We start from the raw sequence: 70,938 nt of genomic DNA, 5'->3' as shown, positions 1-70,938 counted from the left end.
ACATGATCGAGACACATCTCCGATCAATAACCAATAGCGGAACCTGGATGCTCATCTTGGCTCCTACATATTATACAAAGATCTTTATCGGTCAAACCGCATAACAACATACGTTGTTCCCTTTGTCATCTGTATGTTACTTGCCCAAGATTCGATTGTCGGTATCGTCATACCTAGTTCAATCTCGTTACCAGCAAGTCTCTTTACTCGTTCCGTAATGCATCATCCCGCAACTAACTCATTAGTCACATTGCTTGCAAGGCTTATAGTGATGTGCATTACCGAGAGGGCCCAGAGATACCTGTAGAGCATCTTTATAATCACCCAGTTACGTTGTGACGTTTGATAGCACACTAAGTGTTCTTCCGGTATTCGGGAGTTGCATAATCTCATAGTCATAGGTACATGTATAAGTCATGAAGAAAGCAATAGCAAATAAACTAAACGATCATAGTGCTAAGCTAACGGATGGGTCTTGTCCATCACATCATTAGAGAATGATGTGATCTCGTTCATCAAATGACAACACATGTCCATGTTGGAAATATGCCCTAGAGGCAATAATAAAATGGTTATTATTATATTTCCTTGTTCATGATAATTGTCTATTGTTCATGCTTTAATTGTGTTATCCGGAAATCGTAATACATGTGTGAATACATAGACCATAACATGTCCCTAGTGAGCCTCTAGTTGACTAGCTCGTTGATCAATAGATGGTTATGGTTTCCTGACCATGGACATTGGATGTCATTGATAACGGGATCACATCATTAGGAGAATGATGTGATGGACAAGACCCAATCCTAAGCATAGCACTAGATCGTGTAGTTCGTTTGCTAAAGCTTTTCTAATGTCAAGTATCATTTCCTTAGACCATGAGATCGTGCAACTCCCGGATACCCTAGGAATGCTTTGGGTGTACCAAACGTCACAACGTAACTGGGTGGCTATAAAGGTGCACTACAGGTATCTCCGAAAGTGTCTGTTGCGTTGGCTCGGATCGAGACTGGGATTTGTCACTCCGTATGACGAAGAGGTATCTCCGGGCCCACTCGGTATTGCATCATCATAATGAGCTCAATGTGAATAAGTAGTTAGTCACAGGATCATGCATTACGGAACGAGTAAAGTGACTTACCGGTAACGAGAATGAGGTATTGGGATACCGACGATCGAATCTCGGGCAAGTAAAGTACCGATTGACAAAGGGAATTATATACGGGATTGCTTGAATCCTCGACATCGTGGTTCATCTGACGAGATCATCGTGGAACATGTGGGAGCCAACATGGGTATCCAGATCCTGCTGTTGGTTATTGGCTAGAGAGGTGTCTCGGTCATGTCTGCATGATTCCCGAACCCGTAGGGTCTACACACTTAAGGTTCGATGACGCTAGGGTTATAAGGAAGGTTTGTATGTGATTACCGAATGTTGTTCGGAGTCCCGGATGAGATCCCGGACGTCACGAGGAGTTCCGGAATGGTCCGGAGGTAAAGATTTATATATGGGAAGTCACCATACGGTCACCGGAAATATTCGGGGGTATACCGGTATTGTACCGGGACCACCGGAGGGCTTCCAGGGTCCACCGGGAGGGTCCACCTGCCCCGGAGGGCCTTATGGCTGTAGGTGGAAGGTAACCAGCCCTTTGTGGGCTGGGCGCCAACCCCCCTAGGGCCCATGCGCCTAGGGTTTGGGGGGAACCCTAAAGGGGGGCGCCCCCCCCCCCCTTGCTTGGGGGCAAGCTCCCTCCCCCCTTGGCCGCCGCCCCCCCTCTAGATCCCATCTAGAGGGGCCACCCCCCTTCCCCCTTCTCCCTATAAATAGAGGGGTGAGGGGAGGGCTGCAGCACCACATCCAAGGCGCAGCCCCTCCCCTCCCCAACACCTCTCCTCCTCCGCGTGTGCTTGGCGAAGCCCTGCCGGAGAACTGTCACTCCACCACGACCACGCCGTCGTGCTGCTGTTGGAGCCTTCTTCCTCAACCTCTCCCTCCTCCTTGCTGGATCAAGGCGTGGGAGACGTCACCGCTCCGTACGTGTGTTGAATGCGGAGGTGTCGTCCGTTCGGCGCTTGGATCATCGGTGATTTGGATCACGACGAGTACGACTCCATCAACCCCGTTCTCTTGAACGCTTCCGCTCGCGATCTACAAGGGTATGTAGATGCACTCCTCCCCTCTCGTTGCTAGTAAACTCCATAAATTGATCTTGGTGATGCGTAGAAAAATTTAATTTCTGCTACGATCGCCAGCAGTGGCATCATGAGCTAGGTCTATGCGTAGTTTCTATGCACGAGTAGAACACAAGTTGTTGTGGGCGTCGATTTTGTCAATTTACTTGCCGTTAATAGTCTTATCTTGATTCGGCGGCATCATGGGATGAAGCGGCCCGGACGGACCTTACACGTACGCTTACGTGAGACAGGTTCCACCGACTGACATGCACTAGTTGCATAAGGTGGCTAGCGGGTGTCTGTCTCTCCCACTTTAGTCGGATCGGATTCGATGAAAAGGGTCCTTATGAAGGGTAAATAGAAATTGGCATATCACGTTGTGGTTTTGTCGTAGGTAAGAATCGTTCTTGCTAGAAACCTATAGCAGCCACGTAAAAGTTTGCAACAACAATTAGAGGACGTCTAACTTGTTTTTGCAGCAAGTGTCATGTGATGTGATATGGCCAGAAGGATGTGATGAATGATATATGTGATGTATGAGATTGATCATGTTCTTGTAATAGGAATCACGACTTGCATGTCGATGAGTATGACAACCGGCAGGAGCCATAGGAGTTGTCTTAATTTATTTATGACCTGTGTGTCAACTGGAACGTCATGTAATTACTTTACTTTATTGCTAACCGTTAGCCATAGTAGTAGAAGTAATAGTTGGCGAGACAACTTCAAGAAGACATGATGATGGAGATCATGGTGTCATGCCGGTGACGATGATGAACATGGCGCCCTGAAGATGGAGATCAAAAGGAGCAAAAATGATATTGGCCATATCATGTCACCATTTGATTGCATGTGATGTTTATCATGTTTTACATCTTATTAGCTTAGAACGACGGTAGCATAAATAAGATGATCCCTGACTAAAATTTCAAGAAAGTGTTCCCCCTAACGGTGCACCGTTGCGAAGATTCGTTGTTCCGAAGCACCACGTGATGATCGGGTGTGATAGGTTCTAACGTTCGCATACAACGGGTGTAAGCCAGATTTATGCACGCAATACACTTAGGTTGACTTGACGAGCCTAGCATGTACAGGCCTGGCCTCGGAACACAAGAGACCGAAAGGTCGAACATGAGTCGTATAGCAGATACGATCAACATGAAGATGTTCACCGATGATGACTAGTCCGTCTCACGTGATGATCGGACACGGCCTAGTTGATTCGGATCATGTATCACTTAGATGACAAGAGGGATGTCTGTCTGAGTGGGAGTTCGTTAATAATTTGATTAGATGAACTTAATTATCATGAACTTAGTGTAAAAAAACCTTTACAATATGTCTTGTAGATCAAATGGCCCAGCTAATGTTTCCCTCAACTTCAACGCGTTCCTAGAGAAAACCAAGCTAAAAGACGATGGTAGCAACTACACGGACTGGGTCCGTAACCTGAGGATTATCCTCATAGCTGCCAAGAAAGCATATGTCCTTGAAGCACCGTCCTGGTTCAGTGCGGCATGCTTTACAGCTTAGAACCGGGGCTCCAAAAGCGTTTTGAGCAGCACAGACCATATGATATGTTCCAAGAGCTGAAAATGGTTTTCCAAGCTCATGCCCGGGTCGAGAGATATGAAGTCTCCGACAAGTTCTGAAGTTGTAAGATGGAGGAGAATAGTTCTGTCAGCGAACACATACTCAAAAGGTCTGGGTTGCACAACCGCTTGTCTCAGCTGGGAGTTAATCTCCCGGATGACGCGGTCGTTGACAGAATCCTTCAGTCGCTCCCACCTAGCTACAAGAGCTTTGTGATGAACTTCAATATGCAGGGGATGGAAAAGACCATTCCTGAGGTATATTCAATGCTGAAATCAGCAGAGGTGGAGATCAAAAAGGAACATCAAGTGTTGATGGTGAATAAAACCACTAAGTTCAAGAAAGGCAAGGGTAAGAAGAACTTCAAGAAAGACGGCAAGGGAGTTGCCGCACCCGGTAAGCAAGCTGCCGGGAAGAAGACAAAAAATGGACCCAAGCCTGAGACTGAGTGCTTTTATTGCAAGGGAAACGGTCACTGGAAGCGGAACTGCCCCAAGTACTTAGCGGATAAGAAGGCCGGCAATACCAAAGGTATATGTGATATACATGTTATAGATGTGTACCTAACCAGCGCTCGTAGGAGCTCCTGGGTATTTGATACCGGTGTGGTTGCTCATATTTGTAACTCAAAGCAGGAGCTGCGGAATAAGCGGAGACTGGTGAAGGACGAGGTGACGATGCGCGTCGGGAATGGTTCCAAGGTCGATGTGATCGCCATCGGCACGCTACCTCTACATTTACCTATGGGACTAGTTTTAAACCTCAATAATTGTTATTTAGTGCCAGCTTTGAGCATGAACATTGTATCTGGATCTCGTTTAATGCGAGATGGCTACTCATTTAAATCCGAGAATAATGGTTGTTCTATTTATATGAGAGATATGTTTTACGGTCATGCCCCGCTGGTCAATGGTTTATTCTTAATGAATCTCGAACGTGATGTTACACATATTTATAGTGTGAATGCCAAGAAATGTAAGGTTGATAATGATAGTCCCACATACTTGTGGCACTGCCGCCTTGGTCACATTGGTGTCAAACGCATGAAGAAACTCCATGCAGATGGACTTTTGGAGTCTCTTGATTATGAATCATTTGACACGTGCGAACCATGCCTCATGGGCAAAATGACCAAGACTCCGTTCTCCGGAACAGTGGAGTGAGCAACCAACTTATTGGAAATCATACATACTGATGTGTGCGGTCCAATGAGCGTTGAGGCTCGCGGTGGCTATCGTTATGTTCTCACCCTCACTGATGACTTGAGTAGATATGGGTATGTCTACTTAATGAAACACAAGTCTGAGACCTTTGAAAAGTTCAAGGAATTTCAGAGTGAGGTTGAGAATCAACGTGACAGGAAAATAAAGTTCTTACGATCAGATCGTGGAGGGGAATATTTGAGTCACGAATTTGGCACACACTTAAGGAAATGTGGAATTGTTTCACAACTCACGCCGCCTGGAACACCTCAGCGTAATGGTGTGTCCGAACGTCGTAATCGCACTCTATTGGATATGGTGCGATCTATGATGTCTCTTACTGATCTACCGCTATCATTCTGGGGTTATGCTTTAGAGACTGCCGCATTCACTTTAAATAGGGCTCCGTCGAAATCTGTTGAGACGACACCGTATGAATTATGGTTTGGAAAGAAACCTAAGCTGTCGTTTCTTAAATTTTGGGGATGCGATGCTTATGTCAAGAAACTTCAACCTGAAAATCTCGAACCCAAGTCAGAAAATGCGTCTTCATAGGATACCCTAAGGAAACCATTGGGTATACCTTCTACCTCAGATCCGAAGGCAAGATCTTCTTTGCCAAGAACGGGTCCTTTCTGGAGAAAGAGTTTCTCTCGAAAGAAGTAAGTGGGAGGAAAGTGGAACTTGATGAGATGACCCCTCTCGAACCAGAAAGTAGCGCAGCACAAGAAAATGTTTATGTGGTGCTTGCACCGACTAGAGAGGAATTTAATGATGACGATCATGATCAAGTTAGCACTGTACTTCGTAGGTCCACAAGGACACGTTCCGCACCAGAGTGGTATGGCAACCCTGTCATGGAAATCATGTTGTTGGACAACGGTGAACCTTCGAACTATGAAGAAGCAATGGCGGGCCCAGATTCCAACAAATGGCTTGAAGCCATAAAAATCCGAGATAGGATCCATGTATGAAAACAAAGTATGGACTTTGACAGACTTGCCCGATGATCGGCGAGCGATAGAAAATAAATGGATCTTTAAGAAGAAGACGGACGCGGATGGAAATGTTACCATCTATAAAGCTCGACTTGTCGCTAAGGGTTATCGACAAGTTCAAGGAGTTGACTACGATGAGACCTTCTCACCCGTAGCGAAGCTGAAGTCCGTCCGAATCATGTTAGCAATTGCCGCATTCTATGATTATCAAATATGGCAAATGGACGTCAAAACGGCATTCCTTAACGGCTTCCTTAAGGAAGAATTGTATATGATGCAGCCGGAAGGTTTTGTCGATCCTAAGAATGCTGACAAAGTATGCAAGCTCCAGCGCTCAATCTATGGGCTGGTGCAGGCATCTCGGAGTTGGAACATTCGCTTTGATGAGATGATCAAAGCGTTTGGGTTTATGCAGACTTATGGAGAAGCCTGTGTTTACAAGAAAGTGAGTGGGAGCTCTGTAGCATTTCTCTTATTATATGTGGATGACATACTATTGATGGGAAATGATATAGAATTCTTGGAAAGTATAAAGGCCTACTTGAATAAGTGTTTTTCAATGAAGGACCTTGGAGAAGCTGCTTACATATTAGGCATCAAGATCTATAGAGATAGATCGAGACGCCTCATAGGTCTTACACAAAGCACATACCTTGACAAGATATTGAAGAAGTTCAATATGGATCAGTCCAAGAAGGGTTCTTGCCTATATTGCAAGGTGTGAGATTGAGCACGGCTCAATGCCCGACCACAGCAGAAGATAGAGAAAAGATGAGTGTCGTCCCCTATGCCTCGACCATAGGGTCTATTATGTATGCCATGCTGTGTACCAGACCTGATGTAAACCTTGTCGTAAGTTTGGTAGGAAGGTACCAAAGTAATCCCGGCATGGAACACTGGACAGCGGTCAAGAACATCCTGAAGTACCTGAAAAGGACTAAGGATATGTTTCTCGTTTATGGAGGTGACGAAGAGCTCGTCGTAAAGGGTTATGTCGATGCTAGCTTCGACACAGATCTGGATGACTCTAAGTCACAAACCGGATACGTGTATATTTTGAATGGTGGGGCAGTCAGCTGGTGCAGTTGCAAGCAAAGCGTCGTGGCGGGATCTACATGTGAAGCGGAGTACATGGCAGCCTCGGAGGCAGCACATGAAGCAATCTGGATGAAGGAGTTCATTGCCGACCTAGGAGTTATTCCCAATGCATCAGGGCCGATGACTCTCTTCTGTGACAACACTGGAGCTATTGTCCTTGCCAAGGAGCACAGGTTTCACAAGAAGACCAGGAACATCAAGCGTCGCTTCAACTCCATTCGTGAAAATGTTCAAAATGGACACATAGATATTTGTAAAGTGCATACGGATTTGAATGTCGCAGATCCATTGACTAAACCTCTTCCACGAGCGAAACATGATCAACACTAGAACTCTATGGGTGTACGATTCATCACAATGTAACTAGATTATTGACTCTAGTGCAAGTGGGAGACTGTTGGAAATATGCCCTAGAGGCAATAATAAAATGGTTATTATTATATTTCCTTGTTCATGATAATTGTCTATTGTTCATGCTTTAATTGTGTTATCCAGAAATCGTAATACATGTGTGAATACATAGACCATAACATGTCCCTAGTGAGCCTCTAGTTGACTAGCTCGTTGATCAATAGATGGTTACGGTTTCCTGACCATGGACACTGGATGTCATTGATAACGGGATCACATCATTAGGAGAATGATGTGATGGACAAGACCCAATCCTAAGCATAGCACTAGATCGTGTAGTTCGTTTGCTAAAGCTTTTCTAATGTCAAGTATCATTTCCTTAGACCATGAGATCGTGCAACTCCTGGATACCGTAGGAATTCTTTGGGTGTACCAAACGTCACAACGTAACTGGGTGGCTATAAAGATGCACTACAGGTATCTCCGAAAGTGTCTGTTGGGTTGGCTCGGATCGAGACTGGGATTTGTCACTCCGTATGACGGAGAGGTATCTCTGGGCCCACTCGGTATTGCATCATCATAATGAGCTCAATGTGACTAAGTAGTTAGTCACGGGATCATGCATTACGGAACGAGTAAAGTGACTTGCCGGTAACGAGAATGAGGTATTGGGATACCGACGATCGAATCTCGGGCAAGTAAAGTACCGATTGACAAAGGGAATTGTATACGGGATTGCTTGAATCCTCGACATCGTGGTTCATCCGATGAGATCATCGTGGAACATGTGGGAGCCAACATGGGTATCCAGATCCCGCTGTTGGTTATTGGCTAGAGAGGTGTCTCGGTCATGTCTGCATGATTCCCGAACCCGTAGGGTCTACACACTTAAGGTTCGATGATGCTAGGGTTATAAGGAAGGTTTGTATGTGATTACCGAATGTTGTTCGGAGTCTCGGATGAGATCCCGGACGTCACGAGGAGTTCCGGAATGGTCCGGAGGTAAAGATTTATATATGGGAAGTCACCATACGGTCACCGGAAATATTCGGGGGTATACCGATATTGTACCGGGACCACCGGAGGGGTTCCGGGGGTCCACCGGGAGGGTCCACTTGCCCCGAAGGGCCTTATGGGCTGTAGGTGGAAGGGAACCAGCCCTTAGTGGGCTGGGCGCCAACCCCCCTAGGGCCCATGCGCCTAGGGTTTGGGGGGAACCCTAAAGGGGGGCGCCCCCCTTGCTTGGGGGGCAAGCTCCCTCCCCCTTGGCCGCCGCCCCCCTCTAGATCTCATCTAGAGGGGGCGGCCCCCTTCCCTCTTCTCCCTATAAATAGAGGGGTGAGGGGAGGGCTGCAGCACCACATCCAAGGCGCAGCCCCTCCCCTCCCCAACACCTCTCCTCCTCCGCGTGTGCTTGGCGAAGCCCTGCCGGAGAACTGTCACTCCACCACCACCACGCCGTCGTGCTGCTGTTGGAGCCTTCTTCCTCAACCTCTCCCTCCTCCTTGCTGGATCAAGGCGTGGGAGACGTCACCGCTCCGTACGTGTGTTGAACGCGGAGGTGCCGTCCGTTCGGCGCTTGGATCATCGGTGATTTGGATCACGACGAGTACGACTCCATCAACCCCGTTCTCTTGAACGCTTCCGCTCGCGATCTACAAGGGTATGTAGATGCACTCCTCCCCTCTCGTTGCTATTAAACTCCATAGATTGATCTTGGTGATGCGTAGAAAATTTTAATTTGTGCTACGATCCCCAACAGTCCATGGCTAGGAAACTTAACCATCTTTGATTAACGAGCTAGTCAAGTAGAGGCATACTAGGGACACTCTCTTTGTCTATGTATTCACACGTGTACTAGGTTTCCGGTTAATAAAATTCTAGCACGAATAATAAACATTTATCATGATATAAGGAAATATAAATAACAACTTTATTATTGCCTCTAGGGCATATTTCCGTCATCAAAAAGAGAGAAAGAAGCCATGTAGCTACTGCCTACAGACCCGTAGGTCTGTGGTAAACTACTCACGCATCATCGGAGGGGTACCAATGAGGATGATGAAACCCCTCCGTAATCGTTTCCCCCTCCGGCAAGGTGCCGGAATAGGGCTCTAGATTGGATCTCATGGTTCTGGAATTTGCGCGGCTGGAATTGTGTTTTGTCGACTCTCCTAGGGTTTCTGGAATATTTGAATATTTATAGAGCTATGAGGCGGTGGAGAAGCTTCCCATGGTGCACCTCCTGGGTTCCCTAGGTCTCTTCTAGGCAGAAAAACCAAAAGGTTTCACTGCATTTGGTCTTCGTTTGATATCAATATTCTGCGAAGTTAAAAACAAGCAAAAAACAGTAACTGGCACTGGGCACTATGTCAATAGGTTAGTCCCATAAAATGATATAAAGTTGCTATAAAATGAATATAAAACATCCAAGAATGATAATATAACAGCATGGAACAATAAAAAATTATAGATACGTTGGAGGCAGATCAATGTTCATTGGCACGTTTTCTGCCTGAGGATCAACTGCTTCATGATTTTCATCTGAATTCTTGATACGTCTCCAACGTATCTATAATTTTTGATTGCTCCATGCTATATTATCTTCTGTTTTGGACATTATTGGGCTTTATTATTCACTTTTATATTATTTTTGGGACTAACCAATTAACCGGAGGCCTAGCCCAGAATTGCTGTTTTTTGCCTATTTCAGAGTTTCGCAGAGAAAGAATATCAAATGGAGTCCAAATGGAATGAAACCTTCGGGAGCGTGATTTTTGGAACGAACAAGATCCAGGAGACTTGGACCCTACGTAAGAGAAGCTTCCAGGAGGCCACGAGGTAGGGGGCGCGCCTACCCCCCCCCCCCCAGGGCGTGCCCTCCACCCTCGTGGGCCCTCTGTTGCTCCACCGACATACTCCTTCCTCCTATATATACCTACGTACCCCCAAACGATCAGAACAGGAGCCAAAAACCTAATTCCACTGCCGCAACCTTCTGTACCCACGAGATCCCATCTTGGGGCCTGTTCCGGAGCTCCGCCGGAGGGAGCATTCATCACGGAGGGCTTCTACATCAACACCATAGCCTCTCCTATGAAGTGTGAGTAGTTTACTTCAGACCTTCGGGTCCATAGTTAGTAGCTAGATGGCTTCTTCTCTCTTTTTGGATCTCAATACAATGTTCTCCCCCTCTCTCGTGGAGATCTATTCGATGTAATCTTCTTTTGGCAGTGTGTTTGTTGAGACTGATGAATTGTGGGTTTATGATCAAGATTATCTATGAACAATATTTGAATATTCTCTGAATTCTTTTATGTATGATTGGTTATCTTTGCAAGTCTCTTCGAATTATCAGTTTGGTTTGGCCTACTAGATTGATCTTTCTTGCAGTGGGAGAAGTGCTTAGCTTTGGGTTCAATCTTGCGGTGTCCTTTCCCAGTGACAGTAGGGGCAGCAAGGCACGTATTGTATTGTTGCCATCGAGGATAACAAGATGGGGTTTTTATCATATTGCATGAATTTATCCCTCTACATCATGTCATCTTGCTTAAAGCGTTACTCTGTTTTCATGAACATAATACTCTAGATGCATGCTGGATAGCGGTCGATGAGTGGAGTAATAGTAGTAGATGCAGGCAGGAGTCGGTCTACTTGTCTCGGACGTGATGCCTATATACATGATCATACCTAGATATTCTCATAACTATGCTCAATTCTGTCAATTGCTCAACAGTAATTTGTTCATCCACCGTAAAATACTTACGCTCTCAAGAGAAGCCACTAGTGAAACCTATGGCCCCCGGGTCTATCTTCATCATATTAATCTTCCAACACTTATTTATTTCCTTTTCTTTTTACTTTTCTTTTATTTTACTTTGCATCTTATCATAAAATACCAAAAAAATACTATCCTATCATATCTATCAGATCTCACTCTCGTAAGTGACCGTGAAGGGATTGACAACCCCTTATCACGTTGGTTGCGAGGATTTATTTGTTTTGTGTAGGTACGAGGGACTCGCGCGTAGCCTCCTACTGGATTGATACCTTGGTTCTCAAAAACTGAGGGAAATACTTACGCTACTTTGCTGCATCACCCTTTCCTCTTCAAGGGAAAACCAACGCAGTGCTCAAGAGGTAGCAAGAAGGATTTCTGGCGCCGTTGCCGGGGAGGTCTACGCAAAAGTCAACATACCAAGTACCCATCACAAACCGTTATCTCCCGCATTACATTATTTGCCATTTGCCTCTCATTTTCCTCTCCCCCACTTCACCTTTGCCGTTTTATTTGCCCTTTTTCCGTTCGTCTTTTCGTTTGCCTTGATGTCTTACTTGGCTCGTTTGCTCGTTTGGTTGAAATAGTTGAGTATTTATTCCTAAACAGAGAAGCTAAGATCTATGGATCCTCATCCGCTTGCCAATCTTTTTAAGAGATCCAATTATGATGAACCAATTGCTAGTAAGTTTTGTGCACTAGATTATCTTTATGAAGTTTTGCTTGAAATTTGTGAATCTGGAAATTGTGATGAAGTACTTTATGAAGAGATTCACGATAGCTCCTTGAATAAAAAGCATGATTGCAATGATTTTATTATAAATTCTCTTGATGTCAATTGTGCTAATATTATGCAAAACCCTAAGCTTGGGGATGCTAGTTTTGCTATGTCCACTACCTGTTGCAATAATCATGATTGGGGAGATTCTTCTTATGATCTTGAAAATTTATTTAAGCCCCATGATGAATATAAGATTGATAATAGTGTTTGCAATAATATTGAAAGTGGGTTTGGAAGAGTGTCAACTTTAGATCCCACATATTTGGAGAATATTCAATCTTATGAAATTTTTGATAAAAGTGGGTTTGGAGAGGTCATGACTTTAGTTAATGTTAATCCCACTATTTCGGAAGAGTGTCAACTTTGCATGCATGTGGATCGTGTTGAAAGTATTTATTGTGATAGCTATTTTGTTGAATTTTCTTATGATCCTACATGTAATTATTATGAGAGAGGAAAATATGGTTATAGAAATTTTCATGTTACTAAATTACCCCTCGTTATGTTGAGATTGCTATTGTTCTTTTCCGCTTCCTTGCATATGCTAATTTTTTCTTGCTATGATAATTTGTTTGCCTATAAGATGCCCATGCATAGGAAGTATGTTAGACTTAGATGTGTTTGTCACGTGTTTCATGATGCTCTCTTTGCGCTTCATTTCTTGTCTTTCATGTGAGCATCATTAAAATTATCAATGCCTAGCTAAAAGGCTTTAAAGAAAAGCGCTTGTTGGGAGACAACCCAATATTTTTCCTTGCTGTTATTCAATAAATATTTGTTATAGTTTCTGGTTAGATGTATTTTTATGTTTTAATTAGTGTTTGTGCCAAGTTAAACCTATAGGATCTTCTTGGAAGATAGTTATTTGATCTTGCAGAAATTTCCAGAAACTTTCTGTTCACGAAAACAATTGTTAAAAATCACCAGAACGTGATCAAATATTTATTCCAATTGCTGCTGATCAATAAAAAAAATTCCTAGGTCGTCCTATTTTTGCTGATTTTTTGGAGTTCCAGAAGTTTGCGTTAGTTACAGATTACTACAGACTTTTCTGTTTTTGACAGATTCTATTTTTCGTGTGTTGTTTGCTTATTTTGATGAATCTATGGCTAGTAAAATAGTTTATAAACCATAGAGAAGTTGGAATACAGTAGGTTTAACACCAATATAAATAAAGAATGAGTTCGTTACAGTACCTTGAAGTGGTCTTTTTTTTTCTTTCGCTAACGGAGCTCACGAGATTTTCTGCTAAGTTTTGTGTTGTGAAGTTTTCAAGTTTTGGGTGAAAGATTCGATGGATTATGGAACAAGGAGTGGCAAGAGCCTAAGCTTGGGTATGCCCATGGCACCCCCAAGATAATCTAAGGACACCAAAAAGCCAAAGCTTGGGGATGCCCCGGAAGGCATCCCCTCTTTCGTCTACTTCCATCGGTAACTTTACTTGGAGCTATATTTTTATTCACCACATGATATGTGTTTTGCTTGGAGCGTCTTGTATGATTTGAGTCTTTGATTTTTAGTCCACCACAATCATCCTTGCTGTACACACCTTTTGAGAGAGCCATACATGATTTGGAAATTATTAGAATACTCTATGTGCTTCAGTTATATCTTTTGAGTTATATAGTTTTGCTCTAGTACTTCACTTATATCTTTTAGAGCATGGTGGTGGATTTGTTTTATAGAAACTATTGATCTCTCATGCTTCACTTAGATTATTTTGAGAGTCTTAAATAGCATGGTAATTTGCTTAAATAATCCTAATATGATAGGTATTCAAGTTTAGTAAAAACTTTCTTATGAGTGTGTTGAATACTAAGGGAAGTTTGATGCTTGATGATTGTTTTGAGATATGGAGGTAATAATATCAAAGTCGTGCTAGTTGAGCAGTTGTGAATTTGAGAAATGCTTGTGTTGAAGTTTGCATGTCCCGTAGCATGCACGTATGGTAAACGTTATGTAACAAATTTGAAACATGAGGTGTTCTTTGATTGTCCTCCTTATGAGTGGCGGTCGGGGACGAGCGATGGTCTTTTCCTACCAATCTATCCCCCTAGGAGCATGCACGTAGTGCTTGGTTTTTGATGACTTGTAGATTTTTTTCAATAAGTATGTGAGTTCTTTATGACTAATGTTGAGTCCATGGATTATACGCACTCTCACCCTTCCATCATTGCTAGCCTCTTCGGTACCATGCATTTCCCTTTCTCACATTGAGAGTTGGTGCAAACTTCGCCGGTGCATCCAAACCCCGTGATATGATATGCTCTTTCACACATAAACCTCCTTATATCTTCCTCAAAACAGCCACCATACCTACCTATTATGGTATTTCCATAGCCATTCCGAGATATATTTCCATGCAACTTTCCACCATTTTGTTTATCATGACACGTCCATCATTGTCATATTGCTTAGCATGATCATGTAGTTGACATAGTATTTGTGGCAAAGCCACCATTCATAATTCTTTCATACATGTCACTCTTGGTTCATTGCCTATCCCGGTACACCGCCGGAGGCATTCCTATAGAGTCATACTTTGTTCTAGTATCGAGTTGTAATCATTGAGTTGTAAATAAATAGAAGTGTGATGATCATCATTTTCTAGAGCATTGTCCCAAGTGAGGAATAAAAAAAGAGAAAGGCCATAAAAAAAGAGAAGGCCCAAAAAAATGAGAGAAAAAGAGAGAAGGGACAACGTTACTATCCTTTGCCACACTTGTGCTTCAAGGTAGCACCATAATCTTCATGATAGAGAGTCTCTTGTTTTGTCACTTTCATATACTAGTGGGAATTTTTCATTATAGAACTTGGCTTGTATATTCCAACAATGGGCCTCCTCAAGTGCCCTAGGTCTTCGGGAGCAAGCAAGTTGGATGCACACCCACTTAGTTTCTTTTGTTGAGCTTTCATACATTTATAGCTCTAGTGCATCCATTGCATGGCAATCCCTACTCCTTGCATTAACATCAATCGATGGGCATCTCCATAGCTCATTGATTAGCCTCGTTGATGTGAGACTTTCTCCTTTTTTGTCTTCTCCACATAACCCCCATCATCATATTCTATTACACCCATAGTGCTATGTCCATGGCTCGCGCTCATATATTGCGTGAAGGTTTATAAGTTTGAGATTACTAAAGTATGAAACAATTGCTTGGCTTGTCATCGGGGTTGTGCATGATGAGAGCATTCTTGTATGACGAAAATGGAGCATGACTAAACTATATGATTTTGTAGGGATGAACTTTCTTTGGCCATGTTATTTTGAGAAGACATAATTGCTTAGTTAGTATGCTTGAAGTATTACTATTTTTATGTCAATATGAACTTTTATCTTGAATCTTTCGAATCTGAATATTCATACCACGATTAAGAAGAATTACATTGAAATTATGCCTAGTAGCACTCCGCATCAAAAATTCTGTTTTTATCATTTACCTACTCGAGGACAAGCGGGAATTAAGCTTGGGGATGCTTGATACGTCTCCAACGTATCTATAATTTTTGATTGCTCCATGCTATATTATCTTCTATTTTGGACATTATTGGGCTTTATTATTCACTTTTATATTATTTTTGGGACTAACCTATTAACCGGAGGCCCAGCCCAGAATTGCTATTTTTTGCCTATTTCAGAGTTTCGCAGAAAAAGAATATCAAACGGAGTCCAAACGGAATGAAACCTTAGGAAGCGTGATTTTTGGAACGAACAAGATCCAGGAGACTTGGACCCTACGTAAGAGAAGCTTCCAGGAGGCCACGAGGTAGGGGGCGCGCCTACCCCCCCCCCCCCCAGGGCGCGCCCTCCACCCTCATGGGCCCCCTGTTGCTCCACCGACGTACTCCTTCCTCCTATATATACCTATGTACCCCCAAACGATCAGAACAGGAGCCAAAAACCTAATTCCACCGCCGCAACCTTTTGTACCCACGAGATCCCATCTTGGGGCCTGTTCCGGAGCTCCGCCGGAGGGGGCATTCATCACGGAGGGCTTCTATATCAACACCATAGCCTCTCCGATGAAGTGTGAGTAGTTTACTTCAGACCTTCGGGTCCATAGTTAGTAGCTAGATGGCTTCTTCTCTCTTTTTGGATCTCAATACAATGTTCTCCCCCTCTCTCGTGGAGATCTATTCGATGCAATCTTCTTTTTGCGGTGTGTTTGTTGAGACCGATGAATTGTGGGTTTATGATCAAGATTATCTATGAACAATATTTGAATCTTCTCTGAATTCTTTTATGTATGATTGGTTATCTTTGCAAGTCTCTTTGAATTATTAGTTTGGTTTGGCCTACTAGATTGATCTTTCTTGCAGTGGGAGAAGTGCTTAGCTTTGGGTTCAATCTTGCGGTGTCCTTTCCCAGTGACAGTAGGGGCAGCAAGGCACGTATTGTATTGTTGCCATCGAGGATAACAAGATGGGGTTTTTATCATATTGCATGAATTTATCCCGCTACATCATGTCATCTTGCTTAAAGCGTTACTCTGTTTTCATGAACTTAATACTCTAGATGCATGCTGGATAGCGGTCGATGAGTGGAGTAATAGTAGTAGATGCAGGCAGGAGTCGGTCTACTTGTCTCGGACGTGATGCCTATATACATGATCATACCTAGATATTCTCATAACTATGCTCAATTCTGTCAATTGCTCAACAGTAATTTGTTCACCCACCGTAAAATATGTATGCTCTCGAGAGAAGCCACTAGTGAAACCTATGGCCCCCGGGTCTATCTTCATCATATTAATCTTGCAACACTTATTTATTTCCTTTGCTTTTATTTTACTTTGCATCTTATCATAAAAATACCAAAAATACTATCCTATCATATCTATCAGATCTCACTTTCGTAAGTGACCGTGAAGGGATTGACAACCCCTTATCACGTTGGTTGCGAGGATTTATTTGTTTTGTGTAGGTACGAGGGACTCGCGCGTAGCCTCCTACTGGATTGATACCTTGGTTCTCAAAAACTGAGGGAAATACTTACGCTACTTTGCTGCATCACCCTTTCCTCTTCAAGGGAAAACCAACGCAGTGCTCAAGAGGTAGCAATTCTCAACAGGGAAATTGCTATTTCGAGAGGTCAGATTTTCTGCTGGCGTGAGCTGTAAATCTTGTGTCATGTCCTCGTCACCATGATGCGCATGCATCTGCGAATCATATAGGGCATCGTCTATGGTGCTCTAGATCTTGTACGTACTGGAGTTGGTCGAACAGTAGCGTCAGTTTGCTTCTCCTATTTTGTGATACGTCTCTGTCGTATCTATAATTTTTTATTGTTCCATGCCAATATTATTCAACTTTCATATACTTTTGCCAACTTTTATTATTATTTTTGGGACTAACCTATTGATCCAGTGCCCAGTGCCAATTCCTGTTTGTTGCATGTTTTATGTTTCGCAGAAACCCCATATCAAACGGAGTCCAAACGGGATAAAAACGGACGGAGAATATTTTTGGAATATTTGGAGACTATGGGAAGAAGAATCAACGCAAGACAGTGCCTGAGGGGGGCACGAGGCAGGGGGCGCGCCTGCCCCCCTCATGGGCCCCCCATAAGGCAGTTGCTGCTATTCGTTTGCTGCAAGAAAGCTAATTTTTGGAGAAAAATCTGGGCGAAGGTTTCAATCCAATCGGAGTTACGGATCTCCATATATATACGAAACGGTGAAAGGGCAGCAGACCAGAACGCAGAAACAGAGAGAGACAGAGAGACAGATCCAATCTCGGAGGGGCTCTCGCCCCTCCCACGCCATGGAGACCATGGACCAGAGGGGAAACCCTTCTCCCATCTAGGGAGAAGGTCAAGGAAGAAGAAGAAGGAGGGGGGCTCTCTCCCCCTCGCTTCCGGTGGTGCCCGAACGCCGCCGGGGGCCATCATCATCACCGCGATCTTCACCAACACCTCTGCCATCTTCACCAACATCTCCATCACCTTCCCCTCCCTATCTACAGCGGTCCACTCTCCCACAACCTGCTGTACCCTCTACTTGAACATGGTGCTTTATGCTTCATATTATTATCCAATGATGTGTTGCCATCCTATGATGTCTGAGTAGATTTCCGTTGTCCTATCGGTGGTTGATGAATTGCTATGATTGATTTAATTTGCTTGTGGCTATGTTGCTGTCCTTTGGTGCCCATCATATGAGCGTGTGCGTGGATCACACCATAGGGTTAGTTGTATGTTGATAGGACTATGTATTGGAGGGCAAGAGTGACAGAAGCTTCAACCTAGCATAGAAATTGATGCATACGGGATTGAAGGGGGACCAATATAACTTAATGCTATGGTTGGGTTTTACCTTAATGAACGTTAGTAGTTGCAAATGCTTGCTAATAGTTCCAATCAGAAGTGCATAGAATTCCAAGTCAGGGATGACATGCTAGCAGTGGCCTCTCCCACATAAAACTTGTTATCGGTCTAGTAAACTAGTCAATTGCTTAGGGACAATTTCGCAACTCCTACCACCACTTTTCCACACTCGCTATATTTACTTTATTGTGTCTTAATCTAAACAGCCCCTAGTTTTTATTTACGCGCTCTTTATCTTCTTGCAAACCTATCCAAAAACACCTACAAAGTACTTCTAGTTTCATACTTGTTTTAGGTAAAGCGAACGTCAAGCGTGCGTAGAGTTGTATCGGTGGTCGATAGAACTTGAGGGAATATTTGTTCTACCTTTAGCTCCTCGTTGGGTTCGACACTCTTACTTATCGAAAGAGGCTACAATTGATCCCCTATACTTGTGGGTTATCATGTTGCCTGAAAGAGAGGAGTGTACTCGAACGCAAATGTAATGCAGATACAAGATGATGCAAAATTAAAATGTACTAGAGATGTATATTTTGGTACCTCAACGGTTGGGGGCAGCTCTAGGGCGTCAGCACCTCCCTCTGAATTATTGTCACCTTCGTTGTCATCATTTTCTGGTTCTGAACCCCCTCGTTCATATATTCACTAAATCTTTCTCATGCTGCAAATCACATTTTTTTCTTCCGGGTCTGCCCTTTTTCTTGTGTCCTCTCAACAACGTTAGCAACACCATATACAAATTTGTGTGCAAGTTCAGAGATATCCCCTATAACTGAGTTTGAAGCCATTCCCTTCTCTTCATTTTTTTCGACGCACGGATGGCATTCTCCCTTAAGGTTTCCCCCTCATTTTCTCATACTCATTTTGTATGTTGGGTGTAGCAACCGTAGAACAAAGACGAAAGAATGATATCTACAAAAGAATCCACAAAGATACAACCTCAATACATAATCACTGGATGAACTGCAATATCACATAAGCAATGATTGTGTGGCCGTCTAGTAAGTGATCATGACTTCATGGTCGGTCCATGAATAGGGAATACAGATGTGAAATGACGTTCTTCCTAACGTAGATCTACGTTTAATCATGTTTTCAATTAACGAGATCAGGTACACTGAATTGTAAACGCTTGTATGGTTGCTAAACTGTAATAGTTCAGAGGAACGCAACATAGTAATGATATGCAAACAAATCTAGTACACACAAGCGGAAAACACTCGGATACGAACCTTAAGTTAGTACTGGTGTGGAATTAACCATGGACTTCCTGAATACAAGTGGATAAATCGAACATGTGTACATATACATATGCACGTACGGATGTTCAACAGCTGGGGTAGTGAGGGAGGGGGAGATGATTGTTATCTGGCTGTTTATGATTAGTTATTGGCTTCAACCTCACAGGATCCTTGGAGACCTTCCCGCTGCGAAGGTTACCTGCCGTCATGTTGCTCAACGGCCACGGTGGAATAAACCGAAGCTGATGGGGTCACCTACTACTGGTAGGGTCAAGGATCTGACATCTAAGGCCCACCTGGGATCCCACACCATCAGTGGTAGGTCTCTGGACCATAGACACATTCGGATGCGCACAACAAGAAATCCACTCAGATACACCGACGCACTCGGAGTCTTCCCTCCAGTCGGCCGAGCCACCACCACTCGGACAAGGGAGGCGCAAGGGCATTGTGGGAGCTGCAACGGTCGGCTAGTCTTAAGTCGGGCTTCAAGTGTAGTCATGGTTGCCGTTACCTGTAATTGCCGTAGTTGTGTCTATTAACACCTGTAACTGCCGTAGTTATAGTCATTAAACCTCCTTTAATGTGGGAGTAAAGAGACCACGACGCACTCTATATAAGACGCCCTCCTCCTCCATGGCAAGGGTTCAGCATTCCTTGTAATCATAGACCCCAAGAGAAAACAAGCCCGAGGGCATGAGACGTAGGGATGTTGCCTCCTCTGAGAGGGGCCTGAACTAGTCAAAACCGAGTTCTACACCTACACCGTAGCTAGGCTCTGCCCCTCTTTCATACCCCTAACACTCATTGTCAGGATTGTAACCCCGACAGAAAGCACCAGGAGGGTTCGAGATCTGGAGGAGGAAGTGCGGGAAAAGGAGCGGTGGAAATTATGAGTGTGGTTTATTGATAGCAATAAACAAGGTATTTATTGACGTTGGAGAAATATTAGCGCGTCCCCTTTTGGAAATGAGAGAATTCCTTATTTGACAATACCTTAAAATGTGGTTCCCTATTTGGCCCTGAAGAAATTTTTCTTCCTTGTTTGACATATGCACTAAATTTCTTTCCCAATATGACACTCTAGTGCATTTTGTTCACTAACGGAGTTAAAGACAGATGTGAAAATACCTTCTTACCCCTGGTGCATAAAGTGACTAAAAATCTGTATATGACAATATCTACAGTTATTCTACATATTTGGTCATGTTAAATGACCAATTGAGACCCCATAGTTTGGTCAATGAACTGACTTCAATCCAAAAAAATTCCTCTCATTTTAATTCAAAAAATGAAAATTTGGCAAAACCTCCCCTGTAATTTGATCCCATATCTCACACAATTCATATATACACACACTATGCATCACAACATGAACAACAACCAGAAGCAGCCATGTCCACACATACATCACATTCAGGTTCAGATTCACCACATACATCAGTACTAGTTGGCATGCATCACATACTGTTTCACACATGAGGTCAGGTCCACAAGTACATCACATGAGCAGCACAAAAGTACATCCAAAAGTAACCATGACATCAAGGAAAACATGAGAATCACAAACTAAGCCGCCTTTTGCTCTTGGTCTGATTTTATTTCTGGAAACGTTTTCAGAACTTCATCATAGTAGTGAACATGCGCAACTTCCAAATAACATGGCTGGTACTGCACTATAATTGATTCAACCAAATCTTCATAATTTGTCAAGTCTGAATCAATGACCTTCTCAAAATAAAAACACATGGGCTCTTTTCTAGCTTTTTTTTGGGTTGCCAAGCAATCTAATTTTCAGCACATAACAAGAATTTGGATCCATCCTGTACATAAAAGAGAAACTTATGCATGATCATTGCTACTGGATATGGGTCAACCTGCTCCTCCTTCTAATCCTGCATTTGGAGAGAAATTTGTGGAAGGAACTCACCCTTCTAAGTCTGCAGCCGCACCATGGCCCAAGCCCGCATCCACGCCCGCAGCATCGCCATGGCCTGCGCCCACATCTGTGCTCACCGGCAAGTGCTGCATAGCCACGCCACGGCCGGCGCCAGCAGCTGACCTCACCGACGAACCATCCCCAACCCCGCCTTGGCCGCCGTCCGCCGTGCCTGGGTCGCCGTCCACCACGGTGCTTGCTCCCGCACCCACAGCCGTGCTTGATGCTCCGCCCGCAGCCACCCCTTGAGCCATGGCCCCTCAGCTCACGCCGCCGCCGCCGCTGTACGAGCCAGCAACCCGCTGCAGCCTCTCAGGGAGTCCTAGACTAAGGGGTCCTCGGACGTCCGGCCTGTTAGCCATGGGCCGGACTGATGGGCTGTGAAGATACGAAGACCGAAGACTGCACCCGTGTCCGGATGGGACTCTCCCTCGCGTGGAAGGCAAGCTTGGCGACCAAATATGTAGATTCCTTTCCTTTGTAACCGACCTTGTGTAACCCTAGATCCTCCCGGTGTCTATATAAACCAGAGGTCTTAGTCCGGATGGGAGACTCATTACCATAGTCATACAAGCTAGACCTCTAGGGTTTAGCCATACGATCTCGTGGTAGATCAACTCTTGTAATACTCATATTCATCAAGATCAATCAAGCAGGAAGTAGGGTATTACCTCCATCGAGAGGGCCCGAACCTGGGTAAACATTGTGTCCCCTGTCTCCTGTTACCATCGACCTTAGACGCACAGTTCGGGACCCCCTACCCGAGATCCGCCGGTTTTGACACCGACATTGGTGCTTTCATTGAGAGTTCCACTGTGCCGTCCCCAAAAGATTTGATGGCCCCTTCAATCATCAACGGCAATGTTGTCCAAGGAGAAACCTTCCTCCCCGGACAGATCTTCGTATTCGGCGGCTTCGCACTGCGGGCCAACTCGCTTGGCCGTCTGGAGCCCTGGCCATCAGGTCAAATTTGGGAGCTTGAACTACGTCGCAGACGTCCGTGGAGACTTGATCTTTGCTGGATTCGAGACCGTGGCGATCGCTCCTGGTCACCCCGATGAACATGACCTAAATCTGTCATCGGTCCGCATCCAGGAGATTGCTCCTGTAACTGCTCTGGCCGTAGATCCGGGGCATATTGCGCCATCCAAGGACGGGAGGCTCAACCCCACCGCGGAGGCCACAGATTCCACGGCGTTGGAGCCAAACATAGACCTAAAATCACACGATGTCTTGGTCACCGGAACTCCGGGCTCGCCTCTGGTCATAAATTCCGAGCCATGTGCATCCACGGACGCCGAACTTGATCGCTTGTCGATCTTTGAGTTTAGCGCCGCAGGCATCTTCCAACACTCGCCCTTTGGTGATGTGCTAAACTCACTAAAGAATCTGTCCCTGGCGGGGGACTCATAGCCGAATTATGTCCGGTTTGAACTGGAGGCTGATGATGGGGGGGAATTCCGCTTCCCACCCACCACCCACTTCATAGCCATTGTCGAAGACTTAACCGACGTGCTTGATTACGGCTCCGATGACATCGACGGTATGGACGACGATGCCGACGAGGAGCAGGGCCAAAACCCGCTGCTTACCGGACGCTGGACAGCCACTTCTTCATATGACGTATACATGGTGGACACACCTAAAGAAACTAACAACGATGACAAAGAGGATCCAGTTAAGGACAAACCTCCCGACACACAGCCCCGGCACCGGCGCCAGCGATGCCGGTCTAAGTCACGTCGTACAAAAGACAAAAACACCGGCACCGGAGAAAATAATACTCCGGACGAAGCCGAAGACAATGAAGACCCTGTCGGGGCAATCTCCGAACAGGATGAACGGGAGGACGGGCACGGTAGCCCTGATGAACAGGCCATACACGAAGACTCGGAGGATAATTATCTTCCGCTCTCCGAGGAAGAGGAGAGCCTCGGCAACGAGGAATTCATCGTGCCTGAAGAACCTCTCGAGCAGGAGCGCTTTAAACGCCGGCTAATAGCCACTGCAAGGAGCCTAAAAAAGAAGCAGCTGCAGCTTCAAGCTGACCAAGATCTGCTCAATGATAGATGGACCGAAGTCCTGGCCGCCGAAGAATATGGCCTCAACGGCCCAGCCAAAAATTACCCGAAGCACAAATTGTTACCTCAGTTCGATGACGAGGTGCTGGAGCCCGTACCATCATCGCACAACGCGGCCGACCGACCGCCACGCGGCCAGGATAAAGCGGCAACTCAAGCCGAACACCAAACCGCCCCACCTCGCCGTAAAGGCAAGAATAAAATAGCTCGGGGTTGTACATACGACCGACGACAGGACTTGGACAGTAGAGCAGGACACACAAGATCGATCTATGGATCGCGAGGACGTGCCTCGACACGCGACGACGACTACCTATTCGGACGTGACAAACCTAGCCACGCCCGGACCGAAAACTGCAAACAGACTCCATCGGAGGTACGTCGCAGTGTGGCCCGGTATAGAGGCGCCGCACACCCTCCTTGCTTCACAGACGAAGTAATGGAGCATGAATTCCCAAACGGGTTTAAACCCATGAATATTGAATCATACGACGGAACAACGGATCCCGCGGTATGGATCGAGGACTTCCTCCTCCATATCCACATGGCCTGCGGAGATGACCTTCATGCCACCAAATACCTACCACTAAAACTCAAAGGACCAGCTCGGTACTGGTTAAATAGTCTGCCGGAAAATTCTATTGGCAGCTGGGAAGATTTGGAAGACGCCTTTCGCGACAACTTCCAAGGAACATATGTCCGGCCACCGGATGCCAATGACTTAAGCCACATTGTCCAGTAGCCCGGAGAGTCAGCCAGGAAGCTCTGGACTAGGTTCTTAGTTAAAAAGAACCAAATCGTCGACTGTCCGGACGCGCAAGCCCTTGCGGATTTCAAACACAGCGTCCGGGATGAATGGCTGGCTCGCCACCTCGGCCAAGAAAGACCTAAATCCATGACAGCCCTTACCGCTCTAATGACCCGCTTTTGCGCGGGAGAAGACAGATGGCTCGCTCATAGAAGCAACAACGCCTGCGACCCGGGCACTTCCGAAATCCGAGACGGCAATGGCAAGCCACGACGCAGCAAACACAAAATTCGCAATGATAATGAAAGATCACGCGACACAGCGGTCAACGCCGGATTCAGCAGTCGCAAATCCGGTCAACGGAAAAAGCCATTCAAGGCGAACAGGGACGGACCATCCAATCTAGACAGGATATTGGATCGACCCTGCCAGATTCACGGCCACCCCGATAAACCAGCTAATCATACCAACAGAAGCTGTTGGGTCTTCAAGCAGGCTGGCAAGCTCAATGCCGAACACAAGGGGAAAAGGCCTCCCGGCGATAGGGACGACGAAGAGATCCACCAACCAAATACAGGGGGTTAGAAGCAATTTCCCCCCGAAGCAAAAACAGTAAACATGGTATACGTGACAAACACCCCTAGAGGTGAGCGCACGGAACACTCCCTCCGTACAGGAGATCATACTACGGCTACCTCAGCCGAACTACACAGCGGCCTTATTACGCCGCATACCACGTCGGCCATCACGCCGCCGGTCTCCATTCAACATGACCGATCAATGTCCATATTGGATTAGCAATTCGTCTTCCGCCGTTCTCCTAATATGCCTTCGAAGTGGGTACCGCGCATACATAATTATGCACTTGAAATACCCTGGGCACCGGCGGAAGCACAACGCGGGTGTGCCTGCAAACCCCCCTACTTTTCTAACTGCCCCTTTTTTCCTTTTTATTATCCCCTCCACAGGTAGCTCAAGGGCTGGTCACCCAGAGGACTCTACCAAAGTTCGGGTTCGTACAATCATCCAAGGGTTATTCCTGTCAAGGAATCCCTTAATCGAGGACAGGCGGCGCAGACGTGCGACAGGAGGTCCAAAATAAATTTTTGTAGATCGAGCTCTCTACTCCGAGCCTGTAAATTTCCTTTTTCCTCAGCCTTCGACCCCTGGCATGTCAAATAGCCAGGGTTGCGGCTTTGTTATCTTTATAATTATTGGCATATCACTCAGCTCCCAGTACACGTAACCAGTGTCCAATGTTGACTTTTTCCTAATCGACCCGAATTTTTTGCTCCTGTGGTTGTTTTACACACACACCTCGGCATAACTCGCCAGGGGCTCGGTATGGGAACAAATGAGTTGCCGGCAAGTCCGAACAGCTTTATAGCGTACCTCGGCGTCGCGAGTTTGGCCTTATCTGCATCAGCTCCGAATCATGTCTTGGGTCAATAGTTGGGTTCCCCGGATTTTGTGCTTGCTACCCTATGTTCCGCTCTATCGGCTAGGGTAGTAAAGGGAGAACTACTGCGATTGTGCTTCCGGTTCATCTGGTCAAGCACCACAGTAGAGAGCCGAAAACTGACTGTCATGATGCGGCGAGAGCTGGTCAACCACTCGACGACTTATCGAAATCTTTAGCGATTCTCTCCGTGTTATACGAAGGATCTTTTTCAGATCATCTGTACAGCGCATCATATTAAAAATAAGCCGCGTACATACTAGGGGCTATATCGTAGACCCACCATAAAACTCCTATGGCTAAGTGAAAGTGTTAACGCCCTATAGTCTGATTGCCTGGTTCGCTGCATTGTCACCTCCTTCATGGACCAAGACGTTGGGTCAAGAGTGATCAAATGCTTTTTTGAACACCCCCGTACTTCCTACGAGGGGGCTGAAGCCGACAACTGGAAAACTTTCAGGTTATATAAAAATGGCCGCACAGGAGGAACAAAAAGCTTTCGAGCAAAACACAAAAATAGATTAAATATCAAATTGTCTTTTACAATTCCCTTACACCTCACTCGAATACTATGTCTTTCGAGCATTGACCCTCTATCAAGCAGGCTGCCTCTAAGACGTCTTCAAAATAATGCTCCGGTGCATGATGGTCCTTGCCCTTGGGTGGACTCTTCGCTGCAACATCGATGGCCTTCATCTTCCCCCAGTATGTCTTGACACGGGCAAAGGCCATCCGTGCACCCTCAATGCACGCCGACCGCCTCACAGCATCGATACGTGGCACCGCATCAACAAGCCGCTGCACCAAGCCGAAGTAGGTATTCGGAATAGGCTTAGTCGGCCACAGACGGATTATGACGTTCTTCATGGCAGCGCCAGATATCCTATGAAGCTCGGCCCATTGGGACATATGTTCATTCAGCAACAAAGGGCGCTTTGACGTGCCAAATTGTGACCAGAAAAGCCTCTCCGTTGCATACCCCTCTCGCGCCCGGTAAAACTGCGCCGCATCGGAAGAACTCTTCGGCAAGTCTAAAAACTCGTCTGGGGAACTCCACACTTGGTTAAGCTGAGCATAGTTCGGATCGCCGAACTTAGTCTGTAGCTAATAGGGCTTACCGACCGCAATCTCCCCAGCTTGCCGGATCTCCTCACGGGCTGCCCTAGATTCAGACCGCGCTTCTCTCGCCTCTTGTAAGGCCTTGTCAAGTTCAGTCATTTTGGCTTCATTCTTCTTCTCAAGAAATTCACAGCGGCTAGTAGCATTTTTTAGTTCGAGCGCCATCGTGGATATCTTCTCCTCGTCTCGGTGCCGAGCAGCTTGTTTCGGCCTTTAACTCAGCCGATGCCTTTTCGGCAGCCGCATTACTAAACCGGGCCTGCTCCTTGGCCCGGGCCAGCTCCGCCCGAAGAATTTCAACGGAGGCGGCACCATCTGCAGCCATGCATATCCCAGTATGCAACTTTCAGCGTCATGCTTATATTACAAATATGTATGTGTACAAGCTGTTTCGAATACATACCTTGCGACTCGTCAAGACGCATATTGATTAACGCAATGTCATCCGCTGCCACATCAAGCTTCCGCTGCAGCTCGGCTACCTCCGTAGTCCGGACAGTCGCCAGGGGGGAAACGGCCTGTGTTCCAATTACATCAGATTGTTACCCGAGCATATCTTTTTGATCCTCCGATCGCCTCCCTTGGGAAGGCAATCCGAGTCTCAGGGGCTACTATCTATACACAGGTGCATTTTGCGCTTAAGGTACAGTTGGAAAAATTATATCACAAACCTCAAAGCCTCTTAGCAGGCTCGTAAAGGATTCATTCAATCCGCTCTTCGCGGACAGAACCCTCTCGACCACCGTACCCATCAAGGCACGGTGTTTCTCTGAGATAGACGCTTGTCGCAGCAGGCTCGTCAACATATCCGGCGCTTCTGGATCTTCGGAAGCTGCCGCAGGAGTACGGCCTTCCTTTGAAGGAACCCATTCACTCGTTTCCAGAATCATCTCTGGCTGTAAACCGGATAGCCCGGGACCTTCATTGTTGGCCCCTGAACCCCGAGCAACAGATGGACCACCTTCCGGTAAGGTTCTCTTCGCCCCCGCACTGCTTGTCGGTCGGGAGAAACCCTCCGCGACGACACCTCGAAGTCGTCCGCCCTGTTGGGCGAGGAGGTCGGGGGAGGCGTATCGCTTTCCATCATCTCCGGGAGAAGGTCTCCCGAGGAAGAAGATTGCTGAGGACAACTGTGCGCCGAACTGCGAAGATATATATATATATATTAGATGCTACTTCGGTAACAAGAAAGGAGCAGGATATGTTTAAAGCACCCTGCTTGACTTACGATTTGGTTGGAAGCTTGTCCTCATAATGGAACCGCGCGACGATCTCGCTTGCCAAGCCCGAGCCGCCCGGCGATGGCATTTTGCCTCTCTTGGGAGACCTCCCCTCCGATCTTCGGAGGCAGCCGTTTTCTTGCCATGGGGAGAGGGGACGTTCGCTCCTGCTGCACCTTTGTCTTTGGGCAAAGAAACTTTGATTTCCCCGGACACAATGTCTAATCCGTCTCCGGAACAAGGGTCACCTCTAGTCTCCCTGTTCTTGCCCTCTTTCATCGGCACCTGGTATGGAGTCGGGGCTAGCATCCTCGTTAGCACGGCGTCTGCTGAGTCTTCTGGAAGGGGGGCCGGACACCTGATTCGTTCCACTTTCTTTATCCAGCCCTGGAAAAAGACGGTTTGCTCAGTACCCTATTACGGTACATTCGACTAAAAGGTGTTCGGGAATTAAGTGCTTACCGAGGTATCCGGATGGTTGCAGTCAAGACCAATATCTTCGGTGGTGTTCGGCCACTGCTTTCGTTTCCCAAAAAATAATTTCCACATTCCCTCGTGCGTGGTGCCGAGGAAGTGCAGAAGAGTCCGCGGCCCTTTTGGATTAAAGTCCCACATGTGGAGAGGCCGTCGCTAGCACGGCAGGGTCCAGCGGACTAGCATTACCTGAATAATGCTGACAAGATCAATATCCTTCTCAATAAGGCTTCGGATGCGGCTCTGCAGAGTCCGCACTTCGTCAACTGGTCCCCAGTCCAACTCCTTGTTAATCCATGATGCAAGCTGAATTGGGGGCTGGATCGGAACGCAGGCACAGCTGCCCACTTGGAACCACGGGGCTCGGTGATATAGAACCACTCCTGCTGCCATAAGTCGGAAGATTCTGTGAAGGATCCTTTTAGCCAAACAGCGCTGGTAAGCTTGCTCACTGAGGCTCCACCGCACTCCGCCTGCTCCCCCTCCATCACTTGCGGCTTCACATTGAAGGTCTTGAGCCACAAGCCGGAGTGTGGAGGAGTTCGGAGGAAGGCTTCGCACGTGATGATAAACGACGAGATGAGAAGAACAGAGTTCGGGGCGAGATCATGAAAATCTAGTCCATAATAGAACATGAGCCCCCGGACGAAGGGATTAAGGGAAAACCCTAATCCTCGGAGGAAGTGGGAAACAAACACGACCCTCTCGCCGGATCTGGGGGTGGGGATAACCTGCCCTTCCGTGGGAAGCCGATGGAGGATTTTCGCGGTCAGATATCTTGCCGCACGAAGCTTCGTGATATCCTCCTCTGTGACAGAAGAAGCCACCCACCGGCCTCGACGGCTGGATCTGTTGACTGAGGCTTGCGGCGATTGAAACCTGGGTGTTGGAACTCAAGGTAGTAAGGGTTGAGGAAGAAGCAAGCATGGGGAAGGAAGACGGGTTTGTACCCCTTTATGAAGGCCGTGAATATCGAACGCCTCCTCCTGGGCCTTAAAGCTTGCCTATTCCCAAGGAGTTGTACCCTAAAGATGGTTGGGTTACCCACGTCCGTGTCGATAAAGAATCCCTTAATAAGAGGACACGATCTTTGCTTGGACAAGACGTGCCAATGACAACCGCGCCTCGGAACGCGGGGCAGCAGGCGGAAAAAAGGTTCGAAATAATGACCAGACTGACGTGATGTCATGTTGTAAAAAGTTGCCAGAGGATTGGACTTATAAATTATTATGCCCTCTGTGGAAGTATAAGCTACTTGTGTTGCAGAGCCGAACTCGATCATCCGAAGACCATTGTGAAGCATCCGGAAAGAGGGGAACCCGCCTTGCAATGCCGAATACAAATCTGCGTGCTGGACTCCTCGTGGTTCAGGGGCTACTGAGGGAGTCCTGGACTAAGGGGTCCTCGGGCGTCCGGCCTGTTAGCCATGGGCCGGACTGATGGGCTGTGAAGATACGAGACCGAAGACTGCACCCGTGTCCGGATGGGACTCTCCCTTGCGTGGAAGGCAAGCTTGGCGACCAAATATGTAGATTCCTTTCCTTTGTAACCGACCTTGTGTAACCCTGGATCCTCCCGGTGTCTATATAAACCGGAGGACTTAGTCCGGATGGGAGACTCATTACCATAGTTATACAAGCTAGACCTCTAGGGTTTAGCCATACGATCTCGTGGTAGATCAACTCTTGTAATACTCATATTCATCAAGATCAATCAAGCAGGAAGTAGGGTATTACCTCCATCGAGAGGGCCCGAACCTGGGTAAACATTGTGTCCCCTGTCTCCTGTTACCATCGACCTTAGACGCATAGTTCGGGACCCCCTACCCGAGATCCGCCGGTTTTGACACCGACAGCCACCGCTAGGGTTGGGGGTGGGGAATCGAGCGAAACAGGGACGAAACGATGGCTAGATCGGGATCGGACTTGTGGGCTAGCGACTCTAGTCAAACTTCCTTGTGGGCTAGCGACTAAGACGGGGGTATTTTGGTCCATCCAAAAAAAATAACGGAACGGTGTAACAAAACGGACGGCAATGTCACGTAAGGAAGAAAATTTAGACTACATGTCAAATAGGGAAAAAAATTCTTCAGGGTCAAATAAGGAACCACATTTTAAGGTAGTGTCAAATAAGGAATTCTCTCTTTGGAAATGTAGGCGTAGTCAGGGAGCGAAAAATCGGAGGGAACCAAATATTCTGAGCATACAAAATATTGTTGTAACGGAGACAGGACAGCTTTTTAGAAACAATGTTAACACTTTCACAAATAATGTGAACATTTTCGGAAATAACGTGAACGTTTTCAGAAATTTGATTCGGGCACGTGTATATGTATAAGTTTTTTTTTCTGGCATGCTTGTGCACGCATGTGTGTGGGTCTGATGCACCATGTTGTTTTGGTATAGAATCTAAAGTGAATTGGTCGTCGTTTGATTGTACTTTGATTTGAATTTGAACATGTTGATCCATTCATATATGTGTGCGTTTTGCACAAGCCTACCTTTAATTTTTCTTTTATACGGCCCGCCGTTAGAGAACGAAAATTATCCTAATCCAAAGATACTCGCCCACATCCTCCAGACCGGTTAGAGATGCCCAGCAATTTCGCGCCAATATTCATTCACGGCAACTGTGAAGCTTCAGTACGGTGGGTTATTACTGTATTACTTGTGCAGGCAGTAGCTACAGTTTTTATAGATATTCCTTGTGCGGGTCGTGTTGGTTGTGCTAGACAAGCATCAAGCCCAAGCTGGTCCAGGCGCGTAGTACAGCGGAGCCATATACAGAGTCTGGACGAGCCGAGGCGACAGTAAAAGGAAGCAGCCCAAAACATTAGCATTAATTTGACCGGATCGGTGCGGTGCCTACTGCTCGTATGCTCGTAGCACTCCAGTACTAGCGGTACGCAGGCAGAGTACCGGCGGGCGGTAGAGAGCGCCACCGTGAGCGGCCGGCGTCACATCACGCTTGCTTTTCCCCGCCGCTGGCCCTCCCTCTCCCGGCGTAGGCATATGCATAGCGCATAGGCAGAGTCACAGAGAGGGTGGGAGGGAAGTGGGAACTGGGTAGCAGCGCAGGGCGCCGGGCACTAGGCGATACGGCTCCACGATCTCGTCCCGTGTACCCATCCCATCCCATCTATCCCATCTACAAGCCCCGCCGGAAATATAATCATTCGCAGGATCGGGATCTTGGCGTGAGCTGGTGGCCGCACCCGCCCCAAAAGCCGCGCCAGCCACCCCCGGGAGCGGGACGACGACGACGACCGCAGCGGCGACGAGAGTTTTGAGGCGGGCGAGGTGAGATACAAGTCATGATTGCGTTGCAAGCTCCCTCCTGGTTTTTCTTTCTTCTTCCCCACCGCCGTTGGTTTCTTCTTTCTCGCGTCTCGTTTTGCTCGTGCCTCCTTTGTTGCGTTGCGCCCGGCCTCGTCGTAGACAAGCCGGGGGAATCTTTTTCACATCCCTGTTGCTGCTTGTGCGTGGTCACAGGTCACAGGCGAGGCGAGTGAGAACACGCGTCCGCTCCCATCTCCCACCTTCCCCCTTCTCTTCTTCGCTCCTTCTCTGCCGCTGCTTTTTACGGTTCGTTCGTTTGGGTGGGTGGGTGGCTTTGCTTGCCTGAAAAGCTCGTCCGGGGAAAAGGTTTCCTCTTCCGGGCTTCACCTAGGTCGCTTCCACTGATCCAACTGCCATCCCCCACGTCCCACCCACCAACTCCGCTGCTAGCCCGCCAGCTGCTGCCGCCGTTCTTGGCGCTACGCCGCTGGCTCTTTTCTGCTCGGCCGTGTTCGGCTTCCTCTTCCTCTCTAAAAGGTTTCTCCTCTTTTACCTCCCGACGAGAAAGCGACACAAACTTATCTTTTGGGGTGGTTCAGTCAATGCTTTTGCTTTCTTCCTCAACCTTCTCCCGTTTCAGTTTCAACCTGCTCCCGTAGCTTCCGGCCTCTTGTTTACGCACGCTGTTTCAAGTTTCGACTCCCCCGCAGGTCGACGCCATCTCCTCTGTTCTTGCGGTTGGTCGTACCTTTTTGTGTGTTCTTCTTGCCGAATCTTGACGCGTCCTTCTTCGCGCAGGTAGGAACAGGATCGGTCGTCGCGCCATGGGGCGCGCCATGCGGTGGCTCAAGAAGCTGCTCACCGGCGGCGGCGGCAAGAAGGAAGGGGCCAAGGACCAGAGCGCCGCCGTGCCGCCGGTCGAGAGGAGGAGATGGAGCTTCGCCAAGGCCAGGAGCAGCGTCGCCGACGCCAGCCGCAGGCCTTCCGTCACCGCCGTGGTCGCCGGCGAGCTCTCTCAGTCTCAGGCGAGGCCGTGCGGGTGCGGCCAGGCGCGCGAGACGGAGGCCGCCGTCTTGATGCAGAAGGCGTTCAGAGGGTACCTGGTACGACCCTGTCCATGCTTCTCTCGCGGTTCTTCTTTTCCTTAGTCTCTCACACAAACATCAGACTGAATTTTGCGATGAACACACGTACGTTTGAAGATTTACCAGGCCATTTTTTAGCCATTTCATTTGTATCATCTCTTGACAGATTAACAGTTGTAGACCGGCATGGAATGGGTAGATGAATAGGTGAAAGGCATATTGGTAGATTCCTCTGCATCTGCTGCCTTCTCGTTAGCAACTGCTCATTCTTTAATCTGCTGCTCCTGCTGCCGCTTAGAATTTGTTTATGTTTATTCGCACAGTTGTGCACGCCGTGACACAAGCCTAGTCGGTGCAGTCGTCATCATCACAGTTATTAAACCTATCAAGCACTAAAGAAATGTATAAAGAAGAAGTGTGTAAAGATTTGAAATTTGTACCGCGACCGGCAGGCCAGGAAGGCTCTCCGCGCCCTCAAGTCGCTGGTGAAGCTGCAGGCCCTGGTGCGCGGCTACCTGGTGCGGAAGCAGGCGGCCACGACGCTGCACCGGCTGCAGGCGCTCATGAGGCTGCAGGCCTCCTCGCAGGCCCTCAAGAACCTCTCCTCCCGGAGGTCCATCCAGCAGGTCCAGTCCGCCAGAATTCCTTCTCGCCGTGCATCGTGAACCGCATTTCGTCTGTGAAAATGAAGCTGAAAATTTGACGCTTGGTTGTGTGTTGTTGCGTAGGAGCGGAAGACGTCGGTGCCGGTGGCGCACCGCCGGAGGCTGTCGGAGGGCGGCGCCGGGGACGACCGCAGCCCCCGGATCGTGGAGATGGACACGTGCCAGCTGCGGTGCCGGTCGTCGCGGATCGCGGGCCGGTACGCGGCCGCCGACCCGCAGGCGCCGCCGATCTCCTCGCCGCTCGCCTACTTCTGCAAGCCGCCGTCGCGGCTGCAGGTGCGGGAGCTGGAGCCGCGGCAGCCCAAGACGACGCAGAACACGCCCCGCCTCCCGGCCATCGTGCCCGGCGGATCGCCGGCGAAAGCCCGGCCCTCGTGCGGCGGCGGGGGCGGGCGGGAGTCGAGCAGCCCGCGGTACATGGCGGACACGGCCTCGTCCGTGGCGAGGGGCCGGTGCCAGAGCGCGCCGAGGCAGCGGCACGGCAGCAACAACCCCGCCTTGGCGCGCGGCGGGTCGAGGAAGGCGGCGCCGCAGCCGCAGTCGCAGGACAGCTTGAGCTTCAAGAGCTCGGAGGCGTGCAGCCGCGTGGAGGACTACTCCGAGATGAGCGACGAGGTGACCAGGGACTACTACCTCGACCAGCTCTGGTGATGATCGTCCGGCGCCATTGTAGTCGCTCGGTATATAGTTAGTAGGAGTAGTATCATTTAGAATTAACAAAATGCTTACTAGTAGTAGTTCTAGTTCATGGCACAAGATATCATCACCATCGATGTGCTGCCGTTGTAGTCGCTCGGATGCCAGAGGGAACGGGAATAAAATCCGTTGTGCTTCCGGGAAACCATTTGGGGGAAAACGAGGCCGCCAAAGCCCATGAATCCCACGCGCCTCTGCTCTCTTCTGTCCTCCTGCCAGGATTCAATGGTGATTACTGAAACCATTTGGGAAAAAGAGGCCGTGACGCCGACGTCCCGCCCTCTAAAAAACACAAGGCATGGAAGCTGGGACGAGGGAAGTTAAAGAATACTGGAGTACGTACTAGGGAGTACTGGCAGTGGCGGATCCTTGGCAGTGAAGCCAAAGGTTTGTGGTTGTTTGGAGTACGCACTACTGCACTGCACTACAGAACTGCAGCGCCACTGAAGCGCACCGCTTTGGCTTAAATGCTGCCGTGCCGTGCTTCTGTTGGAAATGGCAGTACCAGATGGCCTGGCTGTCCCTTGATGTTGAGGTGGTGGGGTGGTAGAGAAGAGGAAGCTTGGCGAGGTGCATCAATGCCGGCGCAATTCCGGACGATCGAGCACGTCCTTTTCGTCCTCAGAATCTCTCTCTGCGTGAGTTAATGTGACACATACATACGGTGCAGGGCAGCAGTTGCACAGCATCGTAGCTTGCCCAAGACGGGGAATACGTGCGTACAAGAGCATTGTTTGGTGTGGATTGGAGGCAGTAATATATGGTCACGTCGCTGCAGATCTGTTGGTCCGTTGCGTTGCGTGAAGAGTCTAGAGGTTCAGATTACGGCGCCGGATTACGCGCGAGGTAAACCGGGGCCGAGGCCCCGGGAACCCGCATTCCCAGCACTTGCGCGCCAGCTTTACCTGCTGCGAAATTTTACCTGTCGTGTCACCGGATGCGGATCTCCTGCCTCAGCTCTGAACCCAGCCCCTGATGGATGGATTGAGGCTGAGGTTGAAGAGGACACGGGTCGCAGCTGTCAGTTTTTGGTGCGGAGCAGACGGGGTGACTACTGGCTCCAGCGATTGATCGATCGGATGGGCTCGCCGATTTGTTTTTACTCGCCGCTCTGCCGGATCTAGATCTGTATCTGCGACCGCGAGGCCGCTTTTTGACACAAGACGGGTGTCGTCTGAATCTGTATTTTGTCTGTCTCTGCCTCTGTGGCCTCGTACGTAGTACTTTGCATGTATGTACAGTATAGTTACTGCACTCGCGTGCGTGCGTGTACGAGCCGGGAGGGAGGGAGATCTCTTTGTCCGTGCCCTTCGACCCCCGCGGTCTCGCAGACTGTACGTACGTAGCGTGAGCGTGCAAGCTTCAGCTTCGCTTGACCTTGTCAGTCAGTCAGTCAGTGTGGCTGGCTGGTTCTGCATCTGCATGGACGGACGACGCAGAGGAGTGAAACGGCCCGCCTGCTCATACGGAGTAGTGTAAGTAAATATCCTACTTCTTTTGCTGCAAGCAAACGAAACATTTGTCAAAGCTTACCAAAGAAAATATTCAGAATTCTTTGAATTTTTTACTAGTTCTTCGGCTTTACTGTTCATCAGGTAGCATTTGAGTTCTACACGCGCCCCCCCCCCCCCCCCCCCCCCCCCGAGCGAACGTTTTTGGTTCGCTGCAGGTCCGTTTTTTTCCAGGCAGGCCTTTTCCATTCTTCCAGGCCCATTCGCCATTCTCTTTTTAAATTTTCTATAAAAAGACACATAAATCATTATAAAAAATAAAAGAATAAAGTTTCCATGGCATTTAAAATAAAATTATCATGGTATAGATAATGAAAATTTCCATGATCTTAATAATTAAATTGTTGTCTTCTATATTTTCTATGTCATAACTTAAGCACATAGAAATCACCATGATATAAAATAATAAAAATTGCCACGCCATTTAAGTTTTTTCCATGATCTATATAACTTGTCAAAACAATGGTGTGTTGTTTTAACTAAGACTTCCTTCATATGCTTGGCTACGCGTCGTTCATAGGAAAGAGGTAAACAAGAATCTAACCGAGACCACTGGCGTCCGATATTCTCATGATCCTTATCCTCTTCAAGAACCAGCGAACACTCTGCACATGCGGGCATACGAAGAGCTATCTAACAGCTACAGAGGGTGTGTTTCGATTGCAATCAATAGCAATCATACCAAAAATTTGGCAAAGCCCACGAAAATTGGTGTCCGTTTGGATGGCAATCAAATTTTTGGCTCGCCCCACGCGCCCACCACCGACCAATACGATTCTTGCCAATGCGAGGGCGAGTTTTTTTTTAACACGGTACAGACGCAAGCGCTCATATACACGCGCATACACTCACCCATATGAACGCACACACGCACACCCTACCCCTATGAGCACCTCCGAAAGACTGAGCCGGTATATCATCTTGAAATTTACGAAGTCACCGTAGTCACCTCGTTGTCGACGTGAACGTCTTCTCCCACTGAATGCGCATCGCCGAAAATCCTGAAATAAATCCAGGAATAAATGCGAACACAAGGATTTGACTCCCGGTGGGCTGAGGATATCACAGTCCCTCTAACCATCCAACCACAGGTTGGTCCGCAACGCGAGGGTGAGTTGAGGGCGCGGAAAAGCTGCGCGGAAAATTGGTAACTCCCTCGCCCGCTCTCTCCGTGGGACCCGCTATATTATTGCAACGATTAACTAGCGATTTACTCTGAAACGTATTTATTGGTCTGTATATCTCTCCAATTTCCTAATCTTCAGGTGATACATGCTCCTTTTTTGGCTCAACTAACCGGCAGGTGCATGCAGCAAGATATGTACTTACCAAACAAATTAGCATCGGTTGTTTAGATCGACTATAATCCGGTGCAAACCCCGAACCTCATTTGTTTATTATTACGGCCCAGAGCAGCCCTTTAGAAAAACTAATCCATAATTTGCCTTACAAAAACTAATCCTGAATGTCCTAAATAAAAACTACTTCTGAAACCTTTTAAAAAACTAATCCTGGAAAAACGGGAATTTTATCTCAAAAAAGATTGTTCTTTTGTGTGACAAATGTAACGTACATTTGAGCTTTTGCATGCCAATTTTCGTTTATTCAGCGTATTGTAGCTGATTAAAAAAGTTATGTGTCACATTTTTTTGACCGACTATGGATAAAAGGAAGCATGGATCAATCGTAAGTCCCAAACTTTGTTATGTTTAGTTGGCAACAAACCAAATGGCGGCTTCACTGATTTTGCCAAAAAAAATTGGTAGGTACAATGGATCTAAACCAAAAAAGGTTAACTTGCCAATTTTCTGGTCATGCCAAAAATGCCAAAAAATTGGTGGGGCTAGCTGGGGCATAAATAAACACACACAGAGACATCATACTATCTCACAATTCCAAGATCAATGTCCTTTAGGTTCAAATAAAAAAAATGCACCAATGGTTGGGCCCGATACATACCTAGATAAATTATTAAAAAAATGTGATTTGCAGAGCATAAAGTTAACACTATTAAGGGGTGGAGGGGGCATATGCCCCCACCCCCAACTTCACCACGTTCTATCTATTGAACGGTCCAAAAACCACAACTATTGGAATACAATTTGTGTCATGTGGTTCGCCAAACCAAACATGACGACCCGAAGCTAAAGTAAGAGAAAATGTAGCTAAACTGTGCATGCCAATATTGACCGCACGACCCTCAAAAGTAAAGATACAATTAAAAGAAGTTGCTCAGGTTTTGCAGACTTACTTCGTTCTTTTCTTTTGTTTCTTCTACAGTTCGGTTTGTTCTTTCGTTTGTTTTCTTCCCATTTTTCTTTTTCTTTTTTTGATTCCTTAAAAGCGTGGTTTTATAAAAAAAATCATGAATATTTTTTCCAAAATTGATGATCCCTTTCAAAATTAGATACTATTTTTTAATTTTATGAATTTTTTCAAAAATCGATGAACCTTTTTAATTAGATAACTATTTTCACTTTTGATGAACTTTTTTTAAAATTAATTGTTTTAATGTTTTAATGTTACAAAGTTGATAAAATTAGATGATCGTTAGATGATTTTTTTTCAAATTCAATGAAATTGTTTTAATGTTGATGAACTTTTTTACAAAGTTGATGAATTTTTTTCAAGTCCGATGAACTTTTTTTTTCAAATATGATGATTTTTTGAAATATTAAATGAAATTTTTAAAATTCTTTGAACTCCTTTTCAAGTTCACGTTTTTTTTTTCAAAATCAGTGAACTTCTTTGAATTCATGATATTCTTCATTTTTTTGCGAATTATTTCATTTCTTCCTTTTTCCCCAAATGCGATCGAGCGAACCAGGGGGAAAATGTGAAAAGTAAATGGGTCGAGGAGCACTCCCAGCCTCCCCAAGGGTCACTTCGGGTGGGTTGAGAGCGCACCACTTGGCGTGGCGCGCTCTCAGCCACCGCCATGTGTCATGCTCTTGGCGATTCCTCCAAATTTTACTTTTTTAATTTTTCCGCGCGCGTTTTTGGACTTTTTGATGATTTTTTCGGCTTTTTGATATCTCATTAGTCTTCCATAGCTTTTAGACCAAAAAAAAATGTTTTTCTTCATGAAAAATGTGTTTTCTTTTTTTTCATCCACGAGAGACACGGATTTGCTCCCGCGAGAGGCACGATTTTGCTTCCGCAAGAGGCACGGCCATGCCTCTAGAAAACAAAAAAAATATGTTTTCCCTCTTTTTTTTTCCTTCCGTGGGAGGCAATGTTTTGCTTCCATGAGAACCTCTCGGAAACGAAAAAAAATTTGTTTTCTTTTTCTTTTCCTTTCGTGAGAGGCACGGTTTTAGGCCGTGCCTCTTGCAAAAAAAAGTGTTTTCTCTATCTTTTTTTCCTTTCGTGAGAGGCACGGCCGCGTCTCTCGTAAACGAAAAAACATGTATTCTCTTTTTTTTTGCTTACGTGAGAGGCTTGGTTTTGCTTCCGCGAGAGGCACGGTCGTGTCTCTCGAAAAACGACTTTCGACAAGGGGAAAAACGTGCTCCCGGTCCATTTTTTCTTTTTTTCGTGAAAAAGAGGTTTGTTAAAACCTATCAACCTAGGAGCTAGTTTTGAAGATCTCGATGCGAGGAATCCAACGGTGAAAACAGTTCGAGATTTGGACGACGGTTTAAGAGATAAAACAGTTTGAATAAACGGATCTATGAAAAAAAGGGAAACTCACAGGTTACGACAAGTGGCGCATATCCAGTGCACATGCAACCCGCCATTTGTCACAGTCTGAGAAGATGGCAGTGATCTTTAAAAGGAGTACTTCTCAATTAGTGATTCCACAATCACATGACAAAGTGCACACTCTCGGCAATCATGATGGTTGTAATCGATATACCGAGGCCCACAAAGGTGTGGTGTCTATAAAGGGTTTGGCTCGTCTGGGCTGGGCTGGTCTGAGATGGACCCGCTGCTGCTAACACCGCCGCTTGGGCTTAATGTCTCTTTGAGTCTTTCCCGTCACGACTGTTTTTTTCTTAGTTCTCAAAAAAAGAGAGACTGTTTTCTTCTTACAAAAAATCACTAGTATCACTGAACAGAGAACACAAGGTGCATGCCACAGTTTTTTTTTTGAAGCTGTTTGCTGTGTTCGTCAGAGCTCACAACAACTGTTAAAACGAACCGATGTGGTGTGATTCACATCCCACTTCTAAAAGCCAAAAAAAAAAACGGAGCCGGAGGGCGGAGATAGCCGTACGTGCTCGTCATGGATTCAGCTGCAAATGCTGCAGCCGAATCAAAAGTTACTCTGCTGCTAGTCATTAACTTGCGGTTGCCGCTGCTACAACTTGAGCCACTCGAGGCCGTCTATGAAGCTGAGGGAGATGAATGGCTTGGCCTCCTCGTCGGTGAGCTCCCGGGACCAGTCCACCCGGCCGGCGTGGTTGGCCCCCGGCCCGGAGCACTTGTACTGCCCGTAGAACACCGTCCTGCGCATCCAACAGCAAAAGACGTCAGCCCAGCTGCACCGGAGGAACATAGAGAGAGAGAGAGAGAGAGAGAGAGAGAGAGAGAGAGAGAGAGAGAGAGAGAGACGTACATCTCTCGCGTTGGGTCGCCCCAGTTGTACCAGCCGCGCGGGATGATGATGTTGTCCATGTAGGTGTAGGCGAAGACGACGCGGGAGAAGGTGCCCCAGGCGCGGCCCAGGTAGAGCGCCCCCGACCCCGTCACCCGGCAGTTGAGGAAGGAGAACCCCGTGTCGTCCAGCATGCTCCGCCGGTTCTGCGCCGTCAGCGCGCCGGTGTGCGGCGAGATCGCGTGCACGTGGCAACCCTGTATGCATTCCCCACGTACGCCAAGTTAGGATAATTAAGCTAAGGGCAAGCAGATAGGCACGGCACCAACTGGCCAGCCAGCTCCTCCGTCACGGGCCGGGGCTAGCTGCCGGCACCTGGGGCCAAGCCCTAGATGGAGGGGCCGGAGAACCTGCCGCCACCAGAAAGCCACATTCCGCAACGGTACAAGGGGGGCGACACTGGCTCACCGCCATCAAGAACCAAAACCACCATTACTTAATGGAAATCAACATTCCCTTCCATCTTGTCTTGTCCCTGCGTGCACGGCGGACGAACAGAAACGAGATGGATACGGCCGTTTTTTTAGAAAAGGAGGATGACCCCAGGCCTCTGCATCTGGAAGATGTATACGGCCACTTTATTGATTATTTTCGAGGACCTTACAAAGTATTACAAACAATATACCTGAATCCACCATCTTGGCAACATATGCCGTTCCTCCTATCCATATGATGAAGGGATGTTAGCTGGGCCACTACCCAAACCACTCACCTAAACCTAACATCAAAAGCCGGAAGCCCCAGCCGAGCCACATACCGGGTCTGGGGCACAATCCGGTCAGACGCACTCGTGTGTCGTCGCAGCCATCTTTCACAGGTCCGTCTTCAGATTATATTGAGGCTTCTACCTTGTCTGGCCACTCTGCCATCGACGTCACCATGACGCTAGACAGCTACCTCCTCCTGCGCGAGTCCATCTCCGCGCATCGGACGCCGAGCCTCCACAGCGCCATGCCGCCGATCTCCCCGCCGCCGGAGAAGCGCCGCACGCACCAGTGAGGCCGCCGCCTCAGATCCGGGCCCTCACCACCGAAAGGGAGCGGCCAGAGGCCTCGCCGCCGCCCTCACAGGCAGCCGCGCGGGGGCCCCGGCGACCGCCTCCGGCAGCGGCGAGGAGGATGGGAAGGGGGGGGTGGCGGCGCGAGGGAACCCTAGGTCGCCCCCGAGAGAGCGACGCGGGCGCGGGGGGGGGGGGGGGGGGGGGGGGGGCGTATAGATGGATACGGCCGTGACCCAGCATGCATGCAGCTTGCAGCATCCATCCGCCACGGGACGAGATTGTGTCTGGCATGGGCACGGCGGCACGGACGGCATGGATCGGGAGCGGTGCCTGCCATGCAACGAGATCGTGTCTGGCCCAGAGCGAGAACGGCGGCCTGGGTTGCTGGCGGGACAAGATTCGTCACGGGCTCACGGTGCTACTGGCTACGTACTATTCCCTTCCAGGAATGTACTGTCAGGAACACTATCCTCTGTTTTAACGGTGTGAGAACGCTCATGACCGACCCGTGCACACGTACGTGACTCTACGGGGACACTGGTAGGCCACGCACGCTCGAGCTGGATGCTCTGCTGTGGCCCAGCCCCCAGCGGGTACCTGACTGACATGCCACCACCTCTTTGTGCTCTATGCAGCGCTCGACCAGACGTAGTACAGTGGCAGCCGACACACTGACAAGTCAGGTCGAGCAAAGATACTCTGTTGACTCGAATTGCCGGTGCTAATTAACCAAGTCTTGATCAAGCTTGCTTGAGAAATTAAGAGGGAGACGGAGACGATGATGCACCTCGTAGAGGGAGAGGGCGTTGCCGAAGATGAAGTCGACGGAGCCCTCGATGTAGCAGTCCTTGTAGTAGTGGCGGCCCAGGTGGTCATACAGCGTGTCCTGCGCGCCCAGGAAGTTGCACCCCACGAACGCCGCGTTGTCCGCCGATATGCGCAGCGCCACCCCCTGCTTCCCCAGCGCCCCCGGCCGGGGCACCGGCGCGGTGTTCTGCACAGTTTCATCCACAAATCAATCAGTCAACGTCGTCACGGCCGGCCAAGCCACCCGAGCCGGCGTCACGAGTAGGTGCAGTACCTTGAAGGTGATGTTCTTGGCGACGAAGAACTGCGAGTTGACGGCGAAGGTAGCGGAGGCGAATGTGCCGAAGGGGCGGCCCCAGGGCCCGGCCGTGCCCGCCGTGTCGCCCCACTGCACCACCGTCCGGTCAGCCCCCGCGCCCTCCACCGTCACGAACGCGCGCAACGGCGAGATGCTCACCTTCTCCCTGCAGCACGCCGCCTCGTCAGACGCCGAGCACCGAAAGAGAACGATCGATCGATCGACAAGTATACAATATGGTTGTCAGGCCAGGTCACGCACGTACGTGTAGGTGCCGGCATTGACCTTGATGACGACGCGCATCAGGTTGATGAGCGGGAGCGAGTCGACGGCGGCCTGGATGGTGGTGAAGTCGCCGGCCCCGGGCGTCCTGTCCACGACGATCGTGCGCGTCGTCGGGAGCAGCGCGCGGTTGAGCGCGCGCTGGAACACGCTGTGGTCCAGGCCGCCCATGAACCGCACCCACCGCGTGAATCGCCGCTCGATCGCCTCCCCCGCCGTCGCGTTCGCCGGGTACGGCCTCGCCGCCGCACCCGCAGCCTTCCCCGGCCGCAGTCCCTTGGTGTGCCTGTGCGCCGCGCTCCCGCGCCCGCGCCCGTGCCGCCCGGCGTCCACGTCGCCCGGCGCGACCAGCAGCAGCGCCGCCACGGCCACGCACGCCAGCAACCTCGCCCGCGCCCGCGACGACGACGACGACACCGCCATTGCCGCGACAATGCGCTGCACGCACGTACGCCGATGGCAGCAGCCGACGTGTGCTGCTGCGGTGGTCACTCACCTCACCGGCAGGTAGCTGGGTGCAAGGCTACAAACAAGGGGGTGTGTCAGGTTGAATCCGGGAGCGGGGGGAATTTAAGGAGATCACGGGCGCCCTGTTCCGAAGGAGCGATGGAATGACACAGCTCACGGGCAGAGCCCGCTGTTCGTGCTGGTTGGCTGGCTCTAGTGGGCCGTGGGCGTGGGCGTGCGCGCGCATCTAGCAGAGCGGCGCTTGTGCGTGCACTCGTTCGTCTTCGTCTTCGTCTTGGCCTTCGCCTCTGTTTCCCACTGTCCTATCCGGAAAGGCAAACCAGCCTTGTACGCACTTACGGTGTCTAACCGCGGCCCCGTGGTTTACTTTGTTTTGAGCACTGTTTCCTTGTATCCCGGTTCCATTCCGTGGCGGCATCACGACCTCTGGCCTGACTCCCGTGGCCGTGGGTGATGAGAACTAGGAATGCATTTTTCTTTTATATAAGTAAGTATATGACTGACAACAGTGTTTCTTGAAACGGATTTGCCGGCATTTCTATTTCTGGGAAGACGCAATGCAATTGTTGGTTGGTTGGTTAGTTGTCCGTGGACGGCCGAGTTGCATGCGCGTCGCCGACCACAAAAGTCGTACGGGGATGAGTACGCAATTGAGCAATTCGGCATGCTTACCATCAAGTGCAACCTCCACCACAATTGCAGCTTTAAACAATTATGTGCACATATCCATACTTCGTACGTAGCACTACTATTATCACCGTCAATCAAGTGATCTCTGTGCACCATGGAATTGGAAGGGCTGGCAGGTAATACAGATATGCATCAACATACAGACGCAGAGAAGCGCACATTCTCTGTCACTGTTTGTTTCCCCTCTCGTCCTTGTGCCGTCCGTGAGCGTCAGGTCTCTCTCGCTTTTACGAAGGCGGTATTGCAAAACCGGCCGAATCGCTACCGGTTCCATAGATGCTGGCTGGAACAAACCGACAATACACGCTCCATATGCATTTGCTTCGCGCCACTTGCGCTAGCTCAGCTGGGCCGGCGACCCTGTTGCCTCCAGCTCGGTGCTACTGCTACCAAGCATGGCGATGGAGTAAATTGTGGAGATACCACTCATTCACTCGGGTATCAGGGCCACTTCCCCACTATACCGATACTCTACTGCATTACCGTATAGGGTATGGCAAGTGCAAGTGCAACTTTCTACTTTCCTCTCCACAAAGCCGCACGCACTTCCCCAGATCTACTACAAAGGAGCCACATTTCCAAGCATCATTTCAAATGCAGGTGGACTTTTGTTTCAACATAACACGCTTATTTAAGTACAGACTTCCACAGACATGCCTTGTTTAGCATCCGGTAAACTTATTAGCCAGCCTAGGTGTGTGCACTACATGCATCTCAGCAGATTTCTGAAACGGACTACGCGCACACACAAACGACAGTACACACAACATGGCCAAGAAGAGGGTGGTTATTAGTCTCCCAGGAACTTCACTGGCTACCACTCTGACGATGAACGGCGGGTATATATGGGGCTAGGCTAAAAACGAGAGCGCGACAAGGATGGCGCAGGCGCCACGCTCTCGGTCTAGGTTCTAAGTCTGCGGAAACGGAGAAAAAGAAGACGGCACAATTCAAGACAGGGTTCGCTGTACATGGAGGGCGGCATCATTCTTCCTCCTGTTGTTGTTCTACATCTACAACATCCGCAATCTGGGAGCTGCGGATCCCCCAGAAGGATTTCGGGTGGAGGTGCCTCTTGGTGGTACTGAACAGCCAGCCTATGTTGGAACCGCAGGACGCGCACGACGCGATAGTCCAGGCGTATCTGCACATATATATAGCAAGATAAATGTGCTTATGGTTTGATCTCACGTTCAAATATCGTAAGAATAAACACGGAGGTGACTGGAAGATGTTCAAATATCGTAAGAATAAACACGGAGGTGACTGGAAGATAAACAAGGAGTCGTGAAAGAAGGCTCATACCCTGGAAACCAGCTGTGTTCTTCTGTGGGATCCCCCTCGAGAGCAAGCCCCATTGCATTGTTCACAGTAATCGTTGCATGCACGTACCCATGATTGTTAACGTAAGTACCAAGAGGCCCATCGCTAGACATCACCACCACATCGCTGTGTTTTGCTATTTCGGACTGCCATAATTAACATACATGTCAGAATAGAGTAATGGCCATAATCTTGAAATTCTTTGATTTAGCTACACATGAGCAATACGGATTAGAAGCAACTTGGTTTTACATTACTGCCATTACTCATCAAGCAGCTGCAAGAGGCAACAGCGCCCAAGTATCTGGGTGCAACTTTGGACCAAGCCTTGTTGCAAAATAACATGTTAATCTAGCATGCTGTGATACAGGTGAGCTAGAGAGGCTATTTTTTTAATGAAAGCAACAGACCACAAACTAGTGAAACCGGATCAACATCAAGATATAAAAACCAGTCAGAAACTAGTTAAAATATCACCTCCAGATACAGTAGATTGTTACCTTGCAGTATCCACATTTTATGAGATCACAGGCCTTTAGAAGCTGGATCTCCCTTCGTAGGCGATACGAAACCCCATTAATCTCCAGCAATTTTTGTCTCACAGGTTCCGATACTGGAAGTTGGTTTCCGATGTAAAATGACAAAAGATCTGGTTTTTTTACAAGCTCATCAATGCTTGGCGTTTTGATTATCAGTCTCCACAAATCTGCAACAAAAGGATTTGCACAATTATCATTCCTTTACTTTGGTGAGAGGATGTTTTTCCTATGAAAACAATATACACAGAGCAAATTTGGTTGGTATACTAAGGTTGCCACACTTTGTCAGGCCACAAGTTAGTATGGCAAAGTGTGGCGCCAATTTTAACTGCCTAACCTTAGGCATGTATGGCAAAAAAGTGTGTCAAATGTTGGCAAACTTGGTATATGAACCAAACAGACACGTAATGACAAGAATGCACTGTAAGATTCGTAAGAAACCAGTTTGATGAAATAGGAGCGCTTCACATACCAGCAGCTCTACAGGCAAGTGAATATGGGTCATACATTTCATAAGCCCATTGAGGCCAAAAGGCCAATGATGCCTGAAGAGGCTTCTTCGAGTAATTAGCAGCATTGTACTGGTGCTGGTGCTTTGTATCTGTTCTTGAGCTCGAGGGTGTCGAGCAAATATAATCCTCCTCATCCATGTTGGTATTCTCGCCTGACTGACCAGAAGGCTTCGTTGAATTGCTAGACTGTGAGCTTGAATCACTTGCAGAAGGAGTATCACAATCTAGGCCTGAATCCATATGGCCCTGTTGTTTCATTGGTGACACATCCAAGCTCATAACTGGTGAAGAAGTATGCAGCCGGCAGCTCCTAGATGCAGCTAGCTGTGCAAATGCACCTCTTGGAGTTCTCAGTGGAGGATCTTCCTCAATGATTTGAACCTCACCCCACACCTAAGGACAAGAGTAAATGAATCAAAGCTACATTTGTCCTGCTTCTAATTCAAAAGAACATAAAACAAGACTACCCAATTAGATCTTAGACTTACCACCCCATCAACATCCGACCAGTAACGGATCAGACGAAATCGTTGCTGACCACGTGCTTTAACATTTATTGAACCATCATCCGACCGTCCAAGTTGCCGTATCTGCAAACAAACAAAAATACCAACTGATCTGATCAGGCTGTTCAGAAGAATAGTTCTAACCATAAAAGACAAATCGCACCGAATTACATATAACATTTTATCTTTCGAGATTATGCAAGGGATCTTGAAATTTATCACATGTGTGCCATGCCACCACATGTAACTAATAACCCCTAATCCCTCCGCCCTAATTTACATGGCGCCCACGTATTTCAATGTTCAAGTTTGACAATTTACTTGCCCAGTAAGACGTAGATTGTGTGCCACAAAAATTATACCATTGAATTTATATTTGAAAAAAGTTTCCAGCAGTACTGTTTGTATGGCACATACTCATATATCATTGATCTAATTGACTGTCAAAGTAAAATCACAAAAAACGAGGCGCCACGTAAATCAGGACGGAGGAAGTATTAAGTATATAGAACTAGGAAATACTAGCATACACATGGCACTAAACAGCTCTATTGGGAATTTAGAACGAAAAAAAGCTAACCAAATGAATAATCCATGCACATAGAGATTGATCAATAACTTCAGACTGGTCTGGAAATTGCAACTCAAAGCATAACAGAAATAAATGCACGGCACCTCTGCTGTGGTTCCAACTGAAGCATTAGCATAATTTCGATGATTTGGCCGTCCGTGCATGAGAACCTATACATCGAGTCGTAGTCTTTAAAAATTAATCCACAAGTAAAAGCAACTAATTTTAACATGATTGGAACGCACCACGCCTATTGTGTCCGGAGCATCATCACGCCTTAAAGCCTTCTCGACAGCTGCCACAAACCTAGCCTCAATTAGTTTCAGAGGCAAGGTAGCTCCAGGAAACAGGACGACACCTGTGAAATATTCATAGCACCATTACATTTGACAGTCTGTAAGAAAAAATAATATAACCTTTATGCTATGACTTCTAATGTGTAACCGTGCACGATTCAGGTCAAACCATACCAAATTGTGCCTCTTTTCGCTGGATCTGGATTTGCAATTAAGAAACTATTTTGACAGGCCATCCTATCAGGATCCCAAAGAATCTAATAGCAAGTTATCAGCATATTACCTTTTTAGGATTGCTCGTAGACGATTCATTATTGAGTATAACTTATCTAGTTACAGACGAAAACTTCAATTATCAAGAGAAACGCCAGCTAATATTTTCCTTCTGCTTCCTGATCTTAGACGGATGGCCAGGGCCCATGGGAGCATCAGCCTAGTGGTGTAGGCGGCTGAGGCAGAGATGTCTGGTGGGCAGAGCTGGTACAGGGGTTCTCGTCTGAGAGGACACTAGGCGGGAACGGGGTGGGGTGAGCCATTGATACACTGTAGGTGGGCATGGGTGGTGTTGGAGGGGGGGTGAGAGGGAGGAGCTTGGAGGGGAGGAGGAGGTAGAATTGCAGCTTTCCGCTTTCGGTTGGAAGACGAAGCGTTTCAACCACAACCTTCCATTTATTGGCTGTCGGAAGGTCGTCGTTCAGCACAAACAAGCTAGCATGCATGAGCTAGATGCTTTATTAATTGAAAAGCCAAGGCATCTTGACATTTTTACTGTAAAGTAGACACGTGTCTTTATATCTGCAAATCTCCAATTCTAAAGGAAACAACTACCAACAATAATGCTTTTCAATTCAGATTATCATATTCAAAACTAGACAAATCACTCACAATCTGTGGGGCATAAAAAGTATCTATTAAATGATATCTCAGTAAACTTGACAAAGCACCAATCCATGCATCTTCAAGGTTATCAAGACAATAAAAATCTTTGCCAAAAGAAAGACACTAAAAGTAAAGGATACAAGTGCATGAATTAACAAATAAAACACAGAGATAGAAGAGCATTACTGTGAAGAAAGGACATTGGCGAGCTGAGAACGAATTAACAAATAACATACAGAAACAGAAGAGTATTACCATGAAGAAAGAGCATTGGCAAGGTGAGGATGGAACCAGCATCTAAGAGAGTAGCTTTTCTGCCCGGTATATCATCAACGTCTGAATGACACGCAAAGAGACATTTAGAACATGCAGTTAGCATCATAAAAACATGGAGGTCGGCACTGATAATTTACCGCCAAGATAGGTGTGCAGTGCAGTTTGACGGCCGAATTCCCTACGTCCATCCCCATCATTATCCAACCTGGCACACATGAATCAGGAAATGAGCATGAGAAGTCCCATGATCCAATCTAATGAACACGATCCGCAGCCAATCATCAGGACTACATAGCGAGATTTCCGTCAGGGATGCTGTGTTTGGAGCTGTGGAGCTACTCCTTTCCCTGAAATCCCCACACACTCCCCACACTAGGGTTTAGACCGGATGACAATATACTTCTTTATATAATCTTTAATAAGCGAAACGAGAGTAAAACATCCATTCCCTGAAATCACCACACCCTCTCCACCCTAGGGTTTACAGGCCTAACGCTCTCGGCGCCGAAATGCTCTCTCGGGCGGATCGCCTCGAGGCAGGCGGCTTCCGCACCGCCGATTCCACCGGTAGAGCTCTACAGTTCCGCCCCCTAGACCTAGAACAGCAAGCACGCTACGGCTACGGCTACGGCTACGGCGCGGATGCTGCGCGAGAGGGGGGGAGTGGTGTCGAGAGATGACCTCGCGAAGGAGCCGATGGCGAGCACCTGGCGGTAGATCTCATCCTCCATCTGCTCCCACTCCCTCTCGAACCTCTCCTGGCCGCCCGGGTTCTCGTCGAGCAGCCCGGCGGCGCGCGTCACCCTTTCGAACTCCTCCATCTCCGCGGCGTCCTGCGGGTCCGTCCCGTCCCAGACCCACTCCGCCTCCATCTCGCCGAGCACGGACGGGACGACGCCGGCCGGCCACAATCGCAGGCGAGATTGGCTTCTCCTCTCTCTCTCCGGCTGTTTCTGTCTCTGTCTGGGCTGCCTGGGTCCAGTTTTTTTCCCCCAAGGTGTGTGTAAACTACGCGAGGCTTCTCGTCACATCCATTCCGTCCAGTCCACGTGTGCACGGCCCATTACACATCTCCCCCGGGCGGCCATTCGGCCCATTTGCCCGTACGAGCTCCTCCGCAGCGGCCTCCTCTCAGTCCTCAGAGGCGCAGCCGCGCAACGCTGCCGGCGTCAAGCCGGAGTCCGCCCGCTTCTCCGTATCGTCTGCCGCACTGCGACAGCGGCTCCCGGTTAATTTTATCCACGCTGATTTGTGCTGATTCGAGAGCAGGGGTCGGCACAGTCGCGCGGAGGATTGGGGCCGCTGCTGTACTGGTCGCCGGGGCTCCTGTCGACGAATCGCTCCTCCGCCAATCCCTCGCTCGGGTGTAGGCATCACCGGGGCTTTGCCTTTGCGCAGCCCCAATCCGGGCGTCACTTGGGGGGAAAGTGGGTCTCCAACTCTCCATGCGCCATCACATCAGCCGCGGAATCCACATATCTAAAAAGAGGTAGTGTATCCACGCGACATGCCTTACCCGTTGCTACCCTTGACAGAGATTGCCAACTTGTTATTCAAGTATAATAGATTTTCGCATTTTTGCCGAGCTAGGTTCGTGATCCCACTAGAAGCATGCTGTAGCGTTTCTACCATCTTGATGTTTGGTCTTCAGAGTCTGGTAAATCCAACTAGGGAAGTCACTGGAGCTTTCCAGAGTATGCTTATTTGATATGCATAATCGGTAGCGCCATTTTAGATCTCGCGGTATTGTTTGGCTAGAGGTTGCTAATAAATGGGTCGCCAATCGCATCGTTATAATTGAAATTATGAGGACAAATGCAAGGACTCACTACACGCGAAAACAAAACAAGAATCATCTGAACACCGAGCAACTAAGAACATCGTGAGCATGCGCACAAAAGATTAATAGAAGGTATCTTTTTGAAGATGAAGCTTGAGCCCATGAAGTGTGCTGTCAGCCATGTAGAGTATATGCGCGTCGTGAATAGTATCTTTTGTTTTACAGAGGCGCATCTGTCGTTACTATGAAGAGCGTGCTGATACCTAGTTTCCTCAGCCGACACAAGCCACTGGTAACAGAAAAGTCGCACAAGAGGATATGTATGCCATGTATATGGTAATTCTTGCAGCCACGATTGAAGAATCTCATCATAGTACTATCTCCGCTATGTTGTTCGTTGTCTTTGAGAGGATGTGTGTAAAACTTCACGAGATGCCCTATCTTCCCGGAAAACTGTTCATTTAATATTCCTAAAAATCTAAAAAAAAACCTTGAGTGTAGTCCCGAAAGCTGGGCAACTATTATCCGATTATTGTTTCTATCAACGGTAAGTAGTGAGCAATAACCGCTTGATGTGCACCCTCTCATACACAATACAAATATCATCAGACATTACCATGACATTATGATGAATCATATGGGAGGGAGTGCTATGTTGATTACTTAAAACCTCATGCCTCAATCATGCATGAAGTGCCAACATGGCATTATGTGTCATATATTACTGGGCACAGCAGACTTCCTTTGTTACAGATTTACAGGTAAATATATAATGAATTGAGTGATGTTGTTGTCTTGTTTTGAAATGCAACAAATGGATTATGTACTTCTACACTATCTTGAATGTGGTTTAAAGAGAACATTTTCTTGTCGTATGCCCGTGCAATTTCTTGGAAGAGATATTCCATCTTCTATTGCATGTAGAGGCCTGGCATGCGCTTTCCGAAGGGTGTTGTCATATGAATGTTCTGTATGTAAAGGGAAAGCGATGCAGCTGCAAGGATGAAGAGTGAAAACCATGCTATAGGATCTTTACATAAATGCATGCAACATTCAGGGAAGGTAGTAACTGTTATATGTTAATTCATCTTCTGCAGTCGTTTTATCACTCAGTGCTATAGCAATTTTGTCTGCCTAGAACCTTCTCTTCTTTTCTAATCCTCCAATCAAATGGGCCTTTGGGCTATTTCATTCCACATCAGATTCTCTTATCAAGATGTGATGCTGATTGAAGGGCGGTGAAGACCAATCCTTGGACCAATCACTGGATGGATCTATTTCGCTTCTTTTTGCAAAGCTTGATAACGTGCCACGTGGTCCAGTGATTTGAGAGAGTCTTGGTTTGTAACTGTTGGAAGGAGATTGAAATCGTTTTCTTTCTCTACCTTTCTTTGGGCTGAGCACAAAGTAGGCATATCTTAGACCTATTCGAATTCTCTATCGTTCTCGATGATTTTATCACCACATTATGCTTGAACTTTGAGATGAACAAACACTTGTTTTGTTATACCATTCCCCTTATGTCCGTGTATTAGTTCCTGCAACGTGTCACTCTAGAAAATTTCCTCTATCAGGACAGTTCATATATCCAGACATGACAAATGTTCATTTCCTGTAAGAATGAGCCACCACATGAAACATTTTATGTGATCAAGTAATATTCTTTCTATTCATTGTCTTGATTCTCGGACTCCAGTATGCTCAGACCGAGGCATGTATACATGAACCCATGTAAATGTTCCTCACCGGAAAAAGAGAATGCTGTTTTGTTTCGCCCTTGATGAATGACCATTGATTCCTTCTTCCCAATTTAGTCTGATAATGTCAAGCCTTGAGAAAGTTGTTAGAATTTAGAACTTGTCAGAAGCTATCACATGCAGATGCTGACCTGTATCTGATTATGTGATAAGTATTGTTTTTTTATTTACCTTTTTACCTTCTTCTGGAGTTTGTTCTTCAGGTTTGCAGATGTCAAATTTGTATGCTCGATGATGTGCGATGTAGAAAAAATGGACTGAAGGTAGTAACCCATCTGCATAGACCAAAGAAGAAAGGTTTGGGTTTCTACACGCCAATATAAAGGAGGAGCATCACAGTCTGTTGATGTTCAAGTCATTCTCCAAAATGTGAATAGATGCTGCACACGCTGCAACAAAACCATTGGCATATGTAAGATGATAAGGCTTTGCCATCGGAACTTCAAAATATCTTCACTTCCACTTATGTTGGTGGAGGAACAGTGAAGCCTCCGAAGCTATATAAACAACCTGATGTTCAACTTTCTACAAGCAGAGAGATGGACCAGTTGGATATGCATTTTGTGCTTGCCTCCCACAGCCCCTGCTTAGCCTCTTTTCCCATCATTCAACACTTGTAAATGGAGTATGCTAATTTACGACGCCAAGCAGCATCCTTGAAAAGGAGCCTCTTTGATCAGGCTTGTGCTCTGTTCATCTCATACATTAAGCATCAGAGTTCATGCAGTAAACACTTGTCATGTTTTCTTTACAGAGCCAAGACAAGAATTGTCACTTTGCACCTCTGTTTCAAACTTTGACACACCTTAGAAAAATCTGAATGAAGCACAAATATTGAATAAGTTTGCTACCATGCAGTGCTTAAATTCCACTTTTTCTTTATTTTCAGCAATGCTTTAAGAATACTTTTTAACCATTTTGGAACTCTCCTTTTCTGCTACTTATCTTATTCTAATGTGCGTTGATATGGATATGTGCTGATTTAGCTAATCATATTTGGTAACAGGGGTATTTGGATGAGCAATTTTGCCAGGTTGAGGACTTGCAGGATGAAGCAAGCCCCAATTTTGCAGAAGAAGTGGTCTCCTTGTTCTTCAAGGACTCAGCGAGGCTAGTGACAAACATTGAGCAAGCTATGTAAGCAATGGCACTTCCATAAACTTGGTCAATTGTTGTTAAGCAGTATCTAACAACAACACTGCAGGGAGAAGTATCCCAAAGATTTCAATAGATGGGATGCACACATGCAGCAGCTTAGAGGCAGCTGTTTTAGGTATGTCCAGACAGTCAAGTTTGAATATCTTTAGGCAATAGATGATTACATGTTGCATGCCTATGTGAAAGAAATTCGTGGTGGACTCTTAGAGGCTGTTGAATTTGTTGCCCTTTTAGGCAAATTCTTGACTGGTCTTGATTACCTATTGGGCGGGACCCCTGCTTTTGCCAACAAACTGGTCAGCTTGGATTAGAAAGCCATCACCTGTTGAAGGATAGACGTGCATGGCTAAACTCAGTTTCGTGGGTGAAAAGTGATAATTGTTTGGTTTTGTAAAAAAAAAAAAGTTTGCAGAAGTTAATCTGAACCTTTGACTACTACCAGAAAATAATGGATAGGAAAATTGCCAAACGAGCTGTTGACTATTTGTTTCATGAGCCACCAGAAAGCTCCTGTAGCACAGTGCTTCTAGATATCAGATGTGTCTCAACACTGCATGTTTGTGTCCTCAATTCTCGAAACCATGTTTTTTTGCCGTCCTCAATTCTTGAAACAGTGCCTTGTTTACTTCTTTTTTTTGCTTGGTGGTGCTTCTACGTTTTTGTTTTACTTTAAGTGCCTCAGCGAATGTGTACACCAGAGTTTTTCTTTTTCTTGACAGAGATCTCCTAACGCAGAGATTTATATTGCTTTCACCATGCAGTACTAATCATGTGCGTCCATTTTACAACTAGATGTTGGATGCATGTGGAGTAGCAAACATTGGCCTTTTACAAATGATGATATGTATCATGAGATGACATGCTTGCAGCTCCTTTGCCATGATATAAAGAGCTGACATTTTGCATTTCTTATATACTACTCTGCTGTAAAGTTTTGGGCTTAAGCTTAACATATACAACTTGCCACAGCATCGGCGCTTCTAAGATGAACAATGAGTGCACATCTTTCAGGAACAGCTGTGGAGAAGAAAATGCTGAAGGGTATCTCTCTCTCTCTCTCTCTCCTGCTTAATTAGTTGGTTAGCATGTCGACATGTGGTTTAATATCCAAAGCATACAGGTTAATCGCTACCGACGCGTCTTCTTTCATCCATATTAATATATTATTATGCAGTTGCAGGAGAACTTTCCAGAAAGTGAAGAGGGAGCATGCTATTCTGAGGCAGAAGCTGGAGTCCTACTTCCAGGTAATCTTCATGAATCAATCATCACTCTGTGTATCCGATCTCGCCATGTGTTCTAACAACATGACATGGCCACACACAGCTGCTGCGACAAGCCGGTCCTGCCAGGACCGCGACCAGGCCTGGAAGCATGTAAGGCGCTGGCCGCTGGCGCTTTACAGGGAGGTGAACCACTATATCTCTATACGGGATCGTTGCAGAGAAAGAAGACCCAGGAGCAGGAGACATGCCTGGTACTGCCATGGGTGCTAGCTAGTTTATTAATGCCTGAAAGATTATAATGATCATAAAAAAGTATCATACTGTACTATAATCATAAGGGCGCCATGTTGGTGTCCTGTTGGATAATAGTCTGATATAGTCGTGTCATGTCATGTCCGCGCTTATGTACGATAAATAACACGAACCGAGCTTGCAAGTGTCTGTTATTAATTAATTATTTTATACAACAAGCTTTGTGAATGTTTGCACAACAGCTAACTGGAAAGCAATGGTCATAGTATTTCTTATATCCTCTCAAGATGCCATCTAATAAAGTCGACTACAGATTTGATCCCCTCACTTGACCAAAACTGTGAAAAAAAAACAATACACTATGAACCCATTGATTCTTCTCTTTAATTGAAACCTATCACTCGCCGCTCTTTTTATTTGATTTAGTCTTCATTTTTTATCTGGGATATTTGTAGAGGTTAGTAAATCTTTTTCGCTTTGCCTTTATCCGCCCTTATTTTGTGTGAGACGTCGTCCAGACTGCGAGGGGTCGCTGTGCGGAGCTGAAATTTAATCTCATGTGCGTCGGTGACCACTGATGTGGTAGGCTGAACTTGGAGTGTTAGGACCGCCTGAGAGGTTGCGATGGCTCTAATCAACGTCTGATGGACATTACTGAGCTAACGGGGGAATAGTTGTGAAATCTCCCGTGATGGGTATGACTGAGCTACCATGGATACATCTCACTATGCCAAACTTGTTGCAGGGGGTATTGATTGATTGATTTGTTTACATGCGCCCGCTTTGTGGCCTGACTGTGAAGTCGCAACCACTTTGGGGACGACGCAGGCAGAGATGATAAAAGGGAAACCAAGATGAACTCCCAGTTGCCGAAGAACAGAGGGGGAAAAAACTTCGCGCCGACACAAACTTGACCATTTGAGATGTACTCCCTTCGTTTCAAAATATCTGAATTCTTTTTTTTTTACATTGACCAAGTCTATAGAAAAATACACCAACATCTAAAACACAAAACTAATTTTATTAGATACATCATAACACACATTTTCATACTACATATACTCCCTCCGTCCGGAATTACTTGACGCTGAGATGGATGTATCTAGGCTAGTAATTCTGGACATAGGTAGTATTTGATGTTGTGGATATTAGTAAATTTGTTATGAACTTGGTCAAAATTAAAGAAGTTTGACTTAGGACAAAGTTAGAACTTCTAATGTGGTGTGGCAACCTCCCCGCACAACTATATTAAGATAACGTCGATGCTGTCTGTGGAGAGCATTAGCACCGCAAGCGTGGGGGGTGTTGCTAGGAACTCTTCTCGTGATTTATCATATCTTTATGGGACTTTATTGTGCGGTGCACTAGTGTGGATGAAGCGGAGCTTCGGGCGTGCATCGTAGGTCTTTATATCGACATTACTCTTCACAAGCCTATATAATTTGGAGACTGATTGTTCTTTTGTGGCTTCCTTTACAAATAAAATTTTGGGCAGGCCCCCTCTTGTTCATCTGAAGAGTATTGAGCATCACTATGCTTCTCCAAAGCTTTAAGACGAAAGTGTTTTTCTAATCCTGAGCTCACATAATAATAATAATAATAATAATAATAATAATAATAATAATAATAATAATAATAATAATATATCTTTTGGGTATCAACAATGGTGAGGTTTCACCTGCAAACAGATTTTCGTGATGGAATGTCATTCGTCGAGGTCTGGGCAAAAAATAAAATCGATGCTCCAAAATGCTTTAAAAAATAGTCTATTTGGGCATCAATTTTTCTAGCAAAAATGCTAAGCGCACAGGCTTATTAGGGGGGATTATGGGCCCTTCCTTCTAATTCTCTTCAACCCCCCCCCCCCCCCTTTGATTTTCAGGTGGGTGGGGCCCCTCCCTCTCCCTTAATCCAATCAGTGAATGTAGCATTGCTCATTTTTCTAGACCTCCATTTTTGGAGCATTGTTTTTTATTTTATTTTATTAGGGCTCGACGAATGCCATTCAATCAGGAAAATTTGCACGCAGGTGAAACATTCATCAATGTTTATCACAATCTTTTTTATTTTGTTTGTATTATTCTTTTGGATTTTACTGTTCGGCCAGGTGCATGTGAGCTTAGGATCAAAAACTTGGTGTCCAGCTTTAAGCTATATAAAATTAATCGTCGGGCCAATCGAATGGCGCTTGAGATTGGGAAATTTAATTCCAATAATAGGTCGGATGATGTTCATCTTAATAGTTTTCCGTCATGCGTGGCTTATGTTGTGAGGATGGATCGTAATAATCTTTTAATAATAAATTAATATATGAGGGTGTTTATAAAAGATAAAGAACTTAATCGTGCGATACTGTGCCGGTAGTCCGGTACCTATTTGCTTGAAGAGATGAAACAGTTATTTTTGGAGCATCGTTTTTTTTTCATTTTTCCAGATCTCCACGAATGTCATTCAACCAGGAAATTTTGTACCCAAGTGAAACATTCATCATTGTTTATAAGATTTTTTAAAAAATTATTCTTTTGGATTTTAGGTTCAGCCAGGTGCATGTGAGCTTCGGATTAGAGACTCCGTGCCCAGCTTTAAGCTATATAAAATTAATCGTCGAGCCAATAGGATGGCGTGTGAGATTGCGAGGTTGAATTTTGATAATATACCGGATCATGTTCTTCTTAATAGTTTTTTCGTCCTATGTGCCTTATGTTGTAAGGATGGATTGTAATAACGTTTTAATAAATCAATATATGATGGTGTTCTTTTAATAATTTCAGAATCGTTCGATACTGTGTACCTGTCTGCTTGAAGAGATGAAACCGTTGTGGTACTAATTAAATATCAGCACAACCGCCTCCTCCCCAATTAGGGTTTCTCCACCTCCCACCGGCGCTGCCGCTGGTCCGCCTCGTCTCCGGTGGCCTTATTAGGGCCTGGGGCGCAGTGGATCCCGACCCTTGCCGGTGGGAGGGCTCCGTTTTTAGATGTGTGTTCGAGATTTGTTAGGGTTTGTGTCCTGCTCAAGAAGGAGAGACGACGACGATTCCCTAAAGATGGAATAAGGTTGTCTCTGCCTAGCCCCTGTTCCGGTGGTGCGTCTAGCATCGCCGGTGGGCGTGTGGAGTTGTGTCTCCGGCGGATCTGTACTTGGTGGATTTGCTCGGATCTGTTCGTCGTTCGTCTATGTTCGTGTGTCTTCACGTTGGATCCTTCCGATCTAGCTACTCTTTATCGACGATGGTTGTTGTTCTGATGTGCTGGTCCTATGGGGTCTTAGCATAACGACTTCCCGACTGTCTACTACAACAAGTTTTGCCCGGCTCCGGTGAGGGAGGAGCGATGACGGCGGCGCACCTCTGGCTCGCTTCTGTGCTTGTAGTTGTGCTAGGTGGTCTACGGATCTGGATGTAATTTTTTATTATTTATGATGTTCATGCTCCTATGATTGAAAATGAACGAATGTTTTAAAAAAAATGGATGGAACAGTCGGCATTCAGTTCAAAAAAGAAAAAAAACAGTTGGGGTTCGTATTCAGTTCAATGGCCGGCCCGGCGGGAACACGATTCAACTGCTTGAACGCGTCAGCGCAGCCAAACGTGCCGGCCATCAAGTGGGCCCCTCGGCCGCCCGCCATCCCCTTCTCTCCAGCGCTTCCAGACTTCGAAAAGTATATGCCGCCCACGCCGTCAGGACGCTTCACTTAACGCCGTCAATTCTTCATCCATCAGCCCTTCGTGCCAAAGCGTATCGATCAAAGCTGCTGCTCGTTGCTGACTGAGTATCGATCAAAGCTTCACTGCGGTACATTGAAACATTCCACGGATCCCTCTTTCTTTCAAGGAAAAGTATACTGATATACTTTTTCCAGTTTTCCAATTTTTTAGACTTTTGCTCTGCGATGATGTAGCTGTGCCGAGTGTAAGGCCTTTTTAAAAAAGCACCGACTTGAGTTTTCTGATGATTTCAGTTAATAGTTTTATTGTTTCATGGTTTCGTTTTCAGCAATGGAAATGGGGCTGGGCCAGGTGTCCGGAAAAACGTAGTCTTGTTGTTTTGACCAAACTTGAAATTATATGTCTTCTTTATCGAGTTATTCGGCGCATCCATTAGCGAACCAAACAAAACAGAAGCAAGTATTTATAATGCTTAAGAAAACTGTTACGTGATATTATTGGAGTATTCATATGACGAGCCTGTTAGAATAAATCCGAGCCATACCGTCGATCATCCGAGGACCAAGCAATCACACGCGCACGACATCGAGATTTGTTAACGAAGGTTCACCGATATGCCTACATCCCCGGGGCCTGACTATTGGCGCTCCTCCCATGACACCGCTACAATACCGCACCCGGTCGCCCTGGACACCGGTACATGCCGCCGGCTTCCCCTGCATTCCGGTGCTATTATGTTGGCATACGTTACATCGTGTGTCTACCCCCGCTATATATGAGAGCCTAGGATACAAGTGTCCTACTTGGACACGACTCCATATCCTATCTAAACACAATACAACTACAAGTCCAACTGTAACCTACCTTGTACACAATATTCGACACAACTCCAACAAACTCCACCTTGACGAATATTCTCCACCATCCTAAATTTGTCAATGCGTCAAACTTCCATGTACATTGGACTTGAGCTTATCCCATGAGTACCGCTGCTACTCCAAAGACTCCATGTGACTCCACCTGCAACTTGTAGTCCCTCTTTTCTTGACCACAGTCAACACTCGAGCAAAATTAAGTTCCACATTACTCTAGTTTGCGCTCCAACTTCCAGGGCATCAGTCCAACACCATCACACATTGATCACTGACCTGCGTGAAAGTGAACAACTCACATATTGGGTGTCACATAAGAGTTACCTGAACCCAACATCACCGCTCCTTTCTTGACCGCCTGTCTGAAACTTGAAGGAATTCCACCATTGCTTGTAGTCATCCCGAGTCAAATTCGCAGTTGTCTCGCCACATGTATGACCACCAGAGCCCTAGCCCGTCTCCATGTCCCGTGCGCACCGCACGCCTCGCCACTATTACCGCGTCGAGCCTCCGCTGTCCTAGTCGAGTCTCAAAGGTCGCGAACCCACACCACTCAACCCCCACTTCAGAGTACCACCGATCATTGCCGACCGATGACGAGTTTCACGCTTCCATCAGACCACTGGGCTCCAATCCGAATTACGTGTCCCTCACTTTTCCCGCTGAATAGGCTTCGACTCTCTGTGCACTTACGCCGTAGCCTCTCAATCAGTACCGAGTGAAGTCCTCCAGACTCCAGCTCCACCTTCAACATGACTCCATGGTAGATGATCAGTCCACCCCTATGCCCCATCGACTTCAAGCTCACATGCGTACGCCATCTTGAATCAACCCGCGCCATAGTCTTGTCGAAGCCACACAAGCCCTCGGGCCTGCGCCACGTGTTTCCACGTCCAGAAGTCGGTCACCATCAGCATCACGCTCTTATGTCGTCGTCGCCGATCCCACCACCGTCTTCTATACCAACCGACTTGCGTCAATCCGTCAGACTGCCTAGTCCGACCTAGCCGAACTCGTTCGACTGTATGACATGCTCGAGGCTCCCAAATCGTCTTCCGCGAATTTCCATCCATCACATAATAATTCCATCACAGCTGACATGACTTCCCGCAACGCCTTCAAGCATCCATGTTGTGTCAACAAATTTCTCACTCTTGTCTGCCATAATCCAAGGTTTTCAGTTCCGTGAACTTCTCCACCTCAAACCTGGTACCCGTTGGCGCCATAGTTCTTTGTATGGCTGACCCTGCGAAAAATTATCCAAGCTTTCCACACAACGCCCCAAACACACGGACAGAACCTCTGCGTGCTACTAAAGCAAAACCAAGAGAATTAAAATCTTTGGCCTTCACGTGGTGGATCGGCTCCCTTGCACAAAACTTTCAATGCTAGCTTTGCCTTGCCATGACCTTATGCTTTCCAACGGATTATCCCTTGCGATTCTTTCTATTCGCCAGTTGATTTCCCTGCCTATCTCAGTGTCATTTGGAGACGCGGTCTCCTTCCTTTTTGTCCAAAACAGATCTCGCGTCTTCATGCTCTACCCGCACACCTGAACACAGCTTGCAGCTCTCCAGATTGAACCATCCAACACCTAGGCGTCCAGCCATATGGGCCACGCTCCGTGCTTTCCGAGGCCACATCTGCCACGTGCACCAGGGCTTGGACCGCTCCGCCGCTGCTCGCAACGCGTTGATCGAACGGATCTCGTCGAGACTCCTGGCTACTGCATGTATTCCGTCGCCGCCGCTTCATGTACGCGCTGATGGGCTATACGCTCGCCCGACCGATCCATCAATCAATCGCCGCACGTCTCACCACCTGCTGCCATGCGCACACACGCCTTCCGCTGATCTTGCTTTTCTCCAATCTTGTCGAGAGACACGCCGCAGCCGGCTGCATCTCAAATTTGATGTTCCCTCTAGATCAACTCCTTGTCGACCTCGTCCAAACCTTGCTCATGATACCACTTGTTAGAATAAACCCGAGGCATACCGTCGATTATCCGAGGACCAAGCAATCACACGCGCACGACACCGAGATTTGTTAACGAGGTTCACTGATGTGGCTACATCCCCGGGGCTTGACTATGAGCGCTCCTCCCCATGACACCGCTACAATACCGCACCCGGTCGCCCTGGACACCGGTACATGCCACCGGCTTCCCCTGCGTTCCGGTGCTATTATGAGGTTACATCGTGTGTCTACTCCCGCTATATATGAAAGCCTAGGATACAAGTATCCTACTTGGACACGACTCCATATCCTATCTAAACACAATACAACTACAAGTCCAACTATAACCTATCTTGTACACAATATTCGACACAACTCCAACAGAGCCATACATTAGACTTGGACGAGGGTAATTGAACTGTTTGATTTTTAATTGTTAGTAATGGGGCCTAGAAAAAGGAATTGACTGGCCTATGAAGTTATGATGCGTGTTCTAGATTTGGAGTTCTTTTGCGTTTCCCTTGAGATTGGATTTGTTACTTTCAAGTTGATGTTGAGTGAATACTTGTTGAAGCGGCAGTCCAACATAAGCAAGTACAATACTCAATACACATTTCTATTCCCTACGCAGCCGCCACCTCCTCTCAAAAAGCTTAGGGTTCTTGCCTCCCGTCGGCTCCGCCGGTCCGTCTCGTCTCCAGTGGCCTGAGAGCCATGGGAGCGTGGTGGATCTCGGCCCTTGTCGGCGGGAGAACTACGTTTTTAGATGTTTCTTTCAGTTTTTGTATGGTTTGTGTCTTGTTCAAGAAGGTGAGACAACGGCGGCTCCTTGAAGATGAAATAATGTTCTCTCCGCCTAGCCCCTGTCCCGGTGGTGTGTCTAGCATGCATCGTCGGAGGGTGTATAGAGGCGTGTCTCCGACGGATCTCGAATGATTTGGTTGGTGCTTGTCTTTGGTGAATCTACTCAGATCCGGTCTTCGTTCGTCTATGTTCATGTGTCTTTTGGTTGGTTCCTTCCGATCTACACGTCTCTTCATCGCCGGCGGTTGCTGTTCTGGTGCGCTTTTCCTATGGGGCCTTCGCACGATGACTTTCTGACTGTCTACTACAACAAGTTTTGTCTGGCTCCAACGAGAGAGGGGCGATGATGGTGGCGCGCCTTCGGCTCGCTTTAGCGCTGATGTCTACTACGCAACCTTCTTCTTGTAGACGTTGTTGGGCCTCCAAGTGCAGAGGTTTGTAGGACAGTAGCAAATTTCCCTCAAGTGGATGGCATAAGATTTATCAATCCGCGGGAGGCGTAGGTTGAAGATGGTCTCTCTCAAACAACCCTGCAACCAAATAACAAAGAGTCTCTTGTGTCCCCAACACACCCAATACAATGGTAAATTGTATAGGTGCACTAGTTCGGCGAAGAGATGGTGATACAAGTGCAATATGGATGGTAGATATGGGTATTTGAAATCTGAAAATATAAAAACAGTAAGGTAACTAATGATAAAAGTGAGCACAAATGGTATTGCAATGCGTTGAAACAAGGCCTAGGGTTCATACTTTCACTAGTGCAAGTTCTCTCAACAATAATAACATAATTGGATCATATAACTATCCCTCAACATGCAACAAAGAGTCACTCCAAAGTCACTAATAGCGGAGAACAAATGAAGAGATTATGGTAGGGTACGAAACCACCTCAAAGTTATCCTTTCGGATCGATCTATTCAAGAGTCCGTAGTAAAATAACACGAAGCTATTCTTTCCGTTCGATCTATCATAGAGTTCGTACTAGAATAACACCTTAAGATACAAATAAACCAAAACCCTAATGTCACCTAGATACTCCAATGTCACCTCAAGTATCCGTGGGTATGATTATATGATATGCATCACACAATCTCAGATTCATCTATTCAACCAACACAAAGAACTTCAAAGAGTGCCCCAAAATTTCTACCGGAGAGTCAAGACGAAACCGTGTGCCAACCCCTATGCATAAGTTCACGAGGTCACGGAACCCGCAAGTTGATCACCAAAACATACATCAAGTGAATCACGTGATATCCCATTGTCACCACAGATAAGCACATGCAAGACATACATAAAGTGTTCTCAAATCCTTAAACACTCAATCCGATAAGATCACTTCAAAGGGAAAACTCAATCCATTACAAGAGAGTAGAGGGGGAGAAACATCATGAGATCCAACTATAATAGCAAAGCTCGCGATACATCAAGATTGTATCACCTCAAGAACTCGAGAGAGAGATCAAACACATAGCTACTGGTACATATCCTCAGCCCCGAGGGTGAACTACTCCCTCCTCGTCATGGAGAGCGCCGGGATGATGAAGATGGCCACCGGTGAGGGTTCCCCCCTCCGGCAGGGTGCCGGAACAGGCTCCCAATTGATTTTTGGTAGCTACAGAGGCTTGCGGCGGCGGAACTCCCGATCTATTCTGCTCCCCGATGTTTTTAGGGTATATGGATATATAGGCGAAAGAAGTCGGTCAGGGGAGCCACGAGGGGCCCACGAGGGTGGGGGCGCGCCTCCCTACCTCGTGGCCACCTCGAAGCTTCCCTGACGTCTACTCAAGTCTCCTAGATTGCTTTTGTTCCAAAAATAACTCTCCCGAAGGTTTCATTCCGTTTGGACTCCGTTTGATATTCCTTTTCTTTGAAACACTGAAATAGGCAAGAAAACAACATTTTGGGCTGGGCCTCCGGTTAATAGGTTAGTCCCAAAAATAATATAAAAGTGTATAATAAAGCCCATAAACATCCAAAAGAGATAATATAATAGCATGGAACAATAAAAAATTATTGATACATTGGAGACGTATCAGCATCCCCAAGCTTAATTCCTGCTCGTCCTCGAGTAGGTAAATGATAAAAACAGAATTTTTGATGTGGAATGCTACCTAACATATTTATCAATGATATCTTCTTTATTGTGGCAAGAACATTTAGATCCATAAGATTCAAAACAAAAGTTTAATATTGACATGAGAACAATAATACTTCAAGCATACTAACAAAGCAATCATGTCTTCTCAAAATAACATGACCAAAGCAAGCTACCCCTACAAAATCATATAGTCTGGCTATGCTCTATCTTCATCACACAAAATATTTAAATCATGCACAACCCCGATGACAAGCCAAGCAATTGTTTCATACTTTTGATGTTCTCAAACTTTTTCAATCTTCACGCAATACATGAGCGTGAGCCATGGACATAGCACTATAGGTGGAATAGAACGGTGGTTGTGGAGAAGACAAAAAGGAGAAGATAGTCTCACATCAACTAGGCGTATCAACGGGCTATGGATATGCCCATCAATAGATATCAATGTGAGTGGGTAGGGATTGCCATGCAACGGATGCACTAGATCTATAAGTGTATGAAAGCTCAACAAAAGAAACTAAGTGGGTGTGCATCCAACTCGCTTGCTCACGAAGACCTAGGGCAATTTGAGGAAGCCCATCATTGGAATATACAAGCCAAGTTCTATAATGAAAAATTCCCACTAGTATATGAAAGTGACAACATAGGAGACTCTCTATCATGAAGATCATGGTGCTACTTTTTGAAGCACAAGTGTGGAAAAAGGATAGTAGCATTGTCCCTTCTCTCTTTTCTCTCATCATTTTTTTTGGTTGGGCCTTTTCTCTTTTTTTATGGCCTCTTTTTTTTAGTCCGGAGTCTCATCCCGACTTGTGGGGGAATCATAGCCTCCATCATTCTTTCCTCACTGGGACAATGCTCTAATAAAGATCATCATCACACTTTTATTTACTTACAACTCAAGAATTACAACTCGATACTTAGAACAAAATATGACTCTATATGAATGCCTCCGGCGGTGTACCGGGATGTGCAATGACTCATGAGTGACATGTATGAAAGAATTATGAACGGTGGCTTTGCCACAAATACAATGTCAACTACATGATCATGCAAAGCAATATGACAATGATGGAGCGTGTCATAATAAACGGAATGGTGGAAAGTTGCATGGCAATATATTTCTGAATGGCTATGGAAATGACATAATAAGTAGGTATGGTGGCTGTTTTGAGGAAGGTATATGGTGGGTATATGATACCGGCGAAAGGTCCGCGGTATTAGAGGGGCTAGCAATGGTGGAAGGGTGAGAGTGCGTATAATCCATGGACTCAACATTAGTCATAAAGAACTCACATACTTATTGCAAAAATCTATTAGTTATCGAAACGAAGTACTACGCGCATGCTCCTAGGGGGATAGATTGGTAGGAAAATACCATCGCTCGTCCCCGACAGCCACTCATAAGGAAGACAATCAATAAATAAATTATGCTCTGACTTCATCACATAACGGTTCACCATACGTGCATGCTACGGGAATCACAAACTTTAACACAAGTATTTCTCAAATTCACAACTACTCAACTAGCATGACTCTAATATCACCATCTTCATATCTCAAAACAATTATCAAGTATCAAACTTCTCTTAGTATTCAATGCACTTTATATGAAAGTTTTTATTATACCTATCTCGCATGCTCATCACATTAGGACTAATTTTATAGCCAAAGCAAATTACCATGCTGTTTAGGACTCTCAAAATAATATAAGTGAAGCATGAGAGTTCATCTATTTCTTCAAAATAAAACCACCGTCGTGCTCTAAAAGATATAAGTGAAGAACTAGAGCAACCGACAAACTACTCCGAAAGATATAAGTGAAGATCAATGAGTAGCCGAATAATTATGAAACTATGTGAAGACTCTCTAACATTTAAGAATATCAGATCTTGGTATATTATTCAAACAGCAAGAAAAACAAAAGAAAATAAAATAACGCTCCAAGCAAAACACATATCATGTGGTGAATAAAAATATAGCTCCAAGTAAAGTTACCGATGAACAAAGACGAAAGAGGGGATGCCATCCGGGGCATCCCCAAGCTTAGGCTCTTGGTTATCCTTGAATATTACCTTGGGGTGCCTTGGGAATCCCCAAGCTTAGGCTCTTGCCACTCCTTATTCCATAGTCCATCGAATCTTTACCCAAAACTTGAAAACTTCACAACACAAAACTCAACAGAAAATCTCATGAGCTCCGTTAGTATAAGAAAATAAAGCACCACTTAGGTACTGTTGTGAACTCAGTCTAAATTCATATTGGTGTAATATCTACTGTATTCCAACTTATCTATGGTTCATACCCTCCGATACTACTCATAGATTCATCAAAATAAGCAAACAACACATAGAAAACAGAATCTGTCAAAAACAGAACAGTCTGTAGTAATCTGTATCAAATGTATACTTCTGGAACTCCAAAAATTCTGAAATAAATTTGTGGACCTGAGTAATTTGTCTATTAATCACCTGCAAAAAGAATCAACCTAAAATCACTCTCCAGTAAAAAATGGCAGCACATCTCGTGAGCGCTAAAGTTTCTGTTTTTTTACAGCATGATCATGAAGACTTCACCCAAGTCTTCCCAAAGGTTCTACTTGGAGAAAACTCTAATTAAAACCTAAAACCACATCTAACCAGAGGCTAGATTGATTATTTATTGCTAAAAAGTATCAAAAAGTAAAGAATAAAATTGGGTTGCCTCCCAACAATCGCTAACGTTTAACGCCCCTAGCTAGGCATGATGATTTCAATGATGCTCACATAAAAGATAAGAATTGAAACATAAAGAGAGCATCATGAAGAATATGACTAGCACATTTAAGTCTAACCCACTTCCTATGCATAGGGATTTTGTGAGAAAAAAACTTATGGGAACAAGAATCAACTTGCATAGGAAGGTAAAACAAGCATAACTTTAAAACTTTAAGCACATAGAGAGGAAACTTGATATTATTGCAACACCTACAAGCATATGTTCCTCCCTCATAATAATTTTCAGTAGCATCATGAATGAATTCAACCATATAACCAGCACCTAAAGCATTCTTTTCATGATCTACAAGAATAGAAAATTTACTACTCTCTACATAAGAAAAATTCTTCTCATTCGGAATAGTGGGAGTATCATAAGAGACTCGAATACTATAAATTGTTTCCACATTATAAGAGTAATGTTTAGAAAAAGGGTAATCATAATCATGACAAGTTTTATAAATATAATCATCACTACTCTTTATAGCATAGGTGTCATCACAATAATCATCATAAATAGGAGACATGCTATCATCATAATAAATTTGCTCATCAAAACTTGGGAGGCTAAAAATATCATCCTGATTAAACATAGCATCCCCAAGATTGGGCCTTTTCATATCATAAGCATAATCACTCTCATCGTTAATAGTATGGATAGCACCAATAGTATAGCAATTATCATCATCACAATGAGTAATAGGAGCAACATCATTAGGAAGGGATACCTTTTCACCTATGCTTCTCCGTCTTTTCTTTTTCTTCTTCACATCATGTGTGGGTTTAACTCTCTTTTTTGAGCTCCTTATTGATGAGATTGGTTGAATAGAAGGCTTCTCCTCGTTACCTGATTCATCATAAGAAATAATAGGAGGATATTGGGAAGCCTCTTCCATTTCATTAGTATTCTCTTCACCCTCTATTTGTTTTCTTTTCTTTATGTAATTGGCAATATAAGGATTTTCAATGCAATTCACCGCACAATACATAAAAATTTCTTCTAGATCAATATCGAGGAATTTCTCAAGGTTATATTCTGGAATATGCTTAGTTGTACGTTTCATTTCTTCATAACCCAAAAGCAAACTAAGTTCATTATGATGTGCAAGGGAAATCAAATCATCACAGTTTTTGGACACGATACGATCATGAAACAGTTTGCATTGGAGATTTAAATGACCATGTTCATTGCAAAGTTCACAAGTATGGTGAAGAAATTTTAAATTTTCAGCACAAACATCTAGCCTCTCTTGCAGCCATTTAGTTTCCAAATACTTATGCCTCTTGCAAAATCTATTTTCCCTAATTGGTGTGTACTTGCAAACTCTATGCACTCCACAAGTTTATATGCTTATAAGAGACACTTTCATCATGACTAGTGCAATCATCATTAGTACTATGGATATTCAAGGAGTTCATACTAACAACATTGCAATCATGCTCATCATTCAGAGATTTAGTGCCAAACATTATAATGCATTCTTCCTCTAGCAATTGAGCACAATTTTCCTTTCCATCATTCTCACGAAAGATATTAAAAAGATGAAGCATATGAGGCAAATTCAATTCCATTTTTTTTGTAGTTTTCTTTTATAGACTAAACTAGTGATAAAACAAGAAACTAAAAGATTCGATTGCAAGATCTAAATATATACCTTCAAGCACTCACCTCCCCGGCAACGGTGCCAGAAAAGAGCTAGATGTCTACTATGCAACCTTCTTCTTGTAGACGTTGTTGGGCCTCCAAGTGCAGAGGTTTGTAGGACAATAGCAAATTTCCCTCAAGTGGATGACCTAAGGTTTATCAATCTGTGGGAGGCGTAGGTTGAAGATGGTCTCTCTCAAACAACCCTGCAACCAAATAACAACGAGTCTCTTGTGTCCCCAACACACCCAATACAATGGTAAATTGTATAGGTGCACTAGTTCGGCGAAGAGATGGTGATACAAGTGCAATATGGATGGTAGATATGGGTATTTAAAATCTGAAAATATAAAAACAGCAAGGTAACTAATGATAAAAGTGAGCACAAACGGTATTGCAATGCGTTGAAACAAGGCCTAGGGTTCATACTTTCACTAGTGCAAGTTCTCTCAACAATAATAACATAATTGGATCATATAACTATCCCTCAACATGCAACAAAGAGTCACTCCAAAGTCACTAATAGCGGAGAACAAACGAAGAGATTATGGTAGGGTACGAAACCACCTCAAAGTTATCCTTTCGGATCGATCTATTGAAAAGTCCGTAGTAAAATAACACGAAGCTATTCTTTCCGTTCGATCTATCATAGAGTTCGTACTAGAATAACACCTTAAGATACAAATAAACCAAAACCCTAATGTCACCTAGATACTCCAATGTCACCTCAAGTATCCGTGGGTATGATTATACGATATGCATCACACAATCTCAGATTCATCTATTCAACCAACACAAAGAACTTCAAAGAGTGCCCCAAAGTTTCTACCGGAGAGTCAAGACGAAAACGTGTGCCAACCCCTATGCATAAGTTCACGAGGTCACGGAACCCGCAAGTTGATCACCAAAACATACATCAAGTGAATCACGTGATACCCCATTGTCACCAGAGATAAGCACATGCAAGACATGTGGGGAATGTAATAATTTCAAAAAAAAATCCTACGCACACACAGGATCATGGTGATGCATAGCAACGAGAGGGGAGAGTGTGTCCACGTACCCTCGTAGACCGAAAGCGGAAGCGTTAGCACAACGCGGTTGATGTAGTCGTACGTCTTCACGATCCGACCGATCCGAGTACCGAACGTACGACACCTCCGAGTTCAGCACATGTTCAGATCGATGACATCCCTCAAACTCCGATCCAGCCGAGCTTTGAGGGAGAGTTCCGTCAGCACGATGGCATGGTGAAGGTGATGATGATGCTACCAACGCAGGGACCGCTACGATATTATTGAGGTGGAATATGGTGGAGGGGGGCACCGCACACGGCTAAGACATCAAGAGATCAATTGTTGTGTCTTGGGGTGCCCCTGCCCCCGTATATAAAGGAGCAAGGGAGGAGGAGGCCGGCCCTAGGAGGGCGCGCCAAGGGAGTAGGATTCCTACTCCTAGTGGGAGTAGGTTTCCTCCTTTCCTAGTCCAACTAGGAGAAGGGGGAAAGGGGGGAAGGGGAGAAGGAAGGGAGAGGGGGGCTGAGGGAGTCCTGGACTAAGGGGTCCTCGGGCGTCCGGCCTGTTATTCATTGGGCCGGACTGATGGGTTGTGAAGACATGAAGACCGAAGACCATACTCGTGTCCGGATTGGACTTTCCTTGGAGTGGAAGGCAAGCTAGGCGACCAGCTTTGAAGATTCATTCTCATGTAACCGACTCCATGTAACCCTAGATCTCTCCGGTGTCTATATAAACCGGAGAGCATAGACCGGATAGGACACATTCATTACCATATATACATAGGCTAGACTTCTAGGGTTTAGCCATTACGATCTCGTGGTAGATCAACTCTTGTAACACTCATATTAATCAAGATCAATCAAGCAGGAAGTAGGGTATTACCTCCATAGAGAGGGCCCGAACCTGGGTAAACATCGTGTCCCCCGTCTCCTGTTACCATCGATCCTAGACGCACAGTTCGGGACCCCCTACCCGAGATCCGCCGGTTTTGACACCGACAATTATGCTTTCATTGAGAGTTCCACTGTGCCGTCGACAAATGATTCGATGGCCCCTTCGATCGTCAGTAAT

At 46.3% G+C, this 70,938-nt stretch overlaps 4 protein-coding genes across 7 annotated transcripts; 2 read left to right on the top strand and 2 right to left on the bottom strand.

The window, feature by feature from the left end:
- The first annotated feature begins 31,401 nt into the window (after positions 1–31,401).
- LOC109773079 (protein IQ-DOMAIN 25) lies at positions 31,402–34,523 on the top strand. 4 transcript variants are annotated; one of them, XM_020331777.4, is made up of 5 exons: positions 31,923–32,403; positions 32,507–32,576; positions 32,665–32,969; positions 33,404–33,577; positions 33,680–34,523. In XM_020331777.4, exons 3-5 carry the CDS (start codon positions 32,691–32,693, stop codon positions 34,265–34,267), a joined length of 1,041 nt encoding a protein of 346 aa, XP_020187366.1. In that variant the 5' UTR covers positions 31,923–32,403; positions 32,507–32,576; positions 32,665–32,690; the 3' UTR covers positions 34,268–34,523. The 4 variants fall into 4 exon arrangements, with proteins under 4 accessions (XP_020187367.1, XP_020187368.1, XP_020187366.1 ...); XM_020331778.4 differs by lacking the exons at positions 31,923–32,403; positions 32,507–32,576 and adding an exon at positions 31,402–31,887; XM_020331779.4 differs by lacking the exon at positions 32,507–32,576 and having other exon boundaries at positions 31,922–32,403.
- A 5,323-nt stretch (positions 34,524–39,846) lies between these two features.
- On the bottom strand, positions 39,847–43,358 carry LOC109773080 (probable pectinesterase 53). The gene is made up of 5 exons (XM_020331780.4): positions 42,794–43,358; positions 42,505–42,694; positions 42,211–42,417; positions 40,385–40,620; positions 39,847–40,274 (listed from the first exon to the last, which is right to left on the bottom strand). The coding sequence occupies exons 1-5, from the start codon at positions 43,231–43,233 to the stop codon at positions 40,127–40,129; spliced, it is 1,221 nt and encodes a 406-aa protein (XP_020187369.1). The 5' UTR covers positions 43,234–43,358; the 3' UTR covers positions 39,847–40,126.
- A 1,185-nt stretch (positions 43,359–44,543) lies between these two features.
- Positions 44,544–49,982, bottom strand: LOC109773081 (uncharacterized). Its single transcript, XM_020331781.4, has 10 exons — positions 49,552–49,982; positions 49,008–49,075; positions 48,850–48,930; positions 47,665–47,777; positions 47,524–47,589; positions 46,831–46,932; positions 46,303–46,735; positions 45,792–45,997; positions 45,274–45,437; positions 44,544–45,112 (listed from the first exon to the last, which is right to left on the bottom strand). The coding sequence occupies exons 1-10, from the start codon at positions 49,740–49,742 to the stop codon at positions 44,953–44,955; spliced, it is 1,584 nt and encodes a 527-aa protein (XP_020187370.1). The 5' UTR covers positions 49,743–49,982; the 3' UTR covers positions 44,544–44,952.
- Positions 49,983–50,152: 170 nt separating this feature from the next.
- LOC109773082 (pseudo histidine-containing phosphotransfer protein 5) lies at positions 50,153–55,296 on the top strand. Its single transcript, XM_020331782.4, has 8 exons — positions 50,153–50,359; positions 52,611–52,819; positions 52,943–53,087; positions 53,414–53,544; positions 53,612–53,680; positions 54,535–54,606; positions 54,740–54,812; positions 54,892–55,296. The coding sequence occupies exons 3-8, from the start codon at positions 53,028–53,030 to the stop codon at positions 54,943–54,945; spliced, it is 459 nt and encodes a 152-aa protein (XP_020187371.1). The 5' UTR covers positions 50,153–50,359; positions 52,611–52,819; positions 52,943–53,027; the 3' UTR covers positions 54,946–55,296.
- The last annotated feature ends 15,642 nt before the right edge of the window (positions 55,297–70,938 follow it).

This window comes from Aegilops tauschii, chromosome 1 (genome assembly GCF_002575655.3).
Source record: "Aegilops tauschii subsp. strangulata cultivar AL8/78 chromosome 1, Aet v6.0, whole genome shotgun sequence".
Lineage (NCBI taxonomy): Eukaryota > Viridiplantae > Streptophyta > Magnoliopsida > Poales > Poaceae > Aegilops > Aegilops tauschii.
This window is presented reverse-complemented; position numbering and strand designations above follow the sequence as displayed.

What these genes read in the sequence shown, in the direction of transcription:
- LOC109773079 (XM_020331778.4), top strand. Translation starts at nt 32,691, where the DNA reads ATGGGGCGCGCCATGCGGTGGCTCAAGAAGCTGCTCACCGGCGGCGGC. An exon ending in AGGCGTTCAGAGGGTACCTG is followed by an intron (nt 32,970 to 33,403) that starts GTACGACCCTGT and finishes CGCGACCGGCAG; the next exon opens with GCCAGGAAGGCTCTCCGCGC. An exon ending in CCCGGAGGTCCATCCAGCAG is followed by an intron (nt 33,578 to 33,679) that starts GTCCAGTCCGCC and finishes GTTGTTGCGTAG; the next exon opens with GAGCGGAAGACGTCGGTGCC.
- LOC109773080 (XM_020331780.4), bottom strand. Translation starts at nt 43,233, where the DNA reads ATGGCGGTGTCGTCGTCGTCGTCGCGGGCGCGGGCGAGGTTGCTGGCG. An exon ending in GTCAATGCCGGCACCTACAC is followed by an intron (nt 42,695 to 42,793) that starts GTACGTGCGTGA and finishes GGCGTGCTGCAG; the next exon opens with GGAGAAGGTGAGCATCTCGC. An exon ending in GGCGACCCAACGCGAGAGAT is followed by an intron (nt 40,275 to 40,384) that starts GTACGTCTCTCT and finishes TTGGATGCGCAG; the next exon opens with GACGGTGTTCTACGGGCAGT.
- LOC109773081 (XM_020331781.4), bottom strand. Translation starts at nt 49,742, where the DNA reads ATGGAGGCGGAGTGGGTCTGGGACGGGACGGACCCGCAGGACGCCGCG. An exon ending in GCCATCGGCTCCTTCGCGAG is followed by an intron (nt 49,076 to 49,551) that starts GTCATCTCTCGA and finishes CATGTGTGCCAG; the next exon opens with GTTGGATAATGATGGGGATG. An exon ending in GGTCGGATGTTGATGGGGTG is followed by an intron (nt 46,736 to 46,830) that starts GTAAGTCTAAGA and finishes TCTTGTCCTTAG; the next exon opens with GTGTGGGGTGAGGTTCAAAT.
- LOC109773082 (XM_020331782.4), top strand. Translation starts at nt 53,028, where the DNA reads ATGGAGTATGCTAATTTACGACGCCAAGCAGCATCCTTGAAAAGGAGC. An exon ending in ACAAACATTGAGCAAGCTAT is followed by an intron (nt 53,545 to 53,611) that starts GTAAGCAATGGC and finishes ACAACACTGCAG; the next exon opens with GGAGAAGTATCCCAAAGATT. An exon ending in AGCTGGAGTCCTACTTCCAG is followed by an intron (nt 54,813 to 54,891) that starts GTAATCTTCATG and finishes GGCCACACACAG; the next exon opens with CTGCTGCGACAAGCCGGTCC.